Source organism: Enhydra lutris, unplaced genomic scaffold, assembly GCF_002288905.1.
Source record: "Enhydra lutris kenyoni isolate GAN:26980312 unplaced genomic scaffold, ASM228890v2 scaffoldscaffold15, whole genome shotgun sequence".
In the NCBI taxonomy this organism is placed as follows: Eukaryota; Metazoa; Chordata; class Mammalia; order Carnivora; family Mustelidae; genus Enhydra; species Enhydra lutris.
In genome coordinates, this window is record NW_019154099.1 from 33,818,202 (window position 1) to 33,890,290 (window position 72,089).

The window sequence follows — 72,089 nt, forward strand, 5'->3', positions numbered from 1 at the left end:
GGGTTCCGAGAATTAGGAAATAAATGTTCACTATGCACTCTGAGATCATTGCTTAAAAGGTTTTCTCTCTGCCAAGTATTATTAAAAGGATTGGGTTACATCATCACAGGCAAAGACTGTGTTGTAGGACTCCCACAAATAGGAATGAAAGACCTTCTTATGAGGCTTTGGAAAACACTCTTTTAATCTAATAGGCTATACTCCATAAAGTTACTGTTAATCTCAGTTTGATGTTCTACACGTATAAAATCTATGTATTATACTTTGGATAACTGAAAACCATTCAAGTATACAGAAACAAGTTCCTGAAATATCTTAGGATTTAAGACCAAAGTTCTCCCCTAGTTCAGTGGTACCTTCAGTTTTAAACCAATATAGATACAAAAGACATTATAGGAATACAAAGTAGATTTGAAATTCAGGGGCTATAAATCTTAAAAGTCTACCATTTTCAGTTTCATTCAGATGATACATTAAAACAGGGGAAAAAAAGTCATTGATGGGATTAAGATTTTGAAAATTAAAAGATGAACACTAAAGTTCATGTCAAAAAAACCCCCAAAAAACAAACAAAAACCTACCATCATGTCACATTCCCTTAGCCATATTTTAGAAAGATGAGCAATCAAAAGATGCTTTTTTATAGGCATGACTGATTAGTGTCTGCTTCCCTTATCACAAGTGCATCTTGTTCTAACATGGCCTTTAGTGCTATCTAAACCTCCCAATAAGGGTTAAATTCATCTAAATGTCAGAGTTAATGCAAATTTTCCTACATTTATTGAAAGAGGCAAACAACTCTCACCACTGAGCTTCCACTTAGTAGTGGAACATTGGCCGGAATAAAATGCTACCTGAAAAGAAACATGCCAGTATTTCTCATAGTACTTTAAAAAGAACCCTTGGAAATTTCAAATCTATTCATCCTTTGGCCTTCAGATGTGAACTTTCATGCACTGGGGAGGAAGAGTACATGCTCTAGAATTAGGGGCCCAGCTCTAAGACATTGTTCTATCCCATTCCAGCTGTGTGACCACTAATCCTCAAATCACTCACTTTAAACTGAGGCTCTTTCTTGCCTTACAGAGTTTGAAGAGGATTAAAGGAAATAGAAGTTAGTAAAGCACGTGGATAAATAAGTTTGTCTTTCTTTTGTTTTTAGAGTGTGTGTACAATACACTTAAAAACATATGAAACCACTACATGTATCATGATATATCAGATTATGGTAAAAGAAGTAAAGAGTACAAATGAGAATGTGATTAAAATAAAATCCTGCAGGTTATTCTCTTCAATGGAGAAATGTCACATTTGATGGGTTTAATGTATGACATATTGTTTTGGGAAGGGTGGAGCAACGTTTCTGAAGCAGCTGGGAAATACTCTGGTCCAGTAGAGATGCTCTAACCCTGATTAGGCATCACTAATCAGGTTATATCTTCTGCACTGCCATGGCACACTGCTGGTATATATTTGGATTAATGGATTAAAAACGGACACATTCATAGTAAAGAAGAGTTACAGAGAGAATTAAAGTGAGGCTTACCCCCTAATTTACTCTATGATTACTTAGAAAAATTATAGATTTCTACATTTAATAGAATTTCAAATATGTTACCATTGTCAAAGATATCTAAACTACTCTCTAAAAGTATCTACCGACTTCAACACATCAAAAAGAATAAAACAGCACACAAATATTTATTGGAAAATATATATAATAAAATTATGCTTCACATTAGCTTTTTTTTTGCCCCTTATTATTTCTAAAAGTGGAGGGCATGATTCTCCAAATCATAAAAGCGATTTGTTACACTTTTACGGTTTCACCGAATCCACAGTCTATTATTAACAGGGGTCAGCAAATATTTCTGTAAAAGGCCAAAGAGTAAATATTTTAGGCTTTGTGGGCCATATGGTCTCACTGGCAACTATTCAGTTCTGCCACTACAAAGCAGAAGCAGTCACAGGTAATATGTAAACAAATGAGTGTAGCTGTGTTCTAATAAGACTTTATTTAGAAATACTGAAATTTGAATTTTATATCATTTTCCTGTATTATGAAATATTTTTTAATTCTTAAAAGCCATTAAAAAGTATAAAAATCATTTTTAGTTCACAGGCTTTTCACAAAAATAGGTGTAGGCCAGATTTAGTCCATGGTCCATAGTTTGTCAACCTCTCTATAAGATCAATTAAAAATGGTAAGTTTTACTGGTCGTTATAGGCTAATTCAATATCTAAGACAACATCAAGGACTGTAGTGCTTATGACATCCTTTATTCAATTCACATAGAAAAGCATGCAGTATTAATGTAAAACAGTACAGTATTAATGTAAAATGTTCAGTGCACATGAGATAAACAAGTCATTAGCATACAAACCATTTTTAAAGGCCTATACAGGCATACCAAACATGTTTAGAATATACTTTTTCAGAACCTAAATTAAAAATTGTGCTTAGCTCACCTATTCTCAACACTCTTCATGAAAAAAAAATCTGTCCTACATAAAAGATAGTCTATTAACCAACTAAAACTTCTTTTTCTAAGTAAGGAAAACAGTGCAAGAAAGAATGCTACCATGCATACAGAGTTTCCACAAAGAACAGTAACATGCAAACAAGAACTTCACTCCAAAAAAGCTCCCCTGGGATGAAAGTGAATCAAGCATTTGGCAAAGAGCACTTCCACACCTGTGTATCTGGAACAATGAAGCTACCATATTTAGGCTCCTCCAAACCCAACCAACCGTTTTATGCCTTCTTTCCAAAGTAGGCTCAATTTCTGATTTTCAACACACACAAAAAGATGAGGAAATGAAAGCTACCTCACATAAAACAAGTATTTTCATATAGAAAATGTGTTTTTTCATTGTAGCAAAAGGTTCTCACAAAAACTGTACAAAACACAATGTTAAAAATGCAAACATACATATACAAAACCTAAAAAAAAAAAAAAAAAAAAAAAGGTAAATGAATATTGGACTAAGGTTAGAGTGCGCTTTCTCCACCATAGCCCTGCCTAAAAGTTGAGCCATCACTAAACATAAATAAAAAAGGACAGGCAAAATAATTCCCAGCTTAGAAAAGCTTTAAAGAAACTCAAGTGTCTTATGAGCAGTGTATAGACAACCCAAAAAGTTTTATTTAAGGAATCCAAGTTTTGAAGACAACCGAGGCTCATTAATTGGCCACTGTATTTAACAGCTAAATCAAGACCTAAGAAAACATAACACACCCAAACCAGATACATATAATATTCATTAAAAGAAACCCTCTCCCTCTCTCTATCTTTTCTGGTTAAAAAGATGCCCAAATGAAATGAAAAAAATGACAAACTCTTTAAAATGAACAGAAGTATTTTAGGTACAGGCTAATCCACCATTCTGACTTGATACTTGACTACAGATTATCAATTCAACATCGTACAGAACTTTTATGAGGGAAAAAAAGTAACTTTAAAAACTTCTATTCCTCTCAGGACAAAAACATAAATGACACCTTTCTAACCAGTCAACTTTTAGTTGCTTTTGATGGGCTGGCATTGGAAAGACTGCTCTGGATTTTTCTTTTTGTTGACTGATTTGTATTTTTATTCCTCTTCTCAGGCACAAAGGAAGAAGACCAAGGAGACTGAAGGTGGTTATGAAGACCATGCATCTCTGAGGTCATCTTAAATAAAGAAGACCCAAACCTCTGATCTTCAAATAGCCGGTGTGAACTGCTTAACAAAACACCCTGGGAAAACTCAGTCTGAAACAAACAGCTTGGGGGTTTGATTTCATTAGTTCCTGGGTTAGAACCGGTATGGAGAGAAAAATCTTCATTCATTTCTTGGTCAGATGGAGAGAGGAGGAAAAAAGAAGTGGGTTTCCAATCATTTCCATTTTCTAACTGATCAGTAGTTAGAGAACCTTTGGAAAGGTTTGGCTTAGTTCTTTCTTCCAACTTATCTGGCTCCTCAAGAAATTCACTGCCTTGAGAGGACTTTGATAACACATCTAAGTCCACTGACTTAAAACCATTATTACAAGGGCTCTTGCTATTGTCTGATTCCGACATCATTGAATCCAACTCAGAGATTTTGTCAAGGTAAGCTGCGTCCATGGAGGCTTCACTGGATGTTCTTGTCCGATTCATTTCAAATGAGCGAATAGAATTCAACCTCTTAGATAAGCAGGAGCCTGATTTCTCACTTAATTTTAAAGAAATTTCTCCAACAGAATTTGCTATTGTGTTCCCCTCTGAGCTTTCAAAATCCAAGTTTTGGGCATAGCTTGTGGAACAACAGTCCCAAAATCCTGTCTTTGAGGAAGCAAAACATTCTGATTTCTTTTCATTTTCACTTCTATCATCTTCTGATGAATCTTTATTACAAACATTCGGAGAATCACAAAAATCATCAAACACCAATTTTCTAAGATGGTTTGAGTGCTTTTTGGAACCTACTGCTTTAACTACAGAGCTCTCTCTATTTTCTGGAGTACTGAGCTGAAGGCAACTAAGGGACAAAGGGGTACAAGGAGCTGGAAGATCATAAAGTTCTTCATCTTTGTAGGGAATACAATCACTTGGCTTATTACCCCAATCTCTTTCTAAATAAGTATCCATGCTTGTATCTGTCACATCTAACATTATTTCCACCTGTTTTTGATATAGGTCTTTGTTCTTAGGACAATTTGGTTCTGTTTTGCTGGTGCTTTCCTTCCTGGCAGAACTAGAACTAGAAGGTTTTGCCAGGTGAGAACTTGAGGTGGATGAGCCAAGCGGCTTTCTGGCACCATCACCTTGATTCTTTGATGTCATATCCTCCTCATTGCCTATGCTCCCTTTGCCATCTGTAGAAAGTGCTCTCTGGCAAATGGAATTCATAGCTTCCTTCTCTTCACCTGAATTTTTTAGCTGTGAAATTTGAGATTCTAGTTCCTCTATATACTTATCACTTCGTTCCAGGGCTTTCTTGAGGCGATTGGTTTCACGTTCATGCTGTTCTACTTTGGACTGAAGAGCAGCTACTGTAAACCTTCCAAACCTGCAAGGAATGGAAAGATAGTTAACTTTACAGTTCAAGTTTTTTTTTTTTTTTCCCTTTTCAAAGTTTAAGAGGGCATCCTGGCTCAAGCCATTTCAATTTCACATACCAATGACATTTCAGACCACCCGATGAACAGGTCAAAAGCAATGCCAGATGTAGTATCTCCAGAAAAGAGTTTTTCACTTTATGTAATAATATGCATATGATAACAATAGCAAAGATCTAATAGGATACTTTTGTGGTCAAATCAGATTAGTAGTGGCAGAAGGTCAGACACGCACAAACTCACTGCTGACTTCCCTTCCAAGAGTTAGCTCTCTCAATTCAGCTCATATATGCATGCAGGGTTATCCCCTAAAACAATGGCAAAGATTTATGATAACATTTGAACAGTGGTCCACATCCTGAAATATTTACATTCAATCATTTTCCTATCGTACAGCAGTGTTTTACAATACATTTCTTATACAATGTCACCTTGTCAAACATAAAATGCCAATTTGAAATTCAGAAGTCTTAGCAGTCCCAGCAGGGGTGGTTTTAAATACTTATTTGGACCCTTTCAATTATAGCTACTCTTGATCTGAAGCTTTTACTTGGCTTTTCTGAACACTGGGCTTTAATTTATTCCAGCTCTACTTATTTTTGGCATTTTACAACTGTGTGCGACATCAATCTCATTTCTTCCAACTTTGAAATACAAAGTCAGTGCTTGTGGTTCCAATATATTACACATAAAAACATCTTCACATTTTCTGAAAAGGAACATTTTGGAGAGTAACCGAAAAAGAACATATCAAAAATTCACTTCTTTTACTCAGGATTATCTTGTCTTCATTATTCCCTTAAGAATGGGTACTGGGGGGTGCCTTGGTGGCTCTGTTGGTTGGGTGACTGACTCTTGATTTCTGCTTGGGTCGTGATCTCAGGGTCATGAGATTGAGCCCTAAGTGGTGCTCTGTCCTCTCCACAAAAGTTCTTTTAAAAAGTCTCTTTCTATAATCTTTTTAATGACTTAAATATTGACCTCTGTTAAAGAATTCACGGATTATCTGTTTGGAGCAAAGTACTTGAAAAGATGGCTTCTAAAAAAAATTTTTTTTTAATCTATGGGTTTATCTTTTCTTCCTTTCCCCCCTAATTATAATTACAATTAAGGGGCGCCTGGGTGGTTCCTTGGTTTTGGCTCAGGTCCAGATCTCAGGGTTGTGGGATCAAGCCCTGACTAGGTTTTGGCTCATCAGAGTCTGCTTCCCCTCTCCCTCTGTTTCCCCACCCCCAACGTGCACACACGCTCTCTCTCTCTCTGAAATAAATAAATAAATAAATAAATAAATAAATAAATAAATTTTAGAAGTTATTACAATTAAGAGAATGTACTAGGTATTTTAACCAACTGAGCCACCCAGGCGCCTCTGTACTAGGTATTTAAAAAAAAAACAAAAACAAAAAAACAAAGAAGAAACCCACAGTAATTACCTTTTAGAGACAACCACTACACGTGCTCTCTCACTCAATGCCCAACACCACCTCCTACACTACAGCCCAATTCACTCTCTAGCTCACTCTGACAAAATTCCTGCTCTGGTCACTATGGGGGGGAAAAAGCAGAGCAAAGGTAAATACAGATTCATAAAATCTCAGGCCTGTAATGGCCTTAAAAGACACAGTATTGAATATTGATCTACTCACTGTAATCAACCTCTAAAAAACAAAGCAAAAACCACAGGTATAACAAAAACAAAACCAGCTACAGTAACAAGTACCCCTGTTTTAAAACCAATTTTACTACTATGAATATCTGGTTAAAAGAATGATGGTAGCTTTTCCTTCTTTGTTAGAGAAAAATGTTTTAGTTTATATATGTAGTATTTGACAGAGTTTCTGCAAGAGAATTTTAAAGAGCAGACGAGTATCTTAAGGACATCAGCAAAAATGTTTTTAAGTTCTTGATAATAACTACTCTAAAATCAAATAACCCACATATTTTTAAATGGAAAAAACATGTAGCATGTTTACTTAATGCAAACAGCAAAAGTGACAGCCTTAAATTTGCTTACCAAGATAAAATTTATCTTAATTTCTTACATGCAATTTTTACAATAAAGGTAAACTCAGAAGAAGAAAAAAAAAATCAAACAATTCTTTAAAGATTTATTTATTTTAGAGGGAGACAGAGAGCGAGAGGCACAAGTTGGGGGAAGGGCAGAGAAGGAGACAGACTCCCCACTGAACGTGGAGCCCTACACGGGGCTTGATCCCACAACCCTGAGATCATGATCTGAACGGATATTGAGTTGGATGCTCAACCGACTATGCCACCCAGGTGCTGAAAAATCAAACAATTTAAAATCAAACAGTGTTGGGGCGCCTGGGTGGCTCAGTGGGTTAAGTCTCTGCTTTCGGCTCAGGTCATGGTCTGAGTCCTGGGATCAAGCCCCACATTGGGCTCTCTGCTCAGCTGGAAGCCTGCTTCCCCCTCTCTCTCTGCCTGCCTCTCTGCCTACTTGTGATCTCTCTCTCAAATAAATAAATAAATAAAATCTTAAAAATAAATAAATAAAATAAAATAATGTTATTAGGTAGTTAAGTCAGCTATTACCAAAGGATGTCCTTGGGAACTCAGAGGCTTACGTAAGAAAAGACTAGTGACAAATAAGAAATGTTTCCCAAAGTATTAGCAGCTTTTTATTAGAAGGTTTTAACCTGGAATTTCAAACATGTCACTTTAAGATGCTACATTTGCCCCTCTGTTTTTTCTTTTTTTAAAATTATGTTTTTAAAAGAAGTTAACAAATAGTTCTGAGTTGAAGTCAAAATGACAGCCCCATCCATGTATTCTGGGTTACTTCAGAAAGCTGAAGTGCCATAAGAACTAACAACAAAGGCCAGCAATGGGGGCACATTTGACAGGGACAGCCAGTAGAAATCACTGATGGGGCTGGCTGTTTTCTAAAAGGTCACTGCCCTCAATTCCCCAAAGTTCCATTTCAATACTTTACAAGTCTATAATACTTTGAGTGATCAGACCTTTTTACCACGCTAATAAGAGGCCTGTGCTGGTGGGCAAACTAACAGAAATATATAGTGAAAGCCAATGGAACGGATCAATTAATTAACCTATCCACGTAATTTTTAAATCTTTCTCTCCCTGATTAGAGTGTAAGCTCCAGGAAAGCAGGGAGTCTGACCATCTTACATTCACTGCTAGCTCCCTAGAGCAATTCCTGGTATACAGCAGTCCTCATTAAATATTTCTTGAATAGATGTTATTTTCTACTTTCAGATAGATGCATTAGTGCCTTACATTAAGACAGATCCAACAGCATAGGATAAGCCAAAGGTCCTTGGGTCTCTTTTACATGTAAGTATTCTGAATCACTATATTACTAAACTGAATGTTTCATACATTTGACTGTTTTGTTTTGTTTTTTTTTCATTGACACTAAGGAAAGCAACAGAGAACAACATATACAGAATATAGTTCTGTGGCTTTTGTTTTGTTTTTGTGTGTGTGTGTGTGTGTGTGTTTTGTTTTTTTTTAAACTACAGGGTTGCCATCTTATATTGCTCCTTTTTTTTTTTTTTTTTTAAAGATTTTATTTATTTATTTGTCAGAGAGAGAGAGGGAGAGAGAGCAAGCACAGGCAGACAGAATGGCAGGCAGAGGCAGAGGGAGAAGCAGGCTCCCTGATGAGCAAGGAGCCCGATGTGGGACTCGATCCCAGGACGCTGGGATCATGACCTGAGCCGAAGGCAGCTGCTTAACCAACTGAGCCACCCAGGCGTCCCTATATTGCTCCTTCTAAAAAAAACCTGCCACTTATGGCACATGGTGGCTCAGTCAGTTAAGCATCTGCCTTCAGCTCAGGTCATGATCCCGGGTCCTGGGATGATTCTGTGTCCTGTCTCCCTGTTCAGTGAGGAGCCTGCTTCTCCCTCTCCCTCTGCCCCACCCCCTGCTCATGCTCTCTCTTTCTCTCCTTTCTCAATCAAATAAATAAATAAAATCTTAAAAAAAAAAACCTGACACTTTAACCTTAGCAAAAGAATGGAAACATATGAGACTTTTGACATAGCTATTAGGAATTTTAAGCTTACCCTGGATTAGTATATTAGATTTGGCAAAAGGAAATTAATCAAGTCACAGAGAAATAACAATTATTTGTTAATAATATCTGCATATCTGATGCTATACTTCTATAAAAGAAGACAATGAAGATAAGAGCTTATTTAACTTTGGGTTTTAATATTCTTATTCACACTAATTCCAGATATTTCCAGAGTACATAACATTAAGTGAATCAATGCCAAAGCAAGCCGGAGGGAATTCTAACATCATTTACCATACTTCCTTTTCCTGAGCAAATTTCAAAATGGAGTATTTTTATAAACATTCCATTAGAGACCAAAAGGCTTTGATTTTCAAAGTAGCAGTGATGGCCAAAGGCTTCATTATGTCAGAGAAAACATCGTAAAGCAGTTTGGGAGTTACAACTGATATATTGGAAGTTTGCTAGAATCTGGGAGAAGCTTAAAGGATTTCTCAGCTTGCAGTGTTAAGGGATATACACATTCTGGATTAGGGCTCCCCTTGCCTGAAGAGCTACAGAGGTACAAGATAGTTCCTGTTCCTACTAACAGTAAGAGAAATGAAACTCCTATTAGTTTGACCTTTAAGGTATTACACCTAGAATAGAGTATGACTAATAATGAAAAGCTCCTCAGTTCAGATTTTCTCATAGCCCATTATGCAGGAGTAATAGGATGTGCTTGAAGGGAATTAAAAGAAAGCAAATGTGGTAAAAGAATAAATGCCAGAACGAAGTACCAAAAGACCTAACTTCTAGTGCTATGCTGCCATTAACTAGTTATGAGAACTTGAGCAATTAACTTGTCTCTCTAGTTCTCAATGGCATCCCTAACAAAAGGGACAAAATCAGCAAGCCCAGTGGGTTGCTTCTAAAACATCTTCAGGACATAGGGAGACATGAGGGAAGTGAACCCATCTGCCCCCCATGTATCTTTGATTTCATATCCTTTCCTTACTTGCTAGATGAAGTAGCAATTATGAAACAAAGTGAAAGCAATCTTTGGATCTGGACCAGCTTTTAGGATCTGGCCTATGTGACCGTTTTTCAGCACTGATATCCTTGCCATACATGCCTCCAATACACATAAATTTCAGTTGCCACAGTTTAGGTAAATAACACCAGTTATTTAACAAAGGGGCTCAAATTTACATTATATTAACTGTAACTAACTGCATGAAACTGCATAAAATAAATATTTCAATACTTGCTTTTCAGTTCACAAAACAGTACATACATAACAGACGTACATCAGTGACCAATCAGGTCACTTCTTTCCAAGTCTGAAAGTGGTTGGTCCCTCTGCATCTGTTACTCAGTTCACACACAGATAGTAACACAAGCAGTACTGTCACATACATTTTACAAGAATGGATCATCAAAAGACAGAACTGGCCAACAAAAATGAAGGTGCAGCAAAGAACTAAATAGTGATCAATGCCAGAAGTAAAACTGGAATCAAATGTAAATGTAGTTATTGAAGAACTGACCATGGAAACATTGAAACTGCCACCATCTGAGAGACCCTGGCAATGCCTGAGGAATTTGCGAGTAACAAACTTATTGACATAAATGAGAAAAGTAGTTTTGATGAAAAGAATAAAGTTATCTAGAGAAAGTGGCAGGTTAGCAAAAAACTTCACATTAAAACAATATGGAGATATTTCATGACATTGAAAGCATTAAGGATAAAATGTTCGAGGCTGATGCAAACTCAGGAGTATGACAATCGTCAAGGCATTAGAAAAGTTGCTAGCAGCTTCATATCATAAGTTATAGGATAAGAAGACAAGCACTATTCAGATTATTTCCCACAGTTTTTTTTTTTACAAAGAAATAAAATACTTTATTTCACAATGTTTCTAATGGTTTAAATTATACTAAATATTAGTGTGCTAAATATTAGTTTTACTCTTTTCACTTCCATAAACATTTATAACTGACAGTAAGAGATTTAATGTTTTGACAAAAAATATTAAAGTTTATAAAGGAACTTGATTCTTCCCATTGATTAAGACTGCTTTTCATGGTTTTTACTTGAATGGCCTTTTTTTGGTCCTCCACTACTGTACAAAGTAAGGATTATCTATACTAAAGGAATAGTTGATATATAAGGAAACCAAGTAAACTTACTTGAGTCTTGGAAGTTTTTTTAAAAGAATAACCCATTCATAGAGGGCATTTTATTGCAGAGTTGCCTGTTTACATAACTGCAGTTACATATCTTCTCATTCCCTGACTTTCAGAGATATTAGAAAATATCTTATTTTAAACATAGAGCAGAGGTAGGGTTTCAAAGAGAAGAACATTCCATTATTCTTTTCCCTTTCTTAAATATTTTTTCCTAAAGTAAAACTCACCAGAGATTACCTGAACTTGCAAACTCCTCTTTTTGATTACAGGTAACAGAAGTAGCTTGTAATATGAACTCTTCAGAAACATGAATTTTGATAGGAGTGGGAAGAAAAGGGAGAGGCCCAGTACTGTGTTCTGCCTTGTGCTTATGTGTGCAATTGGGCAGACGGCATATTTCAGGGGAAAAGGGCAGAGAGGACCAGGACTACAGGAAGCTCAATATTGTACCTGGTGGTGGGGGCCTTTTGCTCTCACCTGTTTCCAAAGAGTTGCTTGTGTGTTCACCCTTATCTATCTCACCCTTGTACACATGTCAGAAGGATGGTTGTAGGCATTCTGTCTTTAAACTACTAGGGAAGCTTTGGGAAGTAGCTGATAGATTTTTATCTGCCGCAGAGCTGTATGACTTGCCAGTGTTTCAAGAGTTTTCTCTTTTTAAAAGTAAACATCCAGTGATGAAAATGCTACATTCTTAGAAAATTTATTAATCATAAAAGTACCGTCTATGACCAATCCTAGACACAAGTTGGTTCCACAAATAATATGTTAAATAATATGAACCATACTAAGAAAATAGCAAGAAATTCTTCCCCCCGATGACTCAAGGCAACATTTCTGTTTTCTGGACCACCATCAAATAAAAAAAGAAAGAAAGAAACAGCCCATAATCAAATAAATAAATAAATGAACTTTTGTGATGGAATTTACCAAAAGTAAGTGTAACAAGTAAGTCTTTAAGAGTAGCCTGACCACTACTGATAATGACAGCAACAAAAATAATAGCAGCAACCAAATTTACTAAATGTTTACTTAAATCCAGCACATTGCTATATGCTTGTTATATATTATCTTTCTGATTTAATTGTCCTATCGACCTAATGAAGGAAGATCTGTTATTTTTTATTTTAAGGATGAGAAATGAGAAGCTTCAAAAGACTCTCTCTTGTTCACGGATTTGCAGAAAGTGGCAGAAATGGGATTTGAATTCAAGTGTGTCTGAGTCCAATCACCATGTCTGACATTATATGAAGTGCTTGAACATGAGCTCCCTTCTTCAGTAATATAAGTACCTATTTATGCTGTAAAGTAATGTAAAATACAAGCTAGGATTGCTGAGCACACAGTCTGTACACACAGTTAACTAACTAGGATTATTGTAATATTTACTAATACATACACATGCTAATAAAACATGGAGAGGAAAAAAGGGATCAACAGATATGTATATACAAAGTTGATAAATATTTATCAAAAATCTACCATGTTTTAGACACAAGTTCAAGAATATTTTGCAATTTCAAAAGATCATTTATTAAAGTGGCCTTGCAGGAAACTATAGCACAGACAGATCAGCCTGACAAATGCCAACCCAAAGAAGGTAGCTATTTTAACCAGAGATATGTAGACTAAATTGGAACCCAAACCACAAAATTAAAAATGTAAAATTTTAGGGCCAAAGCATCACATAGGTACTTGTCCCGGGGTCTAATATTGAGGAATAAAAAAAAAAATAGAAGCCACATTATGCTGCCTCTTAGTTTTAGCATAAAACAAAGTGCTTCAACATTTGCAAGAATAAAAAAAGTCACGATTTCCTCCTTAAAGACAAAGATCACACGAGCAGAGGAACTGATAAAGAATTAAGGCCCATGCAGCCATTCTTCCTTCTTCTACCTCCCAGAAGTATAAAGATCAAGGTACAGTCTGCTTTGCAAGCTTTCAAAGAAAGAGAAGCTTCCAAACGTAGAGCAGAGTTTTAAAATAACAGTTCACATTATTAATACAATTTTAAAGGAAGTTTTATATGTGTGTGTGTTTATTAAGCTAAACTAACCATGTATTTGTAGTTGGAAATTGTGACGTTGAAAAGTCTTGCTGAGATACCTAGAAATTCTTAACACAAACAACCTTAGTATTGGGCTGCATATGTAAATTGAAGAGGAACAGATTCCCTTTTGTGGTCTCTAAAAAGGGCTGATATATCTACCTATCTATATCTATATCTATCTTTATATCTATATCTATCTATCTATATATATATTTAGTGTGCATATATATATATATATATATATATATATATATATATATATTGCACCTGTGAAGGGGGACTACTCTTTTAACTATGAAATAAATTCCATTTTATTTGATAAATACATTTCACTTCAATTCCACATAGAAATGCACCCTAATTTTCTTTCGCAAAAGAAAAGATCAGCTTTGAGTTTCTAGGACATCAGTGGGGATCCTAATCTTTCGTGGAAGGAAATAAACTATACACAAAAGATATTTCATATCTTTTTACAGTTCTAAAAGGAATAAAGGACTTATATGTTTTCCCAAATATGATAACCTTAACAAAATCTCAACAATATAAGAGGACAACTATTGTTACATGAAAAAAAGCACACTTAAAAATCTCGGGACTGGTATTTATCTATACATTTTCACCACAGTTAAATCAACCTCTCTCTCACCTTAAGGAACAATCTTAAACAAAATAAAACAAAAAAGACTGTGATCCAGCCACCCTGTAATTATTACTATGATGACAGTTACTGAGGACTTAAAGTATGCTAAGGGGTCAAAGAAAGGAAAACAAAAGGAGTAGAAGACATTCTTGTTCTTAAGCAGTTCCTAATATTCCCAACGACCTTATTGCTTAGTCATTAGCATGCAATGCAGGCTCCTAAAATATCTTATCAATACAATAAAGACAAGCTGACAGAAAACTGTAAGACCTGTCCATCCCCAATTAGCTGAATACCCAGAGAAGGGCCCCTCAGGCAGCTGAGGGGCCTGCGCACACCTGGCTGTCACCGTTTGGCCCCAGGGTATCATCAGACTCCCCTGACAGTCTACAAGTTCCCCTTCCGGGAAATCCAAAGGGCATAGCAGAATCAGTCATCAGATCAGGCTGGGGTCAAATACCAGGAATCATGGCGTTTGTCAGAGCAGAATCATGAGAAGTAAAAAAGCCCAGAATAAGTTAAGAGGGGACAACAGCCAAGCCAGCAAGACCAGAGGTGCTGCCGGGCAAGCTGAAAGACTGGAGTAGTCTGAGTGGTACTGGCATGTCTTGAGACACAGTGTAGGAAGAGCAGAACTGTGAACCAAGGAGACACAGCTCAGAGTCAGCATGGAGACAGATAAAGGCAGGATAAACCCAGTTCAAGTAAGGAAACGAAGATAAGAAATCTTGTTTGGGACCCCAGCAACATCACCTCCTCCTTTCCCCTTTCTTGGTCCCAGTCTCTAGTATGACTCAGGAAAACCCTCCACTCTTCTCATTTGGAGAAAATCCCAAGAATCTTGGAATTTCTTTTCCTTATAAACTCTTTGTACTTTAAGCTTCTAGAAAGCTCAAAATCTTAATTCTCTGGTTAGTTCCCTCCACATTGCAGCATGAAGGACTCCTTCCTTCTCCCAGTCTCCAGAGAAGGAACACACACGCACAAACACACGCACAGTGATACGCACACTTACATGTATTTTAGACAGATACACATACAGCATGCATTTTTATAAATATGTCTTAGCTCCAAGAAGCTAGCTGGTAGATTAACTGAGCATGAAAGTCATGGAACTTGTCAGTATACCAGATCCTTAGTAATACAAGAACGATGGGAAGAACAAGAAGAAAAGTGTTTCTTCTGTCTTAGGAAATCATGCAGGGCTTCAAACAGAGTAACAACTGAAGAGGAATTAACAAGGCAGAATAAAAGGGAGCGGCTACTGGGGATGACCAGGGAAAACAAAGGAAAAGGCATGAGCAAAGGTGCAAAGGCATGTCATAACAAGGCAAATCTGGACCCAGTAAGAAACTCAGTCTGGCCAAAGCAGACTATAAGAAGGGGAAGGTTGGAGAGGACATGAAAAGGCCAAAGCTCAAGTCATATTGTAAAGAGCCTCCCATATTTATGAAGAAATTTGGGCTTTAATTTGAGGACAATGGGGAATCAAAGGTTATTAAATAAGGGAATGAGATGATCAAATATATATTTTGGAATCTTGGCAAGAATAAGGCAGATGCTTTAGGGTTAAGAGTGGAAAAGAAGAATAAGCATAAGATTGTTAAAATAGACTAAGCAAGAAATCATGTGGATCTAAACTAGTGGGAATACGAAGATAGATTACAGAGATATTTAAGAGGTAGGATAGATAGAATATACTAAACAATTAGGTGTGGGATGAGGAGAAGGGGTGGATAAAGAAGACTGAGGTGTTTATCTGAGGCAACTAGATGAGTAGTAAAGCCATTAAGGATAGGAACAAAGCAAGAGGATAAACAATCTTTGGAGTAGAAAGGATAATGGATACAATTATTTAGACACACACCTCTATCAGTTCTTTGTGCTACACATGGTTCCAAGGACATAAAATTACTTCCGTTCATCCTCGCAGTAACACATCATCCACATTTTATATAACGAAAATAATGGCTCCAAGGGATTAAGTAATTTATTGACTGCTATTTATCTATTCATTTAATTATTCAACAAATATTTATCAGATGCCTTTCAGGTGCTGGGGTTTTGCAAGTAACGGAAATAGGCAGTAAGATTCTTACCCTTGGGGAACTTAGAGTTAAGAATGGAGGGGACAGACAACAAACAGATCAAGTAATTAAACAAACAAGATAATTTCAGACTGATTAGAGTTAGGAAGACAATAATACTATAACCTGGGTTCAGTACTAGCTGAGCATTTCATTAATTCATTAGTTCATTAAAAGTACATTTCAAGTTTTAATGTATTTAACCCTTACTACTACCTGTAAGATAGGTACTACTATTGGCCTTATTTCACAGAAGTCAAGAACAGAGATACAAAAAGGTTAACTGTCTTCCCCCAAATCACAGAGAGTAAGTAGACAAAACCAGAGTTCAGTCCTACGGAGTGTGACTCTGGAGCCTGTGCTCAAAATCACACACTATACTGCTTCGTCATGCCATGATTTTATCACTGTGGTATCACAATAAGACAGAGTAAAGAATTTAGAAGGTACTAAAGCAGAGGGCTGCTTCAGAATGATGTTCAGGAAAGGCCTCTCTGAATCTGATGACAGAAGGAGTCAGCCACATAAAGATATGGAAGCAGAACATTCTAAGCAAAAAGAAAAAGTCCATCATGTTTTAGAAACAGAGGAAGGCCAGTATGGCTGGAGCAGCATGAGCCAGCAGAATGATATGAAGTGTAACAGGCAAACATAGACTGGTTTGTGAAGAATCCAGATTTTATTTTAGGAAAAAAACTAAACAAACGGGACAGTTTTAGGTAGGAGACTTTTATATAAATTTTGATTTATATTTTATAAAAACACAATTTCAAGTATGGTGAAAATGAAGTGGGTAGGGGAAGGAGGGGCTGAGTGCGAGCGGGGACATTTGCATCCAGGTAATCTGTCTCCAGTGCTAAGCATTTATTTGAACACCACACTATGTGGTGAATTTAAGGTATAGGATCTTGGGTGAAGGTATCAAATAGACAAATAAAAATCTATAGCTGAGGAAAAAAGGTAAAACCAAACAAAGATTTATTATATTTTATTTTATTTCTGACATACAGGTAGATGATTATTAAAGCTATGGGAGTAAATGAGATGGCTCATCAAGGAACACAAATACAGCAAAAAGAGAAGAAATCCCAGGTCATAATCTATTAAATCAATCCTTTCCTCTTCAGGGTACTTTTTTTTCTTATACTAATAACAGAAAATACTATTCACTATCCAGAGAGTATCTGGAGCCTTTACCTTCCCCCAGAAGAAGCAGGGGCGGGGGAAGACTGGTCCATAATGACAAGCCTTGGGGTTGCTGTGCAGTAGAAGAGCTGCATACAGGGAGACATTATCAAATCCATAGACCTCACTAAAGACACAATGACAAGAACACATAACATTCCTGAATACATATTTCCAGAAAGGAAAGCCATTAATCCAACTATAACCAAGTTTTATATTAATGGCCTATAGAGTTTTGTACATGGAGTTTAACACCCTAGGCTGTTAAGGTAAGTTAGTAGCCAAGGACAAGAACTGCTGCTCCACTAAAGCCTCCTAATAGCTGGCACAAACCACAAAAACTCTGCCTAATGTGCCCAGAAAAAAAAAAAAAAAAAAAAAAAATGGCACAATTGAAGAGAAAGATCTCAGAGAGGGCATGAAACGTTCTAATGCTTTAAAAGTCAACTCTTCATATCTCTTCAAGCTTAAAAAAAAAAATTACTAAGGAACTCCTAATTCTATCAAGAACAAGTATATCCACATTTCTGGGCACAGTTTAGGAATAGTAACTGAAGCCAAGGATATTTAGGAATATGAGAAATGTTAACACTAAAGTCTTCCCTTAAGCTTCTCGTTCTTGTTGTATTTTTTACCATGCGGAGGTGTGACACGCTTGGTATTCCCCACTGAACAGGAGACTGAGAACAGGCCTTTCTGTTTAAAGCAGAGAATGATGGATATCGTGGAGTCATGCTAACCAGCTATTTAAGCGGGGTGATGAAGGTCACAATGGAGAGATATGCAAATTACATAGAGGACTTCTGCTCTGATGAGTTTGAGAAGGAAGCCACCATGTTTCTCAAGCGTAACTGTAGCTACTACTGGAGACAAGGGACTGGAACTAAAGGGACTACTTAGTATTTCTAACAGTTCAAGCTGTTTCCCTCTAGCTCAGAATGCCTTCCTTCTCATAGAAATCTCCATCTTTCAAAGCCAGGCTCAAGTCCTCCCTCTGTTTTTTTTTTTTTTTTTAAAGGATTTTATTTATTTACTTATTAGAGAGAGAGAGGGAGACAGAGCACAAGCAGGGGGAGCAGCAGAGGCAGAGGAAGAAGCAGACTCCCTACTAAGCAGGGAGCCTGACATGAGACTTGATCCCAGAACCCTGAGATCATGACCCTAGCCGAAGACAGACGCTTAACAGACTGGGCCACCGGGGTGCCCTCAAGTCCTGTCTCTTTGATAAACACTCTTACCATTGCAACACACTGGTCATTCCCTGAACTCCTACTGAGGTCTCTGATATTTGATTTAGTATCTGTTCTGTATTTGTTTCATATATTTGTGTCTCTTGCCTTCGTTAGATTATGAGCTTTCTAGAGGTAGGAACCATGTTTCATGGGTTTTATTTTTTTATTATACATCCCCTTTCTTCTATTAAAATATTCTATAGTCTACATTTTAGTATTCATTTCTAGAAGAAAATATAGACATTTATCTTAGGTAACCACAATACGTAAATAACATTAACAGTAATCCCTTGGTATCACCTAATATCCAGCTCATATTCAAATTTACCCAATTGCCTCAAAAATGTCTTTGAATGCTTTGTTATGAGTCAATATCCAAAGAATATCCGTATACTGCATCTGATTATGACTCTTAATTCTCTATTATTGTTAAGCACATCCTGCTTCCCATTTTGTCAATGTTCTTTAATTCATTTTTTAAAAATTTAAAATCAGTTAATTCAAAATCAACTACTATAGTGTATTATTAGTTTCAGAGGTAGAGTTTGTGATTCATCAGCTGCATATAACACCACCTAGCCATTTTTCCTATTAAGTGTACCACATTTGGGATCTGTCTTGTTTCCTCCTAGTCTTAAGAGCTATGTTTATCAGGGCTCCTGGGTGGCACCGTTGGTTAAACATCTGCCTTTGGCTGGGGTCATGATCCCCAAGTCCTGGATCGAGCCCCACGCTGGGCTCTCTGCTCCGCAAGGAGTCTGCTTTTCCCTCTCCCTCTGCCTGCTGCTCTGCCTTCTTGTGCTCTCTCCCTCTCTGTCAAATAAATACATAAATAAAATCTTAAAAAAAAAAAAAAAGAGCTATGTTTATCATCCCTTTACTCAACAAATATATATTAGGAGAAGAATACAGCCAGAACTCTATAAAATGCAGCGGCTAAAATAGTGAATACAACTATAGTCCTGGCTTAGACAGAAGAAAGCCGTAAAACAGTTGTACAAAATATTAAAAACTAGCAATTATGATATGTGCTATGATGGGAAAGTACAGAGTAGTAAGAGAAATTATAGCATGGCAACCTAACCTACTTTAAAGGTCAGGTAGAGTATTTACTTTATCTAGTTCAATGCACCTTGTACAGCGTTAAGTAAATAAACATTCAGTACTCCCAGGCTGGCTGGGAGAGTAAGTTTTCTTCAAATTATCGGCCTTGTAAACTAAAGGACATATCACCACCTCTGGAGTTACAAACATTAGATATGATTCTCTTAGGAGTCCATGTTAGGGGCGCCTGGGTGGCTCAGTGGGTTAAGCCTCTGCCTTTGGCTCAGGACATGATCTCAGGGTCCTGGGATTGAGCCCCACATAGGGCTCTCTGCTTAGCAGGGAACTTGCTTCTTCTTCTCTCTCTGCCTGCTTCTCTGCTTACTTGTGATCTCTCTGTCAAATAAATACATAAAATCTCAAAAAAAAAAAAAAAAAAAGGAGTCTATTTAAAGAAAACTGAAAGGGCAAACATATCATTTTCCATAGTGAAATAAACTTATTTTAGAAGAGAAGAAAAATTCAGGAACTGGCTATATAAAATCAAAGAAAAAGATCCCATTTTTTGGACCACCAGTTTAGATATTAGGACAATGGATTTTTGACAAGGAACAGAATGGATATTACTGAAGCCGAGAAGAAGATGCTTAGTAGAATATCTAACATATTGCTGAAAAAGGCTTTTAGGTTAAAGTTGAGGAAGGAAAATTATCCAGGCACACCTTAAGACTGTATATAATGGATGGAAAAAAACGGAAAAACAGTAACAGAGAAGATAAATAATAACCCAGTTTTTCACCTTAAAAGGTTACGGCACTGTTTTTAAAGAATTATAAAATATATTACTTTATACAGCACCATCTACATGAGAACAATGTAAATGTTTAAGTCACCCTTATCCACATCATCTGTTATTCTCGTTATCGGTAACAGCACGATTTGAGTGTCTTGGAAAGAAATACTTTTTGCTATGGATTGTACTACATTCTCCACCCCCAGCCAAATTCGCATGCTGAAGCCCTGACCCTCAGTCTGACTATATAAAGAGAGAGTCTTTAGGAGGTAATTAAGGTTAAGCAAGATCATAAGGATGAGGCCTTAGTGTGACAGAACTGATATCCTTATAAGAGGAGGAATACAGGGGACATCGGGGTGGCTCAGTTGAATGAGCATCCAACTCTTAATTTCAGCTCAGGTCATAATCTCAGGATTGTGAGGTTGGGCCCTGTGCTGGGTGTGGGCGTGCAGCCTGCTTAAGATTTTCTCTCCCTCTACCCTTCCCCGACCCCACTCTCTTTCTCCCTCTCCAAGATAAAAAAGAGGAAGAGAGACCAAAAACTCTCTTTCAGACATGTGAAGACACAGGGAGAAGGTGGTGTCTGCAAGTTAAGAAGAGAGCCTTTGCCAGAAACTAAAACAGCTGAACCTTGATCTGAGACGACTAGCCTCCAGAACTGTGAGAAAATAAATATTCAATGTTTAAGCCACTCCTGCTACAGTATTTTGCTATGACAGCCCAAGTTGGCAATTACACTCTTCTAAATTTTTTCCTCTATGGTATCTAAACCTTAAAGCTCTCTCTTTTGCATGATTTGTAGGGTATGTCTGCAAAATTTGAAGGATACATCGGAAACTAAAGCTGTGTGCATAAAATGGACACCTTGACACCTAACCAAGTAGGCAAAAGAAAAATAACTGGTTACGGCACTTCCCAGTCAAGGGAACAAAATGGAACAGATGGTTTTATTTGCTTGCATTTACTTTTAAACTCTTGAAATTTCATATTTTCTCAGTACAAATAGGAGCTCTCCTCAGATAAACCAGATCTGGGTATTTTCAGCTGTGGTCAGCTTCTCTCTGAATCCCACTAGGGTTTGGTGATGCAGAGTAAACAAGGCTATAAATCAAATGCAATGCATTTAATACCTCAATGCATTGCAAATTGATCTGGAATAGGGGTCAGTTCAAATCGCTTTTTAAGTGAAACTATTCCCTACCCCTGAAGGGAAGGAATGGAAGTTAAAGATAGCAAGTCTGAAAGTTATATGGGATTCAGAAGTGTGGCTGTTTGTTAGAATAGTCAGAGGCCAGGTTTCTTCAGGTGAGATTCTTCTGTTACTTATCAGATTGGAGCCATGGATATTTAAAAACACATCCTGGTGGCTGGCATTAAATCTGAAATCTGGTGGGCAACCTTTCAAGAAATAAAAGCTACGGACAAAATAGCTTTAGTTCCATTCAGCACACTGTGGGAAATGCAGCTAATGGACATGCATTACTATGACTGGCAGGGCGGGGTGCCAATAAATGGAGAGGAGCAGAGATTCAAACCACCACATAACAGCAACATTTCCTAAGCTTATTTCACTAATTTGTCAAAGCAGAACACTATCTGAACAGTGAAAGAAAAATGAGGTTGGAAAGCACAGGGGAAGTAACTATTTAAAAGTAAAAGCTATGCTTCTTTCTCTATTGGTTAGTTATCTCTGTTTTGAGTAATTATGGTTTATTTCTACCATTCCTGATACCACACTTGGTTTTACTAAAGGTAATGTTTTCTCTTTTTCATATGATAAGCAGAGAGCTTCTTCCAGTAGGATAAATTTCCACTGGTTGCTTATGTCTTCCTTGCCTTTTTCCAGTAGGAAGAAATGAAGTCTAGTAATTACAGAAGGAAAATGTGGAGTTCTGATATGCCACCCTTCAAAGAGGGATGGAGGGCAATATTCTCTACTTACTTGTCTTTTTTTTTCCCCCGGAGAAGAAACACTTCAAGTGTTATCTCCTATCTTTTCTCCATCTTCAATTTTCAATTCTCAATTGTTTCTTATAATTTTAAACAAAACTGCTAAAGAGGTCAATACTTGTACTTTCTTACTTGGAATGGAATGAAAACTATCCCATCATAAAGGAAGAATAGATTCACTTAATTGTACAATTAAAATCAGTCTAAACTTTAACAAATAATGCCTTAAACTATTTCAGATATGCTTTCTAGTATAATGATTAATGTAATAATGTAAAGGTTCTCTGTGTAATGTAACACAGCATGGACTCTGGGACTGGACTACATGGGTTCAAATCCTATTTCCACCACTTACTAGCTGTGCAGATTGGATAAATTAACTTAATCTCTCCATGCCTCTGTCCTCTCCTCTGTAAATGGAGAACACTAATAAGTACACCATAGGTTGTTGTACTTGGCAAAGAGAAAGCACTATACACATGTTAACGGCCATCAAGATTATTTCAGAGAATATCTGAAGGGCATTATATTAATCGCCCTACTCTCTGTTAGTACTATTAAACATTTACATATGAAACCAAGCGAAAGTTCTCCTGTCTTAGGTCACATAAAACAATCCTCTTGCTAATCAGATAAGGAAAAGGTAAGAAGGAAATCCTTTCTTCAAAATTAGCCTTAAATGACACAAAGATTTCACCAATAATGTAAGTATCCACTTGACTTTTAGAGGCAAGACATTCTATTTAAATCTACATGTTTCAATGAAAATAGTCCAATGAAAAACACATACAATAACAGCAGCTTATTCTAAAATATTAACATAATCTGAAACATTGCTTTATGAGCAAAATACATACTTCTGGGGTGATCTGTTATCAACTTCAGCCTTCAGTCGTAAATTCTCCCTCACCAGGCCACCGTTTTCCAATTTCAATTTTTTATTTGCCTTTAAAAAAGAGTTGAAAATAATTAAGCACAAGCTAAAACAAGTACCTTGTAAAAATTATGTCATGAGCCATCTGTATTTTTTAGAGTGATATCAGAAAATTAAATACTAGCACATGGCCTTCAGAAACTTAAAATCATCACTGGGAATGACTTGTGAAACTGTGAACACAACAAAGCATTTTTAATCCATAATCCCAAAGCACTTTGCAATTCTCCTATCCAGGGAAATAAACAGAGCTATGTTAGTTATCTTAGAGTTATTAAAGGACTATACTAATGGCAAATATTTTTTTTTCCTTTTCACATAAATGAATATTCTAAGCATGGTAACATTACACTATATGGAATCATTTGCAAAACTAATGCTAAGAGTTAATTCTCATGAACTCTGAGCTATAAGATTGATTTTGGGTTGCTACTTAAAAAAATAGTTTTTTAGTGATAACAAATCTAACATAATTAAACCAAAAGGCTTTCCCAAATGCCTCGGCCCACAACTTCTGGAGTTCTCAAAACTGGGTCAAATATTTTTTTTTTAAAGATTTTATTTATTGGGGCACCTGCGTGGCTTAATGGGTTAAAGCCTCTGCCTTGGGCTCAGCTCATGATCCCAGGGTCCTAGGATCAAGACCTGCATTAGGCTCTCTGCTCAGCAGGAAGCCTGCTTCCTCCTCTCTCTCTGCCTGCCTCTCTGCCTACTTGTGATCTCTGTCTGTCAAATAAACAAATAAAATCTTTAAAAAAAGAAAAAAGATTTTATTTATTTATTTTGACAGAGAGAGAGAGATCACAAGTAGGCAGAGAAGCAGGAGGGGTGTGGGGACAGGAAGCAGGCCCCTTGCTAAGCAAAGAGCCTGATATGAAACTCGACCCCAGGACCCTGAGATTATGACCTTAGCTGAAAGCAGAGGCTTAACCGACTGAGCCACCCAGGAGTCCCGGGTCAAAACTTTCTAATAAATTCTAAGAATTCTCTTTTGATTAAAAAAAAAAATTCCAACTATGACTTTCTTTTTGAATTGTCTGATACCTAAAAATTGTCTAACAAAACATTAATTGCTAGAAAATTTAGAAGTTAAATATTGATTCTATACAAAAAGCAGTGTGCCTCAATTTTAGAGTCTTCTTAAAAGCTATTTAAATTCCTCAGTCATGGCATTTTTTAATTCCAAAGAATAACATTCCCTAGCCTAGAAACCAATCTCACTAACTTGGCAAGAGAATTGTCTTTTGTTTGGCTAGAACATTGACATCTAAAACATTTTAAAGTGAATGGGTCACAAAAACTACTGTCAACAAAAAGGCTTAACCCAAAATACTTAAAAACAGATTTCAAAATTCTGACAAATGTTTTTGACTAATTTCCAGAACTTATGACTATATTGCTCATCCACCCTCACACATATATCCCAGGAGGATGACAAGAGAGGAAGGGCAAGAACATTCTTCTGGGCACAAAGGCTAGCTAGCTCTTGCACTTACATTCATGTAGGTTCTTTCTGGGCTCTTGAGCAGCTGCTTATCCTCGTGGTTGCAAACCAACCAGTACTGTGGAGGGTTAATTCTTTAAGTGACTGATAAACACTATTACTGCCCCTCTGAAGATGCAAGGAAAATCATTTACAATGAATTAAGCTTTCAAACATAGCACCATAAGAGGAGGCACTTAGTGAATGTTTTTTGATGATGATGATAAGCTTAAATTAGAAACTCATTTGATTTCTTTTCCCCATCCCTTCCATACTGTATCACCACATTTCAAGATCTTTCACCAGTACTGTGGCTCTCTAATATCCTCATTAGGAGCTGGCTGGTTTCTCAATGGTATCAGAGTTCTTTTCTTTTCTTTTTTCCCCCCCAACCATCAAAGGCATTTTCAGTTTAGGTGGGTCAAGATTACAAAGGGCAAAGTTCTGCCCATTTGTTGCACCTAAAAGAGTAATGAAGACTTCAGAGAACTATTTTGCATTGCAACACTGATTGGGCAAGGATACTGGCCTCATAATGGTTTCAAAACCTACCTAGGCCTTGAAACATCAGAAAACAACTCCATTTCACTCATGCTCTGTAGTCTGAATCTCTCGTACTCCTGTATTTGTTATTTTGTACTTCACACTCAAATTTTGCTTCGTTTGTGTCCTAGTTTATTGCCTAGTACTACGTAATACCACCACCAGGCATCCAAAATGGGCTTATTAAATATCCCAAATAATTCTGAGGTAGCTTTGGGTATTGAATTTAACATGTAACCTTTAAAAGAGCAAAGAAAAACTGTGTTTTATGTACTTCTCTTTCACATAAAAACCCCTACACCACTTTTACAAGCCCAGAATAATATCTTCATACAGATCCTCATCTTCAAAGAAGCATTTTATTGCCAAAAATTTAAATGAAGTTTAATAACTATAAAGGAAACCACACAGAACTTAATAATACAAGAATACAAAGGGAAGTTAAAGGGACATTGTAGATTAATGGTATTGTAACTTTCCAGCTATCTTTCCTTTTTATATGCTCTTCTGGACAAACCAACAGGCTAATGTTGGCCTTCAATACCCAAAGAAACTCCACACTTCCCCTAAACTTGTAACAAATTTAGTGCAATTACATCTGTAGTTTCTTTTTTCTCTGAAAGCACGAAGTTCCCTTCTTTCATTTCGGCCTTTTCTGAGCTCAAACAACATTTATTTTAGAGGTAGGTATGTGAAGATGGCTTGGTATTTACACTAAATTGCAGACTTCTATGCTACTTAGCTTCACTGAGGATCTAAGGGTCAGTATGTGGTGGTACTTCTTTAAAGAGCTCATTAATGATTTCAAGGAGACTGGATTTAATAATTCCACACAATAACAATAGTTTACGGGAATGCAGACAGGTTAAACGGGTGGTTGTGGACATGGATACCACAAAACCATCTCCATTCAGCACAGGACTCCACTGTGGATAAACTTGAAATGAAAGCCAAAGGCTGGTCCCTTTGGCCAACAAAACCCTCCAGCACTTGGTTGTAACAACCTTTCATACTGATGACAGGGATCTCTCTTCTTTTCCTAGACTGAAAATCCTAGAGGTTGCCTTTCCACCTATGCTTTATCTTGTTGGAGGAAAGGAAGAATAAATGAAGAAAATGAACCTACTCCATAAGCTACAATACTTTTTTACATCGAGTATTCTAAAGCAACTACTCAAAGCTTCCTTGGAATTAGTCATTAAGTCTTTAACTACTTACAATCTTAAAAATCAGATAAGGGTAGTATCAGAAAAGATATGTTCTAAACATTCCATTTTATAGGTAGGGAATTGGATACATGTTCATTTTCATTCATATAGGGCAGTCACTGACACAAGCTTAAGAAAAAAAGTAAGGCAAAACACAAAGAGGGGTATAGAAACACATCCTTTAAACTGATGTCACTCTTGTACAAGAAGACGCAAACTCATACAGAAGCACGAGTCTCCAATTATGGTCACAAATGGAACGACCTGATAGTTCTTGGCAGCTAACAACATTCAAGAAGGAAAAAGTTCTACTGTTTAAATGCTCATCCAGAGATTTTTGTCTTTCCCCCAAAATCTTCTAATGAGTGAAGTTAATATGGCTCTTTTTACTTTTGAAGGCACTTGAATTACAGAATTTTAAAAAACAACTACAGTAGAATTTTAAAAACCACCACTACTTACTTCCTTTAACTTATCCACATCATCTTTTACTTTTTCATAGATTTCATTAGCTGTTCTAAGTTTTTTCTTCCACTCTGCTACAGTTTCTGGGTCAATTTTACTTGGATTTTCTGCAACTGGATGCTTGTCTTCATTTTGGTTGCCTTGCATCAAGGTTAAAGGATCCAGAATAGTCTTAATTTGTGACTCCAAGCTGAGATTTTTACTCTTAAGATCTTCTACTTCCTTCTGCAGACAATCTATTTCATCCTGAAAAAGAATCACATGACCATTAAATAGACACAGATACTAAACACATATGTATGTTAAATTGAGGTCAATGTTTTTAAAATTTTATACTCAAAATTCTGTAGGTACACAGATGCATCAGAATAGTTTTATAAGCAAAAAGTCACATAGAGCTGAAATTCTCAAAACGTATTTGACTCTGATAAAAGCGGGCATTTCCACTGCCTTCATTTTAATTCAGTAATAGTTTGGTTAAAAAAATAAAAATGTCGGGGTGCCTGGGTGGCTGCGTTGGCTGAATGTCTGACTCTTGATCTTAGCTCAGCTCTTGATCTCAAGGTCATGAGTTCAAATCCCGTACTGGGCTCCACTTACTTAAAAAAATAAATAAAATAAAATAAAAATTAAAATGTCAAATCTTGAATTTTATTGAAGATAGCCAGAAAACAAGACAAGTCACATGAATTCAACAAGGAAGTAGACTCCGCAGAAGAAAATTCTTAGGCATTTTTAACTGCTTTAGTGAGGGGAATTAAAAAAAGACAGTGTTGGGGCGCCTGGGTGGCTCAGTGGGTTAAGCCGCTGCCTTAAGCTCAGGTCGTGATCTTGGGGTCCTGGGATCCAGCCCCACATCGGGCTCTCTGCTCGGCAGGGAGCCTGCTTCCCCCCCACCTCTGCCTGCCTCTCTGCCTACTTGTGATCTCTCTCTCTCTCTCTCAAATAAATAAATAAATAAATAAATTCTAAAAAAAAAAAAGTGTTGATCAGGGTCATAATAGTTTTATTTGATGTTTATATTTTTGCTTCTGCATTTGAAGTAGGAGTGTAACCCTATACCATGTCCTTCTACTTTCCACTCAGAATACGTGTAGTTAATTTTTAGTTTTACTTTTAACTCTTCTACATTCTGGTTCTTCTATTACCACTGTGACTATTTTAAGTAATAGTTTTCCCCATCTGGAACTGCTTACTGTCTTAAATCTAATTCCTAAACATTTGGTCTAGAATTCTTTTATGTGATACCATTTACTAATCTATAATAGATATTTCATCTTAAACTAAGATCATTAGAAATTCTGTTGTTAGAAAATAAACTCCAAGTAGTTCAATAGCCAGTGAACTCTTTAAAGGATTAATCTGATTAATACCTAAGTATGATAAATATTAAGTATGTAAGAATACATTTTAGAGTTAACAGACAGTACTATTTACTATTTTAAATTGCAGTACACATCAAGTTAAATAGCGTTATAAATAAGAAAGTAAGTTTTTTGTTGGAATTAATATATTAATGAATAAACAAATATGAACAGGAAAACATAAACGAACATTTATGCAGTCATTTATTTAATCCCCACTTTATTTCAAAATATTTTTGAGGCAACTGAAAGCAGTTTCCATGCATATACTTTAACTTAAAAATATTCTGTATTAAAATAAGAAATTAATAATATCCCCTCTGGAGTCAACATAAAATAACAACTGGGCTTAAAAACCGCGCATATTCCAGGGGTACCTGGGTGGCTCAGTCGGTAAAGCATCTGCCTTCAGCTTGGGTCATGACCCCAGGATCCTGGTATTGAGCCCTGCATTGGGCTCACTTCTCCCTCTCTTGCTCCCCCTGCTTATGAGCACTCTCTCTCTCTGTGTCAAATAAATAAGTAAAATCTTTAAACAAACAACAAATAAACATATTCCATTAGCATGAAGCTAATTTGGAAAATTTCCATCACCATATCAAATTGGCTTCACAAGAAAGAAAACTGCTGCACAATGTCACTAAAATGTGGTATTTAAAAAAACTAGATACATACAAGCAGAGTTAAACAGTAGTTACCCAGGGTGGGAAGGTAGAGGAAATGGGGAGGTAGGAGAAAGGAGATGGGTTAATATGTACAATGTTGTAGTTATATAAGATAAGTAAGTCTAGATATCTCACATACAGCATGATGACTACAGTTAATACTGTACTGAATACTGGAATTTGCTAGCAAAGTAGATTTCAGGTGCTCTCACCACAAAAATATAAGTAGGTGAGGAGACGGCTATGTTAGTTAGCTTGACTGACACAATCCTTCACTATGGCTATGTGTATCAAAACATCATGTTGTGGCACATAAATATATGCAATTTCTTAATTTTTTAAAAAGATTTTATTATTCGGGATAGAGAGAGAGAGAGAAAGAGCTCAAGTACAAGCTGGGGGGAGAGGCAGAGGGAGAAGGATAAGCAGACTCAATTAGCGGGGAGCCCTGCATGGGGCTCCATCCCAAGACTCTGAGCCTATGAAGTTATACACTTAGCCGAATGAGCCCCCCAGGTGCCCCAAATACACAAGATTTTTATTTAAAAAAACAAAAACAAAAACAAATCTCACTGATTAACATTAAAAAAAGGAAAATAGCATATTTCACACCAAAGTCTCTTCGCTGGTAGCTGACATAGGTATATTTATTTTACGAAAACTAATCAGGCATAGAATTATCAGGGAATTTATAGAGAAGCAAAATGGAATGAAAGGTACAGTCACTGTTTACCTACCAGAGCACTCATCATGTCCTGTGGGGGCTAGAAGACTGACTTTCACAAGAGGGTTTCTTTTCTCTCCCAACTTGAGGGAGCAAATAAAATGATGTGTCTGTTTAGGACAAATTTGGAATTAAAAAAGGGAAAAGAATGCTTGTATTTGTTCCTGTCTTCTATTTGAAATAGAAAAGGGAAAAAGAAAAAAAAAAAATGGTCAACTAAGATATTAAGTAGGCTCCACAGCCAACACAGGGCTTGAACCCACGACCCTGAGGATCAAGCATCACATGCTGCCAGTCAGGCGGCCCTCAAACAAGATATTTTTAAAATGGCATCTGAAGTAAGATTTCATTGGATGTTTACTCTAAAAAGTCCAGGGATTCAGATAGCTCAGTTTTAGCTTGAATTCAAAGCTGTCCTAATTTTAAATTATAATTACTATTTACCTCATACTCTTTGTGGAGTAACTCAAGTCTAGTTTTCCGAAGGTGCTTCCTGACTGTATGGCTTAGCATAGGTTCACTTTCACTTGTTCCTCCTACAAGGGGAAAAAAAAAATCGTACTTTCATTCTGATTTAGGCAGTATGAAAACAAAGATAAATGGTTTTCTTATTGTATTATATAGTTCTCCAGCTAAATTTCTACCCTTTCCCTTACATACACACTTGGGGCTGCCACCTAGAGATTTTTTCTAGCTCAATCTTGAGAAAAGATAAATATCAAATAACACCATAATACCTTCAGTAAAATATCACAGGTGTTCACTTACCTGTGTATCTTATTATAATAAATTCAATGAAGGCAAAGGCTATATTTTGTTAATTATCAAATATGGACTACTGCAAAATCTGAATACCAGACAACTGTTAAATGATTATAAAACTAATGATTATATTTATATTTAAACAATTAACATATTATCTACATTATCTATATTTAAATTTCACATAATTATCCAATGCTTATATATATATACATATATATATATATACACACACACACACACACACACACACGCATGAGTTCATATTATGATATATATATTATTATAACCAATGTATTCAAACGTACCTAGATACTGGTAACACAAATGAAAAGATTAATGCATCTTTTTACTGAATCTAACAACCCAGTTATGATAGATTATGAATCACAGCATTAACTGTATGCCCGTAATATAATACAAATATACTTAAAATGAATTCTTCCTGAGAGCTCTTCACCTATGCTGTGGTTATTTTCTTTGTACTTCTTAGTATCATGACAGCAAAGGCATTTTACAGATGTTCTTTTTCAGGATGTTCTATCCAAGTACAAGGATGAATGAGCTATTTTACTTGAATTAATTTATGAAATATCACTTAGATATCAAGGCAGGAGAAGCGACGTGAGAAGAAGCTAGGGAAAACACATTCAAATTATTTTAATCATCAGAGTTCACAACAGAAAAATATTTCTTTACCGTATTTCACCCAGGTACCAAGAAAGAAACCTTATAATAATCTCTGATTCCTTCTTTGGATTTCTTAGTTTCAAAGTCCTACTAGTTCTTCTTTTGTTCTAGTATATATCTTCCTTTCCATTCCCACTATAAGAATCTTACTAAGTCCATTTTCCCTAAATTGGGATTATTACAATCACTTCCTAGGTTTTCTGAAAAGTGTTTTCTGTACAAATGACAGATTCACTTTCAATTTTTCCTAAAGCAGAAACAAGTAAAAATCATTTTAATTTCTGTAATCTAAGAATTATGACTTACAAAATAAAATCCAAAATAAAATCCAAACACTACAAAAGCTCTTTAAATACTTAATTTTTCAATGATCTTCTAGTTCAAGTTTTATCTCCCTTTTACCCACACTGGTATGGCACTCAGTATTATTTTTTATCCTTAAACCAGATTCATGTTCTCCCTTAACTGGGTTTGAGCATCTTACCTGACATACTCACATTCTGTCTCTTCCCTTCAACCCAACTCACATATCATCACCCAAGTAATATTCCTCAAGCACATTTTGGATTTTGCCACTCCCTTGTTCAAAACCATCAGCTCACTTTACTCTTCTATTCACCCACAAAGCAAGTCCCTGAATAAATTTATTACTCAAGATTCTCCGCACTAGAGTCTCACTTTACTTTTTCAGTCTTATTTCAGTAGTCAGACCCAAACTAAACTACTGTCATTTCTAAAAACATGCTTTGTGTTTTCCAACTTCTAATCCTTAGTTCATGCAATTTCCTCTGTATGAAATGACCTCCCTAATCTTTACCAGTTGAAATTTTATCCACTCTTAAATCTTGTGAAGCCACCTGCTTTATGAAGCCTTTCCTGATATTCCCAGCTGAATTTCCTTGCCTGAATTCTATAGGCCTCTTTTGACCTTTAGCATCTGCTGCTTTAAACCATTAATATTTTAGTCCACATGCATAGCCTCTACCATAATGTTAATTCCACAAGGCTCTAAGATTTTTCATAGTGGCTTGTGCCCCTCATGTGTTCACTTACAGATTATGCAAATGACCAGTCCATCCAGGATGACAGAGGCAAAATGATGTCAGTGAAAATTGTCTATTTTAGTCTTTCTCCAAATATACACTATTTAGAGATTGTTTCAAATCTGTTTTTGTGTGTTTATAAAATAGGCCCTTACCAATAATCTCTTTGCAAGGATTTTCAGGCGTGATGGGGACTCTGCAAGCTGGACACTGGCTATTATTCTTCAACCACAAATCGATACAAATTGAACAAAATACATGGTTGTTGATGCATATGACAGGCTGGCGTACCTTTGAAAAAAGAAACATTACTTTTAGTACAGGGCAACAGTCATAACTAGAATCCCAATAGGTTTAGTTTAGAGCAAACTCTAGTTTGCTCTAGTTTCTCTAGAGTATAGCAGAGTAGGTGCTTTAAAAGGAAATTACTCAGGATTTATAAAAACACTGGTTTATAACTTAAACAACAAACAATGCTGACAGAAATAATGACATATACTAAATATAAAAATCGTTGACTCCATTTATATAACCACAAATACTAATACATTTATATAGTCTTATATTTTACAAAGGGCTTTCACATGTATTTTCTCCATGTTTTTGTTTGTTTTAAAGAGTCCTGTGAGGTAAACACAGTAAATACACCTCACAAATAAGGAAACCAAACTGTGAAGAAACCAGATGGTTCAGTCAGGAGTAACTAGGTGTTTTGACTGTGTCTAGTTGTTTTATAAGACAAAATAGAAGAAAGAAGTTACTTTAGTTGTCTACCTGATATTGTCTGTTTACACATTTAATGTCTCTCTCCTATTAGAAAGGAAGCTGCATGAGAACAAGAACTTCCTTCATTTCATTCATTCCTAAATCTCTGATGCCTAGAAGACAGCCTAGTACACAGTAGGTACTCAATAAAAACTCATCGGATTAAGTAAATGCTATTAAGACAGTATTTAACATTAATTAGTTAGGGAACTGCCGGAGGTAATAATAACTTAATGTTCTTCAAGTAGCAAAAATTTTAAAATAAAAACCGAAATGACGTGGAAATGTTTAGGCTTTCACTTGATTCACAAGGTAATGTTACTGTGGGACTCAAAATACCTTTAGCATTTTCAATATTTTCCTGTTCTAATAATAAAAATACCATTTTACAGTCCTTCTACACTAGAGATCAGAAGATTAAGAGGAAACAGAGAAAGTACTGGGAGAAAAGAAAGAACGACCACAAACTACTTTTTTTTAAATTATGTTCACTTAGCCACCATATAATACATCATTAGTTTTGTTTTGTTTTGTTTTTTTTAATTTATTTGACAGACAGAGATCACAAGTAGGCAGAGAGGCAGGCAGAGAGAGAGGGGAGGAAGCAGGCTCCCTGCTGAGCAGAGAGCCCAATGCGGGGCTCGATCCCAGGACCCTGGGATCATGATCTGAGCCGAAGGCAGAGGCTTTAACCCACTGAGCCACCCAGGCGCCCCATACATCATTAGTTTTTGATGTAGTGTTCAATAATTCATTAGTTGCATATAACACCCAGAGCTCATCACAAAATGTGCCCTCCTTAATACCCATCACCTGGCCACCCCATCCCCCAATCCCTTTCCTCTGAAACTGTAAATTTGTTTCCTGGAGTCCAGAGTTTCTCATGGTTTGTCTCCCTCACTGATATCAACCCCTTCAATTTTCCCTCTCTTCCCCTATTGTCCTCCGTGTTATTCCTTATGTTCCACATATGATTGAAACTATGTAAGTTATCTTTCTCTGCTTGACATTTGACTTAGCATAATCCCCTCAGTTCCATCCATGTGAATGAGAATGGTGGGTACTCATCCTTTCTGATGACTGAGTAATATTCTATTGTATATATGGACCACATTTTCTTTATCCATTTATCTGCTGAAGGGCATCTCGGCTCCATCCACCGTTTGGCTATTGTGGACACCGCTGCTATGAACACTGGGGTGCAAGTGCCCTTCTTTTCACTTATGTCTGTATCTTTGAGGTAGATACCTAGGAGTGCAATTGCTGGGTCACAAAGCACTTTCTACAGAGAAAACGCTTGTGCTGCTCTATGTCTGCCTCAGAAAGATAATGAGTATTCATTAATTTGAAAGGGGGCTCTACTTTCAAAGAAATCACAGATGTATGGCGATCCATGAAAGGCAGGAAATCATTTTAAGTCTCACTGTAAAGAACGCCATGGTCTTAGCCTGGCTTTCCAAACACTAAGATGCTCCCTTGATTATGAACATTAACATAAGAAAACTAAACAGAAAAGATGATTCAGCATGAAATTAGAATTCCTTATGGAGAAACCAATTCTAATTCGTTCAGTTCAACTAATCTGAATGAATGAATGAATAAATGAATAAGACCATGAAGGACAGCTTCCCATACTCTTCTTCCAAAGTGCTCCTACCTACAGCAAGGACTGAATGCTTATCTAGAAGGTATTCTTGGTCAGAGTCTCAAGAGGCAGACAAGTCCAAATTTCCTTTACAGGTTCTGTTTTTTTCCTAAAAACTCATGTAATTTGTCCAAGCTCACCATTATATATTTGTGGGTGTTTTCATTTCATCTTCAGTCATGAAATGCCTTTTTTTTTTTAAAAGAATTTATTTATTTATTTGACGGACAGAGATCACAAGCAGGCAGAGAGGCAGGCAGAGAGAGAGGAGGAAGCAGGCCCCCTGCTGAGCAGAGAGCCTGACGAGGGGCTTGATCCCAGGACCCTGGGATTATGACCTGAGCCAAGGGCAGAGGCTTTAACCCACTGAGCCACCAAAGCGCCCCAAGTCATGAAATGTTTTAACAAAAAAAAAATTTCTCAAACTAAGTACCAGAAAGATACTGCCAAATCTATCCTATAGCTTCCTGCAACACACACACACACACACACACACACACACACACACACACACCCTAAATTACTATAATACTCCTAGAAGTATGTGTACCCCTAAATCAAAAAATTCAACTAAAGAAAGAAAAGTTATTTCCCTGGACTTTTAGAGCAGTGATTTAATCAATCAATTAATTTATTTATTTTTAAAGTCATGAACTGATCTAAAATAGGTGAAAGCCAATGGTCAAAACATAAAACTGCACATTTGGAAAGATTCAAGATGCTCTCCTGCTTCTTACAGGCTTCCCTCATTAGAAGCACATTTAAAGGCAATCAGTATTTTCTATGTAACTGCTTCCACAACAAAGGTTAAATATCTCCCCAATCTAAGAAATGGGTTTGGATAACTCAGTGGTTGGTGCTATCATTAAATAAGGTGAGGAAGAGAAGGTCTGAGAATCACCAGCATAAAAAACGATGGCATTTAAATTGATAGGACTAGAGGACAGCCCTCCATGGGCAGAGTAGCTGTGGACAAGGCATTCTATCAAGCAGAAGAAGGAAAAAGAGGAACAGCCAGCAAAGTGAACTAAGAAGGAGGGGACTGTGCTAGAGGACAGGAGCATGGTCTTACAGAAGGCAAGAAAAGAGACTTCCAAGAGGAAGACAGTGGCCAAGCATGTCAAATAATAGGAGAATGAGCTTGGGTGGCTCAGGCAACTAAGTGTCAGACTCCTGATTTCAGCTCAAGTCATGATCTCAGGGTTATGAGATCAAGCCCCATGTCAGGCTCCTCACTGGGCATGGAGCCTGGGAAAGAAAAGGAAAGGAAAGGGAAAGGAGGGGACGGGAGGGGAGGGGAAAGGAAAGGAGGGGAGGAAAGAAAGAAAAAATGAGCTTGATATGGACCAGAAATGACTATGGGATTTAATTATATGGAAGTCACTGTGATCTTACTGACAAGCACTGTTTCAGTAAATGGTAAGAATGGAAACTTGACTGAAGGCTGAGAGACAGTGACAACAGAGAATATAGACAATTCTTCATGTTTTGCTGTGAAGTAGTGAGCGTAAGAATTAAGACCATGGTAAGAGATACCAATGAGAATGATACAGTTAAGAGAGGATATTAATGATGGAGGAAGAAGAGGAGGGATTAGAACCATAGGCAGCAAAGTCCCTAAAAAGTCAAGAGGGAATAAAATCCAATGCACAAAGCAGAGGTTTTGGCTGTTAAGGGACTGAGGATCTGTCTTTCATTGTAACAAAAGGGAAGGCCAAGGGTGTCAGAACAAATGTAGAGGGGTTAGAAGATCTGTTGATGGAAAAATGAGAGAATTCATGTTCTAACTATTCCAACTGCTTATTTTTTAATCATTAAATATGAGGAGAGGTTACCAGCTGAAAGTGAGAAGTGAGTATCAATATCAACTTGAGAAAATAGAATAAAGCAGCTATTTTGAAAAGCAAGAAAGTAAATTTACTAGTAATTTATAATATAGCAGGATTGCCACGCACTGTTGAGTTCCTATTTGAGATCTGCGATTTTTACTATAAACAAAAAGCAATTAACAAGGTGTGTATTTTTCTTACCAATTTTTACCTATTCAGTTTCAGGCAGGAAGCAAATAAGTAGATGGGTTTACTCAGAGCTGGATTTTTGCCAAGGAGAAAGAGAGAGAAAAGGGACTGATGATAATAAATGACCATGGCTAACAAGGGACATGAGTATATGAATGGTAATGATGACAATGAAAAAGTGATATTCATGGAGTCAATGAACTGGTCTTGATAAGGCTGAAGTAATGCTGGAGAGTAGGTATGATGAAAAGAGGATCAGAGTAAGATGCTTAGAGTCAAAATACCGGAGGTGGTACAGCTGCTTTCTTTAATGTTTTTTTCCTGGGCCATCTCATCTGGCATAGTTCTATTTCCTCTCTTAATCTCATGTATCACATGATGTTAACATCTTTTCTATGACAACTCCTGAGAACCCTCTGTAACTGGACCTCAGTAAGTGGCAGAGCTTAGGCTTTGAGAGACAAACCTGGGGCTAACTCCACCTCTGCCACTTGAGCTGTTCGACCTTGAGTAAGCCTTTTAGTTACAATGAGCATAGGTTTGTCTCTGAAGATAGTGGCTTAGTAGACTTTTCATCCAGGCATTAAGATTTAATAACGTAAAGATAAAAACACAGAGGGTTCCAGATAGCAATCCCTCAAAAAAAAAAAAAGAGAGAGAAGGAAAAGAGAAGGTATCAATATTACTGTATCTGTGCCTCGGAGCCAACTCCATATGAGGCTCTTGTAGCTGTCTCAATCATAATATGTCCAAACCTGAACTTTGCCTCCTCCACTCCTTATCCAAGTTAATAGCACCACCTCCTCATTACTTTACCTAAAATACTCAGCGCTCTCTCTGACTGGCCCTTTTTACTTAGCCTCACCATCCAGTTGGTCACCAAATCCTGGTATCATATAACAAGTCTAAGTGCCCAGAGATTTTAAGATGCACCAATATTTTCTGTACCACAAGAAAAAAAAGAATGAAAAATGCTGCCAATTACAAATGCAAGATGCCATCACTTGTAAGATATAGCCAGGTTTCAAAAAAGTTATAATGTGGAAAGATTATATCCCAGAATTGTTAAAATTTGGCAACTCTACCTCTAAATGTTTTTTGCTTTTACTTTTACCTGTCATGTATCCCTTCCTTTCCATCTTCACTTCAATAATGGGTTCAGGTTCTCATTCTTTTGCCCATGTATCTAGAGCAATGATCTCCTCCCATGCAAGCTTCCTGGCTTCCAAATATTCACTTCTGTCCACCTTTTTCTTTCTTTCTTTTTTTAAAGATTATTTATTTGTCAGAGAGAGAGAGTATGCACAAAATCAGGGGGAAAGGGCAGAGGGCGAGGGAGAAGTAAGCTCCCTACTGAGCAAGGAGCCTGAAGCAGGACTTGATCCCAGAATCCTGGGATAATGACCTGAGCTGAAGACAGACGCTTAACCAACTGAGCCCCTGTCCACCTTTCCTACTGATGCCAGAGCTATCTTTCTAAAATAGGAATTAGCAGCTTTCACTGCTCTCCTGCAAAACAGCAATGATTTTTCCCTGTTCACAATTCTTTTTTTTTTTAAGATTTTATTTATTTATTTGACAGAGAGAGATCACAAGTAGACAGAGAGGCAGGCAGAGAGAGAGAGGGAAGCAGGCTCCCCGCTGAGCAGAGAGCCCGATGTGGGACTCGATCCCAGGACCCTGAGACCATGACCTGAGCCGAAGGCAGCGGCTTAACCCACTGAGCCACCCAGGCGCCCCTTGTTCACAATTCTAAGCATAGCATTCAAAGAGCATAATCTGGTTCGTAAACAGCCCTTTCATCTGCTATTTCAGTACTGATCTTCTATTTCAAACCTTGATATAATCTATACTTCAACCACACAGATCTACTTGATGTTCACCAAATTAATAGGAACAGGGGAGGCTCCTTGTTTATTGTGCTCTCATTTCTTAGGTTGACATAACCTGCTAGTCTCAAGCTTCCACATCAAAATAGAATCCCCATCAAAACAGAATCCCTTCTACCTTTTAAGATGAAAATAAGATGCTACCTCTTCTAAAAGGCCTTCATTAATCCTTTTTAGAATTAACTGGGTCTTTGTCTGATTTTCGTAAAGGTATTCTTTCTGCACTGATTTAATGTTCATTTCTTCCTGAACGGTACTTGGAAAGTTGCTTACATCCTGCTTCCCTATTAGATCTCAGGCTCCTTGGGGGCAGCGGATGAGCATCCTCATCTTTGTGTGCACCAACAGCACTTGATATAATGCCTTGCACACTCTAAAAGTGAACTCTGATGTATTAAAATGAAAGGCTGAAATAATGTTCCTAAATGCATCTCAGGAAGCAAAAAAGTCAATGGCCACTACGAAACTGAAAAAGCAGAAGTTTAACCTTCCCATTTAATACGCCAAATTCTATAGAAGAACCACCACAGGCAGATTACTTAGCTCTCTCCGCTAAGACCATTGGTAATGCCACCACAGAAGAATCATTTTCACTGTCTGATACCTGGTATTGTCACTGCCATTGTGTTGGAGTTTTAAAACAGCTGACTAATTAATTTCTTTGGACCAAGTACTTACCAGATGACAATTTTTTTTTAAAGATTTTATTTATTTATTTGACAGAGAGATCACAAGTAGGCAGAGAGGCAGGCAGAGAGAGAGAGAGGAGGAACAGGTTCCCTGCTGAGCAGAGAGCCTAATGCAGGACTCGATCCCAGGACCCTGAGATCATGACCTGAGCCAAAGGCAGAGGCTTAACCCACTGAGCCACCCAGGCGCCCTCAGATGACAATTTCTAAATAATGGTTTAAATTTAGCTTAGGAGAAAAAAATCTGTAAAGAAGAAATAACTACTAAAACAAATGACTTATTATTTATTTGACTATAACTCACAGGAGCAAAATACAAAGAATCTAGCCTTCCCTCAATTCCTATCCACCCCTCTTCCTCTACCCAGATCCTGGGATATACAATACCCAAACACGCACATAATTTTCCTTAATATAATCTTCCTGAGATGCAGAAATAGTCGTAAGTTGCCCGTTATTAGACTTTATATCCAATTTACTCTCAATGAGGTCTGTGGCAATAAAACAGTATTCTTATGAAATAAAAATATTGATGACAATGGCAAGTGACAAGTACAATTTCCAAACTCATCTGGAGTAAACACATCGAAATGATATTCTAGGGTAATACACCCTGAGGCTTGTGAGGAGGAGGAGGAGAGAGAGAAGAGAAAGCAAGGTATAAAAAGTGGGCCCTTCTCACTGGAATGGGCCTGAGGGGCAGTCCTAGGTGCAGAAAGATTAACCCTAAATCTGTAATTCTACTGAGTAGTTTTCATTTCTTTTAAGATGTTTCAGTTTTAAGAGACCCTACCACCAAAGCTCCTTTCTTAAAAAATAGATGTACCTGAGAGGAGTCAAAAGGGGTTATTCTCTAATAACCATATCATCCTTGACTCACTTACTAGAGGTTACTATACATTGGTTTATTAGGACAAGGCTTCTCATCTTCAGCACTACTGGTATTTTGGACCGAGGAACTTTTTGTTGTAAGGAGCTCTCCTGTATATTGTAGAATGTTTAGCTAGCAGCATCTCTGGGCTCTACCCACTAGACATAACTAGCACACCCCTGGAGTCAATCAGAAACATCTCTAGGCATAGCCAAATCTTCCCTGAGGGATGAAATCCACTCCCACCCCTTTGAGAACCACTGGTCTAGGATATTTACATGAATTTTCCTAATACCATGGCCCTGGTAGTGTCAAATTCATTTTCAGCTATGGAAACTGAGACTCAAGGAAATAATAATACAGGTTTTAAGTAGCAGAACCAGTATTTAAGCACCATCCAATGTGACTCAACTGCAAATTGAGTGCTCTTTCAAGTAAGAAATAGATTTCTTTTCCTTAGGCAGAGTTAGTAAACAACAGTCTGAGAGGAAAAAAATAGAGGGCACATGCCTGAAAGAAGCAAAAGAGTACAATCAAGACTGTGGGATCAGTGGGGGCTATAGAAAAGGGGCACTGATAAAGGTGATGGGAGGGAAAGACAACTTAACCAAATGCCTGGCAATTACATTTAAAGTCAACTCCTCTGTTTTTTATCACCTTTGCTAGAGACTAGAGCTAATCTTTCTTCAAAGAATATTCCTTCTTGCACCTATGTCAAAATTTTATGGGCTTCATTAGACAAGACCTAGAAAGACTGTGAAAAAGAAGGCTAAGGTATAGAAATCATGGTAATAGCTCCCCCACTATCACCAACTTTGGGAATCTGGAACTTTTCTAAATAAAATTTCTGGATTGTTTTTATTATGTTTCAAGAAATATTTGGCTCTGGATCAAAATTTTGGTCCTAGAACTTTAAAACTGTGTGATCCTGAGAACTAAGTTCCTTAAATGTCTATTGGTCCAGGTCCCCATTTCTGTCTAGGTAAAACAAAAGGTAATACATTTTGTCCCACCTTTATCCCTCCTTAGAATGCTTTCAGTAATCTTATTTGTTTAGTAAGCATGCCAGCTATTACATACCAACTTTAAAATTACTACGATATATCAACACTTTTTTTTAATTTTCTCTTATGCTCTAAGTATGTTTAAAAACCCACAACATTATTATACATTTTTTAAAGTGTCTGCATTCTTTAAACTTAATTTGGAAAAGAGAAAAATGTAGTCCATATGGCTTTTTTCAAAGCAAATTACTTGTGACAGTTATGTACAAGGCTGGTTCTTAAATCCACTCCTGGGAACTAAGAGGCAATCAGGACTCCAATGTAGGCTCAGTGTACTGAGGCTGACAACATGCTGGCCAATCACCAGCCTCTGATGAACTCTGATGAATAAATTTAGTCAACCTAGAATGAGGACTCTAAGTTACATAAAGCTTTGTACCTAGCCTTACCTTGTCAACATTTTTAATCAATAATATGGGTGGAAAGCAAAACAAGAAGTCCTCCCTGGGGGGGGGGGGGATTCTTCTTGTAGTACTCTTAGCTGGAAACAGTCCACCCTATTACTGGATTCTATAAGAAACAGACACCCCACAATTGAAGGAAGCTGATTTCATTTGCCCTTACAAAAGTATAAATCTTAATATTGCAGAGCTACATAAAGCTTGATTCCCTTCTAAATGAAAGAGTTTATATTTAAAGATTTGCCATTAGGGTGCCTGGGTGGCTCAGTCTGTTAAGCCTCTGACTTCAGCTCAGGTCATAATCCCAGGGTCTTGGGACTGAGTCCCGCACTGGGCTCCCCGCTTGGCGGGAAGCCTGCTTCTCCCCCTCCCCTGCTTGTGTCCCCACCCCCTCAAATAAACAACAACAACAAAATAGATTCACTATCATGTCCATTCATGCCAACACAATTCCATTCCACTTATATTTAAACCTCAATTTCAACTCCTTTCCAAATGATTTCAAAATACTCTCGCTTATTTATATTTATTTTAAAGTCTGGTATCCCAAACTGAACTAATACTCAAGTGAGGAATAACAATACAATATGCTAATGTTAAACACCATCAGAAGTCTAGCTGCTTGGGACTTCACTTCAGAACCTCCTACATCCTTTCTTAAAACTAACTAGGGGCCACATGCGGAGACATGTCATTCATGGAAAAATGCAGACAAAGTCAACAAAGGTACTACATGCAACAATCATTTGATTTCACAGCATGAATCCTAGCTGAAGAAACAAATGACTGGAATTATCTAGAGATAAACTGGTCTGTAGCAATCTGGTGCCAGGACCAAAATGTCATTTAACAGATATCCTGAACTAGATGATTCTATATTTCTGCTTGTTGGCCCACTAGTCCAAGGCAAAGGGAGAAAATTAAGGAGGAACAGGCAAGAAAATGTGTTACACAAAACTCATCCCACAGGATGTATACCTACCTTCTTCAAGCCACACAGAGCTCCTGTGATATTGGCAAGGTTACTAAACATTGTTGGGCAGAGAATCCACCTTTAAGACTAAGGTAGAGACAGGCAGAAAATTCAAAATGTCTAAACTGTCTAATTTTAAGTACATTTATAAATACAAAAGGTAAAGTATTGACAATGTGCATACTTAGGCTATCTCCACTACTTCTTTACCTCTCCATCCTTCCCCATCCCAGTAAGCATCTATATTTTCTATTTAGATTTGAGATCTCTCCTACCCCCACTTTCTCCTTTAAAGTAATATGCATTTTTTTTTTTTTTACTGTGACCTTTCAGGGATAATGGTCCCTAATTCTGTTGAATAAGCAAAAGAAAAGGATCTTGCTGATAGTGAGATTTTGGGACAAATAATGAGGATGGCAAAAGAATGGTTATCTGTGGGCTGGCTAGGCAGAAAGGACCTTAAGGTAGATCTCAGAGTTGGCTGGAGATGCTGTGTCAGAGAGGTGGAAGTAACAATGGGAACATGTTACTTACTACCCCAGGTTATGCTATCTCCAGTACCCCCATACCCCCACGAATTCAGTACGTGGGGAGGGTAAATGGCCCAAGCATATCAGATTTGCTTTAAATATACAAAAAGCAACAGTTATATGGAACCAGTTAAAACCTCAGGACATACTGTGGCAATTTCCAGAACAAACAGATATCACGCCATTGGGAAAGGAAATCTTCATCAAGTGAGTGCACTGCCTCAGAAAGCAACTGGGAAGAACAGTTACTTGAAAGGCCGGTTTCCTTATATGAGGGCCTGTCTGAGCACCCGTACTAAAGGTAACCATTCATTGAATATTATTATGTCCCAGACCTTATGCTAAACACTAACATGAATTACTTGATATAATCATCCCAAAATGCAAGGAAAGATGTTGCTACTATTAACCATTCCCATCTTACAGATGAGGACACTGCTCTGAAAGAGGTTAAGTAACTTGTATAAGGTCATGTAACTAGTAAATGGAAGAAGCTAGAACTTACGCAGTCTGAACATAGAACTCAGGCCTTCAACTACCATACCTTTAGATAACAGTTTATAAATCGTTCATCTTTTATTTGCAGATTTCATTTTAGAACACTGCTAACAAATACAGGGGAAAAAAGAGAGAGAAAGGAAGGGAGGGAAGGAAGGAGAGCCTAATGAGGTCTGCTCTCATGAGTTTTTAGGAAGAAATCTACTGAAGACACAAATGATAATGATAGAGGTTGAAACCATAGACTATAAGCCTTCATTTTCTCATGTTTAAAAAGCGGGGTGGGGGGACAAACAGCCTGTCTGTCTCACAGCACTGGTGAGAGGAATTAATGAAGTACTTAAATACATACAAAAGCATTCTGTAATCTACAAAGCACTATACTCTACTGGTATCATTTCTGTTACACACAAAAAGCATAGATATGGAAAATCAACCAGGCAGAACACATTTTCAACACAACTACAAAAGGGCCTATTGACTAATGGAAACTAGATAAAAGCATAGAACTGAGACCACGTAAAAATTATTTCCCAAGATGTTTCTATCAGCTTTTAATGCTACTGCTGGGAGTGTATTTACTCAGAATTTAACATATACTGGTGGGAACTTCCTATCAGAATCCAAATGCAGACTAGCAAACACAAACATCACCTCCTCCTCCCAGCTATGTAAGGAAGGCAGTGGCAGCAAAGGCCAGCTCAAATACCACCCTCCAGGCAGCCATCCTTGATTTCTCCAGTAGGAATTGATCAAGCCATCCCCTATATACCTTCACAGCACATCTGCTATTTCCTTGGCATTTCATTCTGAGGGATATCAAGTTATCAGTTGCTTCCAAGCCTGACTTCTTATTTCTTGAACTCAGTAAATTCACACAGAACGCCAAAGACCTAAGGCAGAGAATCATGTTGGCTGGCACTCAAATGTTTGCTCTATGAAGTTTGTACGTCTCAATTCTGAGTAGGTGGCTGTAGTTTCTGCATTTTAGGGTAAACCCAGACACATCACAAACGTAAAAAAAATTCCGGGTGGAGAAAAAGCTCATTGTTCATATACAGTATCTTCTCCTTTCTTGATCTATGCGTTAAAGAAATGCTCTTTTAAAAACCGAACGGGAGGCACAAACGGAAACGGAAGGGCCGACGAATGCTTAAGAACCTTCAAAATCCCGTTTCTAATTCAGAACTACTCTGTCCTACCTAGTTTCACGAACACAGCCGGCACCTTCTGCAACACAAAGAGAGGGTATTCTAGCTCAAGGCTGATCCGTTCTTGGAAAAAAAGACCATGCCTCTCATTTTAAACACCACTCAGGGGCGGGTACTATTTACTTTTTACATTTTGAACCCAGAGCAAAGGCCACTCTAAAGGCTGGGTTAAGCAAAGGAAAGGAGGTTGGAAATGGAAAAGACTCCCCAGCTAGCACTGCGGGCAGGCCCAAGGACAGGAACACTCGCGCAGGGCTCTAAGGAATCCTAGGCAAGGCTCCCAGGAAACGTGCTTCAATGGGCTTCACTACACGCCACACGGGTGGCACAGGGGCATAAAACACCGTTGTGATTCCTTCCTGACGAGGCCTCCTTCGACGCCGGAGTCGGCCCGGTGAGGCCGCCGGCGGACGCAGGGCCGCTTGGCCGCCCTCCCTTCAGACCCCCGGCCGCTGTCATCCTCCTCCAAAAGGCACACAGATGAACCCAGTCATCACGACGCGCTCCCTCCGTGCCCCAGGACGCGGCCTCCCGTTGCCTGAGGAGAACGCTGGTCAGCGTCTGCATACATCTCGGCGCCTCACGCCCCGTCCCCGCCACACGCGGAGACCGCCCTCGACTCCGGAGGGCGACTTCATACCCGACCCTGATTCGTATTAGTGCCCAGAATCACCCATTACCTTCCCCAAGCAAATGTGGCACGTGATGGGCAGAGTGAGCGACAATGTAACGTTCTGCACAGTCTGAGCCATGGCAGCGTTCAGAATCCCGCCAACACGGAAGTCCCGCCGACGGCGGCTTCTCGCCGCGTCTGGGGCCGCGCGAGGCCGGCTACGGCAGCCCGGCAGGGTCATAGCCCGCCGGGAGAGGAAACGAAAACGCGCTTTCCAAACGCGCGGTCACCAGGGCTTTTCTTTCTTTCCTTCCTCCTTCCCTCCCACTCTCCCTCCCTTTCCTCCCTTCCTTCCTTTCATTTAAAAGAAAAAAAGAAAAGAAAAGAAAAAAGAATTCCCGTGTTGGGGAGCTGCAAGATTCTTGAGAATGGGAAGGAAGGCTGTATATTACAGGCATCCGTGGAGGATCCTGAAAGTTTAAACAAGAAAGCGCGGAGCCTAGAGGAAGATGGGGAAGGCGATTTTAAATGCCTTGCCTTTTCCCAGAGGGTGGAGGGGGGAGAGTTTTCCGTCTAAAAATTAAACCCTACACAGCCTGCAACACATGGCGCAGTCAAAACAGGAAGGGAAAAGATGTTATCTATACATTTTAATTTTCGAAACAACTTTCTGTCTCTCTCAGGTCTTTTTCCATCCTGAAATGATGTATTGTCACTTAAAAGCAACAAAGAGTGATTGTCTCTTGATCTGTTTCCGAGACAGGTTACATTTTATCACAACTTTCCCTGAAGACATGCTTTTCGTTGGTCCTTCTGTGGTTTCTAAAAGAGACTTAAGGGTCCGAGCCACGGACTCTGATTTACACCCACCAGTGAGAATGCTGCAAATAGTGCTAGCCGTCCACACTCCCGGAAAGCACGTGCACAAGCGTTTAAAGCCTTCGTTTCAGGTGCATGTTGAATAAGATATGTATCATTGTGCTGTAGAACTCAGAAGGACAGTGTGTGAGGTTCTAAGTCAGCATTTCCTACCAGAGAAAAAGAAAAACTCTAAAAGTTCTTACCTCAATCTTGAATAGAACAGATTTGAAATTTAACAGCAGCTGACTTAAAGTGAGAAAGAGCCAGTGTGATTAAGTTATGCAAACAAATACAATTTGTGAGTAGCGAGATCTAGAAACAAACCTATGGGACGACTTTTGGTAATCTTTATGGAAAAAGAGACAGTATGATCACAAGAAGCACGTGGTCAGTGGAAAGGGGTTCTGGACCTGCATTGGGAGGGTAGAATTCCTTGCCCCAACAACTTCCTGGCTCTACTGGCTTCAAACAATTTATTTAACTCCTCTGCTTCTTAGGTTCCTTTTTGTTAAAGTGTGTGTGTGTCTGTGTGTGTGTGTGTGTGTGTGTGTGTGTATTAAATGAGGTCGATGTATGCTTAAGATCATGTTTCAAAGAAACAGACAGTAATGAGACTGGGCCAGCTAGGAATTCACCTAAAGAAGGCCACGTCCAGTTCAAAATTGTCTCACAGACAACAATGAGAATTCTAACAAACGGCTCAAAATTTAATTTCCTGAAAATTGGAGGCCATTGTGTGTTTGGAATTGGAGAATAAGGCAAAATAGTCACATCACTTGTCTGGCTATTAGCCACTTTTTCAAAGTGCTTGGCATGCAGTCATCTGGTTTGGTTATTTTCTGGCTACTTGAAGTGATATTTTTATGGGGTCAAGCTTACATGTTTTGCTAAAGCATTGTTCCTGTCCCTGGGTGTAGATCTGAAACTTCAGAATGAGAAAACTCCAGGTCATTCATTACCACTGTCATTCAAGTTTCACCTTTCCCAGGTCCTGCTGCGTTCTTCCTACTCTCACCTCGCCCATTCCCTGTTCTCACCTCACTGATACCTAAGATGGTGTGTTAGGACCTGTCATACCCACCCTCTGAGTAGGATGTAGGACTGAGAATGTTCTGTCTCCCACATCCATCCCTGAAAACAGTGCAGCGGGGAGACATGTTGAAAACATTTTTTTTTTAATTCTTTTCCATTGTTAATGGAGCAAATTCATTTCTCATTAACCACCTTGGTGATTGGTGTTAATATTTAGTCACCAAGTGAGTTTGAAAAATTGTAACCTACGTTTTAAGTAGAATGTTAAAATCTAGAGTATTCCCAGCCTCTTTTTCCACATTCACTAACGTCGCAGCTCCTCAGTGCTGTTGTCGTAGTTTGTCCATATAGTTATTTCTGTTGTGATCATATCATACTATAGTTGGTTATTCATGTGTTTGCCTCCACAACAGACTGTTTTTGGAGGGCAGAGATTGTGTCTGATTTATCTCTAGTATCTGGTACTAGATGACTCTTCCACAGAAGGTAGTATTTTCTTTAGCTACAGACTCAGGCTGTTTTAAACACTGTCTTTACTTATTTTTCATTGCAAAATGGAAGACCGCATTGCTTTTTTGCTAATTATAAAAATCTCTTCTCTTAAGAAAATTAAGCCATTTATAAATATATAAAATAATGGGGGGAAAAGTTCCTCGTATTTATGCCTCACCTTTCTATCCTGTGTGGTAATCGCTATTAAATTCTAAAGCAAGGGCACCTGGGTGGTTCAGTGGGTTAAGCCTCTGCCTTCGGCTCAGGTCATGATCTCCGGGGTCCTGGGATAGAGTTCCGCATCGGGCTCTCTGCTCAGTGGGAAGCCTGCTTCCCCCTCTCTCTCTGCCTGCCTCTCTGCCTACTTGTGATTTCTCTGTGTGTGTGTCAAATAAATAAATAAAATGATTAAAAAAATTCTAAAGCATGTCTTTACATTTAATTCATATATTTATGCATAGGATCATAGTATAACATACCTGTTTTGTTTACTAATGTTTGTGAATAGGTGCACAGATACACACACACACATATCTAAGTAATATTGTTAGCAATATGGGCTAATGAGGACTATCTTTAAGTCCAAACTGATACCAGGCCAATTCCAGACATCACTTCTAATTATACAATGGTTTAAGGCCAGAAACTATCCTTTCCCTCTGCTTTATGAACACCGTTTCTTTTTGTTGACAAATCATGTTCTAAACAGATGTCATTTGGCCAAAATTGTTAAGTAATGTTGCCATTACTCTAATAGGAAAAAACAAAGATTATATGGCCCATTGACTTTGTGCTTAATCTGTGCCTTGGCTTCTTGGTAGCCTTATGAAGAGTCCTGTGACCTGGGACAGGCTAACCCCCCCTAAATTCTTAGAATTATAAACTTTTAGAACTAGAAAGAATCTTAGGGGTTTTTATGCAGGCCTCTCCTTTCACCGATAAAAACATTCAGATCTAGAGAAGATAAATGACCAGAAAATGGTAGATTTGAAGCAAAATCCTAGATCTTACTTGGATTCTCTGAGATTGTTGGCCCGATGCCTTTGCATAAGTGCAAGATGTATTATTATTAATAAAGTAGTTCGGTAATAAAAAGTCAGTCATAATTGAATTTCTTTGCTAAGAAAACCATCAAATAGCTATGGAACACCTTTTACCCCTTGTTTAAATCAGATTCATTTTTATGATAAATTATTTAAAAGCAAGTTTAAAAAAATATAAAATCTTAAGTGCTATTAAAAATTGATTAGGCATGCATTATTCTTTCATTGACCCAGTTCAGATTGTTTTTTAATTTTTTGGTCAAAGCTAATAAATTTGAGTAGATGTTTCAGACAGACGTTTTGTAATCATTTGGCCATCAGTCAATTAATCACAACTTCATAAATATTGATTTCAGATTACATTTATCTTTCATTCCTGAAACACAATCTTTTTTGTTGTTGTTTGTTTTAAATTTATACTCCCCCACTTGGATTGTGGTTAACACTGAGGAAACTCATAAAAGTTGGATTAAAAAAAATTAATCATAGGTGCTGGCCCAGCTGCCTGGGCATCAAGCATGGGACAGTCTTCTCATAGGCTTGAGAATTCTGAGCTAGAATATCTCAGGATGGTGGCATGAAAGATGCTTGTTAATAGAGCATGTTAATAGAGCAAACATGCAAGTTTTTTTTTTAATACACTACTGGTAGTTTGCATGCATTCATATAATGAATTTTTTTTAAAGATTTTATTTATTTATTTGACAGAAAGAGACACAGCTAGAGAGGAAGCACAAACAGGGGCATGGGAGAGGGAGAAGCAGGCTTCCCAAGGAGCAGGAAGCCCAATGTGGGGCTCGATCCCAGGACACTGGGATCATGACTTGAGCCAAAGGCAGATGCTTAAGGACTTCTTAACACCCAGGTGCCCCAAGATAATGTATTTCTATTAAAAACGTTAAGGAACAACTAACTCAGACAAAGTTCCATCTCATGGAGCCTTCCTTCCGGTGGGAAAGTTATACTGCACTGGCTTACAACCAAATCTCGGCCTCTGGAGAAGCAGTTGAGATTTTAATGTTGAATTTGCACATCAAATTTGTATGTAAATCACAATATAAATGATTGTAGAATGAACGAATAAATGAATAAATAAATAAATAAAATTAGTTAGTTGTTATTCTACCAATATTTAAAAGTTGTCTTTTGTTTTTGTTTTTGTTTTAATGTGCCAGGCACTGTTCTAAGAGCCTGGTACACAGCTATGAAAACCTGCCTACTTTTAATCATTCAACAACCACTTTGCTGACTACCATTGAGGTGCCAGCCACTGTACTATTGTGTGTGTGTGTGTGTGTGTGTGTGTGTGTGTGTTTCTTTTCTTTTCTTTTAAAGTAGGATCCACACCAAAGGTGTGGCTTGAACTCACAACCCTGAGATCAAGGGTCGCATGCTCTACTAACAGAGCCATCCAGGGCCCCACCACTGTACTATTAATGGGCCTCTTTGTAAATGGAAGTACGGAGCCCAACTCTTCTATTTTACCATAAAGTGCCTATTTCTATAGTGATTTCTCTTCCAAATGTTCTTATTATGGGTTAGCCTCTGGCGTTGTGACACAGCAAGTTATAGTTTTAAATATTTAAAATGTTGCAAATTGGGTGATTGTTTCAAATTAGGGAATTTTTAAAAGAATACTTTAGTTCCACCTAAGGCTAAGTGGTACATCACAAATGTTTGTTGAATGCTAGAGAATAAATAAAGGAAATATTATCTCCGGTAATATTGTAACAGGAACCACAGAGACAGAGAAGTTGTGGGATTTGCCACAGTAACAGAGTAGGGAACCCCACTCTGATATCCTAACAGACCACATTCCTTTTCTTTTTGCCCTTAGTTCGGGTGTTAGCAGAACTTCCAAGGTGAGATCCTCCATTAAGACGTGAAAGCCAGGGGTGCCTGAGTGGCTCAGTTGGTCAAGCATCTGTCTTTGGCTCAGGTCATGATCCCGGGGTCCTAGGATTGGGCTCCGCACCTGGACTCCCTGCTTGGCAGGGAGTCTTCTTCTCCCCTCCCTGCCACTTCCCTTGCTTGTACTGTCTCTGTCTCTCTGTCAAATAAATAAAAAAAAAAAAAAAAAAAAAAAAAAGGAACTGAAAGCCAGACCCTTGTTTTCATGTTATTTATTCAAGCCCTATGAATAATTGCGTTCAGAGGACACCTCTCCCACAAAGGCATCCTGCAGTCGGCCATAGAGTCATGGCAGCTGGCTGCAGTCTTGCCAAGTCGCTTTACTATTTTTTACACACTCAACACTCCTGGTCATTGTTTTAGCTGCTGAATCCTTTATTACAGGTGTTATTTAAGATATGGTTTCACGGAGCGCCTGCGTGGCTCAGTCGTTAAGCCAATTGCCTTTCCGCTCTGGTCATGATCTCAGCATCCTGGGATCGAGCCCCACATTGGGCTCTCTGCTCAGCGGAAAGCCTTCTTCTCCCTCTCCCTCTCCCACTCTCCCTGCTTGTGCTCCCTCTATAGCTGTGTCTCTGTCAAATAAATAAATAAAATCTTTAAACAAATAAATAAAGATATGGCTTCATTTCCCCATATAGCACCATCCTCAACTCTTTGATCTGTGATTTCTACTTCTCCCCCCACCCCCACCTCCTGCCACAGCATTCATTATATTCATTATGACCAAGTCTCAACTTTCATCTCTTTCAGGATGCTTTTCTTGTCGCCCCAGCCTCCTCACAACCCCTCTGACTTTCAAATTCTGAATCACGACTAACCTATATCAACCAATTTTTGTACCTCATGAGTTTATTTTACAAGCCTTTCTTTAACGCCAACTGTGGCTCAAGCACTGTGACAAATCCTAAAGGTAAAAAGTTGAGACTGGCTCAAAGTCTGAGATCAAGGTGTCACTGGGTTGGTTACTTCTGTGAGGAAGAATCTCTTCCGTGCTTGCCTGGTGTTTTCTGGCATTCACTGGTGTTGCTCGCTTGTAAAAGCATCAGTCAGATCTCTGCCTTCATTTTTACATGGCATTCTCCCTGCAGGTATGTCTGTGTTCCAATTCCCATCCCTTTTTCTTTCTTTTTCTTTTTTTTTCTAATTTCCCCTTTTTATAAGAAGGGCAGTCGTGGATTAAGGACCAACCCTACTTCAGTATGACTTTATCTTGCTTAATTAATTATGATGAGATGACCTGATTTCTAAAGAAGGTCACATTCTGACATGATAGGGTTAGGACTTCAACACATGAATGGGGTGAGGAGCACAATTCAACTCATAGCAGTATCCATGAATATTGTTTAATATGATGTCAGCTCCCTCCCTCCTGAGCACATGATTGGTCTGCTCTGCCTTGCCCTCCTGTCTGTGGTGGGACTTTGGGTCTAGTTTAGCAAAGAAGATGCAACTAGAAGTTGCATCTACATGGTTCCTTCTTGGCCAGAAGCCTTTCATTGTTTGAGGCTGCTGAGAGCTCTCTGTCCTTCTGCCATGGTGACCAGTTGTTCAAGATGGAACACATAACTAGAGCAATATGGAGCAGAGCTCTGACCCTGGTAGGGCAAAGAGCCTGAAAGAAAACTAAACCTTTATTGTTATAAGTGACTAAGAGGTGTGACCATAACGTAACCTAGGCTTTCCAGATACAGTAACTGTGGGGGGTATGATTTATTTTTATTTTTGCTATGGACTTAACTGTGACGCCCCGAAATTTTTACTTTAAAGCCTGAATCCTCAATGTGAGTGTATTTGGAAATAGGGTCTTTTTTTTTTTAATATTTTATTTATTTATTTGATAGAGACACAGTGAAAGAGGGAACACAAGCAGGGGGAGTGGGAGAGAGAGAAGCAGGCTTCCAATTCAGCCTGATGTGGGGCTCGATCCCAGGACCCTGGGATCATGACCTGAGCTGAAGGCAGATGCTTAGCAACTGAGCCACCCAGGTGTCCCTGGAAATAGGGTCTTTAAGAGGTAATTAAGGTTAAATGAGGTAATGAAGGTGGGACCATAATCCCATTGGACTGTGGCCTTCTAAGAACATGAAAACCTCTCTGTAGCTCTCTGTATCTCTCTCTCTCTCTTTCCCTATTTTTATTTCTTTCTCTATCTTCATTTCTCTCTTTCTCTTCACTCCCTTACCCCATATAAGGACACATAAAGACAAAGGTTGTCTGCAGGGTGCCTGGGTGGCTCAGTTGGTTGAGACCCTGTCTTTGGCTTCTGGAGTTCTAAGATCCAGCCCCGAGTTAGGCTCCCTGCCCAGCAAGGAGTCTGCTTCTCCCTCTCCCACTTCCTCTCCCCAAGCTTGTGTGTTCTCTCTCTCTTGCTCTCTCTCAAATAAATAAATAAGATATTGGAAAAAAAAAAAAAAGACAATGACTATCGGCAAGTGTTGGGGAGAACTGTCATCAGAACCCGACCACATCTGACACATTCTGATCTGGGACTTCCAGTCTCAGAACTGAAAGCTACCCCATCCATGGTATTTTCTTCTGGCAACCTGAACTAAGACACTTTTTTAACTTAGTTATACTGATATACAGGTTTTCCTACTTGGACTTATTTAGACTCTTATGATTTTTTTCTTACTTATAGTTTTGTCTGATCTATAAAAAATACTAGTTTTATAAACATGAAAGATTTAACATTAAAAAAAAATCCTTCAAAGCATGCATCATAATGCCATATATTTTAGTAGATCTGCTACCCAGGTTATCTTTACAATGAACTAAATTCAAAGGAAAATGTCAGTTCAATTTCATAGAAATGTATTGAGAGCCTTAGCTCTCATGGCCGCTATCCTTAAGAGCGTCCCACAAGGGACGCCTGGGTGGCTCAGTTGGTTAAGCAGCTGCCTTCGGCTCAGGTCATGATCCCAGCGTCCTGGGATCGAGTCCCACATCAGGCTCCTTGCTCGGCGGGGAGCCTGCTTCTCCCTCTGCCTCTGCCTACCACTCAGTCTGCCTGTGCTCATGCTCTCTCTCTCTAACAAATAAATAAATAAAAAATCTTTAAAAAAAAAAAAAAGAGTGTCCCACAAATCTCTTACCTTTCTTTCTGCAGATACAGACTTTTAATGATAACACACACCATTTCTGTACTTCATGAACTTAAATGGCAATTTGTGGTATTGTTCTTCGTCTCACTCGAGTGTTCCTTGAGATGAATGTTACTGTGGTATCTTGTATAATTGTTCACCAAAATCAGCTTCCTATCCACGCCCTGGGTGAGGATTCTATTTTAGAGTCCCACTGAAGTTGGGCTTGATCTGGCCAGATTTTCCTTGGCCAGCGGCATGTGCGCAGAAGTGATCTAGATTTCTTCCACACCGAAGTTGAAAGAGCCGGCGCTTTCTTCCTCACGCCTTTTCCCCTTGCCCTGGGAACTGGGAGGCTCTCAGCGGCAGTTGTGCCCTGTACCTGGGTGGCAGCGAAGACAAACCAGAGCAGAGCCTCAGGCCATGTCCAAGAGACTTGAAACATGATCTGGGAAGTCCTTATTGTGATAAGCCACTGGCATTTTGGAGTTGTTTTGTTTTGTTTTGTATTGTTTTAAGGGCTGCAAATCCTAGTCCAACCTCACTGATACGGCATTATGTAAGACCCATGTGGTGTGCGTCTGAACGTCCCACAGGCTAGCTATTCCTTGGGACAGCCTGTGTGATGGACAAGAGACAAACCATTCCATTTTTAAAGATTTTACTTATTTATTTATTTGAGTGAGAGATAGCATGGATGGGGCAGGGGCAGAGGGAGAAGCAGGCTCTCCTCGGAGCATGAAGCCAGAGGGGGTGGGGTGGGAGTGGGGTGAGGGTGGGGGTGGGGGGGATGTCTCTTGGAACCTGGGATCATGACTTGAGCGGCAGGCAGGGCAGACTTAACTGACTAAGCCACCCAGGCACCCAAATCTTGTTTGGGGAATCTTGACACAGCTGTTGAGAGTATTGTCAGCAAATGTCCTTCAGTTCTCAGCCTGTTCGGGGTTTGCCACAGTGGCAGAGAGGCGTCTCAAGCACATCATATTCATATCGTTCCTAGGCTGGCCCGCATCTGGTAGCTCATGGGGGTAGGGCTGTAAAGCCTTGGCCAGTGAAGGACAGCTCTGTTGGGTCATTCAGCTCTAGAGCTCCTTGTGGAATGGGTGAGGTGTTGAAGGGCCTGCACCTCAGCTTGTCTTCTTCCTTTGCCCAGTCCTGCTTCCTTCCCTTCCAGTCCAGAGGCCTTGACCACAAGTGTACTTCCGGATAAAACTTTTGCGCGTTCAACATTGTTTCAGAGTCTTCTTCCCAAAGAACCCAGTCTGCAACCAACATGCTTACCTTTAAAGGAGATAAGAGAAGTGAGTGAGTGAGTGTGTGTCGGTGGGGCGGGGGGTTGTGAGTGTACACATATACCCTCCCAGTGGGTCTCTGTATTGGTTGTCTCCCCACTTTCCTCCTTTGATGACCCATTTGTTCGTAAATATGCCATTATTACTAATTAGCTGCAGCCAACCTCTGCTCCTGTGGGCCTTGGAGACCGTCTACCTTCTTCTAGCAGATGTGTCAAATGTGCAAGCATAACTTTTAGAGTGTGACCTAGTTTCTTTGCTTAAAGTCACTGCGAATAAAAAGGACCATTCAGAGGTCAGGAGGCAGGGCCACTTTAATTTTTGCTTTTTATTTATTCTTAAGATTCTTCAGTATATTAAAAAATGAAAAAAAGCCAATACAGCATCACAAATCTTGTGGTGGATTTTGAATATTTACATTTAACAGATTAATTCCTTTAGCCCAAAATACAGTCCAATGTAATTACTTCCACATTGCCCAAAATAATTATAGGATTTATCATAGAATATGAATTCCTGGCACTACAGGTAGTATTGTCTTCTAAAATTGTTTTTGTTTTTTTCAGCCCATGGGTCACATCCGCATTAGAGGATCATGAAATCAATTTCTGTGAAGAACAGGGCAATCGAAGTGTGAAAAACTGCCTCACCCTCTCTCCCTTTTGCCAGGGTGAATGAACATTTGTATGTGGAATTTGTGATTACCCCTTCTAGCCAAAACACCCTCAGTAATTTATCCTGACTTTCTCCACTTTTCCCATCCCTTCCCCTTCACCTCCATCTGCCCTGGCTGTAACCAACAGTTTAAGAAACTTTCACTTGCACACAATGGAACAAAAATACACACTGCATTGCATGTGGTAAAGTAAAAGTGTTTGTTTTGTTTTTGTAGTGGTCTCCCTGCCCCGGGTGGAGCCTAATGTAAGACTTGAACTCATGACCTAAGATTAAGAACTGAGGTGATATCAAGAGTCAAACACTTAACCAACTGAGCCACCCAGGCACCCCCATGGTAAAAGCATTTTTTGTGCTGTGTTGTGATATAGAATAGATTTTTTTTAAAAGATTTTATTTATTTATTTGACAGAGAGAGAGAGAGATCACAAGTAGGCAGAGAGGCAAGCAGAGGGGAGGGGGAAGCAAGTCCCCTGCTGAGCAGAGAGCCCAATGTGGGGCTGGATCCCAGGACCCTGAGATCATGACCTGAGCGGAAGCAGAGGCTTAACCCACTGAGCCACCCAGGCACCCCATATAGAATAGATTTCTTATTGAAGTGTGTATTAAAACGTTTGAAGACAAACCATAAGTGACTCTTAATCTCACAAAACAAACTGAGAGTTGCTGGGGGGAGGGGGATCAGGAGAGAGGCGTGGGGTTATGGACATTGGGGAGGGTATGTGCTATGGTGAGTGCTGTGAAGTGTGTAAACCTGGCGATTCACAGACCTGTACCCCTGGGGATAAAAAGACATTATATGTTTATAAAAAATTAATAAATTAAAAAAAAATTTGAGAACTAGTATCTTAATGTACACATTGGGTTGAATGATAGATGACTCCTTTTAGTATCATCAGTGTCTTGATGAAGTATTCACATTCTTTTTGAGATAATGTTAAAAGTCAAAATTTGAGTCATCTGATAAAGGTAGACTTGGGGGCACCTGGGTGGCTCAGTTGTTTGAGCTTCTGACTTTGGCTCAGGTCATGATCTCAGGGTCCTGGGATGGAGGCCCACATCAGCCTCTCTGCTCAGCAGGGAGCCTGCTTCCCCCCACCCTCTGCCTGCCTCTCTGCCTACTTGTGATCTCTCTGTCAAATAAATAAATAAAATCTTAAAAAATAAAATAAAATTTGAATTCAATGATGTTTGAATAGCTCTGTCACTATTTTGTTATTTTAGTCATTATTTGGATGTGACCTACAAAGGATTAGATATCATTATTTAAAAATAAATTTTTATTTTTATTTTATTTTATTTTATTTTAAAGATTTTATTTATTTATTTGACAGAGAGAGATCACAAGTAGACGGAGAGGCAGGCAGAGAGAGAGAGAAAGGGAAGCAGGCTCCCTGCTGAGCAGAGAGCCTGATGCAGGACTTGATCCCAGGACCCTGAGATCATGACCTGAGCCGAAGGCAGCGGCTTAACCCACTGAGCCACCCAAGTGCCCCAAATTTTTTTTTTTAAGATTTTATTTTTAAGCAATCTCTGCACCCAACATGGGTTTCGAACTTAAAATCCTGAGATCAAGAGTTACATCCTCCACCAACTGAGCCAGCCCAGCTAAGTGCCCCTAAAAATAAACTTTTAATTAAAAGTGTGAAAGTGTAAGTCTATAGGAGTCAAAACATGCTAAATGGAAAATAATTGAAAAGATTGTATTTATTTATTTTAGAGAGAAAGGGATAAAGACTGTTGGGGGAAGGACAAAAGGGGAGGGAGAGCAACAAGCTGGCACCCTACTGAGTGCAGAACCCCAAGAGCTTTGGGGGGAAGGGAGGGCTTAATCCCAGGACCCTGAGATCCAGACCCCAGCAGAAATCAAGAGCTGGATGCTTAACAAGCTGCCCTGCTCAGATGCCCCAGAAAACATTTTTAATTACTGACTAAAGCCCTTTTTTAAACTGGTGAAAATAGAGTATGTTTGGGCTTTTTACGGAAGAAATGGAGGCAGTGCTTTAGAAAAGGAAAGCAAGGAAGGAAACCTAAATGTTCTGAATACATACTGTGTTCATACTGTATGTGTATACACGAACTTCCCCTCCACACACCTGCTTTCCTATATGCCTCTATAACGAATATCTCTTATGCAGAATTTCAACAACCAGGGATCTCAGAACACAGTATCGATACTACACAATTATAATTGAAATTCTTAATGATGATTCTGTGACTCTGAAGGATCTTGAGATGCCTCTGGGATCCTCGAGGCTGTGTTAAATTATGTGAAGGTCAATATTAGTGTTAATTATATTTTATTATATTATTTGAATATTGGTTATCCCTCCGTGCTATGCATTGTTACTCTCATTTGAGTACCTAATAGCTAATTAACTATGTTTTAACTTGCTGTGTGTGAAATTTTGTGAAAAAGTGCATTAACATGTACGTTTGATTTTATAACTGAGTTTTAGCTGTGAGTATAAATGTGGCATATAATAAAACCTCCCATTAATATGGAAAGAACATAACCTAGATGCCCTGTTACCATGTTATTTATATGTTTGCTTCTACATTGAAGTTTTTAGGCATTTGGTAGGAAAAGGTGTTTTCTTTATGATTTATGAAAAAAAAATCAAGCTATAATGTTAGTATATGGCATCAGCGAGCCCTTGTCCTTCTGTAGTTTACTGTTTTGTTCTCTAGCTTTTCTTCTGTAGCTCTGTTTGTCCCTAGTAGTTATAAGTTCTGATCTTTGGTGATAATGCTTGATTTGTTAGCAATATCTTGGGGCAATCAACGTATGCCAGACGTGCTTTCTCTTTCTCCCTAGATCTGCAAACGTAATAACCAAGACTGGGTGTTCAGGTTAGATATCCCATTCTCCCTCCTCTAACCCAGCTCTAATTGGAAGAAACGATAAGAGGTTTGTTTGCAGGGTAGTAGTAATGGCCAGCATACTGGATTCTGCTTACTGGATTTCAGGCACTCTTAAGAGCATTAAGTGCTTCTGTTCTTTGAATTCACAGTACAGCTCTATGAGATTGTTAGTGTTTTACTTGTGAGAAAGCTGAGGTGCAATCATTCATTTAACAAGTGCCCATTAAACACATACTATGTGCAAGGCACAGATCTAGGTTTGGGTCCACAGCAAACAGTAAGATAGACACAACACCCCCACCCTCTTGGAATTTACATTTGCTGAAGGCTCCAAAGAGGTTTTGAGAACTGGGGAACCTCAATCTACCGTGCCTTTTTGGCTCAGCAAGTATTTCTGAGCGTTTATTGTGCATGGTTTAATGGGAATAACACAACACTGAGAGTCAGAAATCCTCATGGTTTTGTCTTTGACATTAGTTAGATGCAAGTACCCAAGCTTCTCTGACCTTATGGGTTCTAGAAGAGATGTCCCTGAGTTACTCTAATTTTATAATGGTTCTATGTGTCTAAAACTTTTTAGATACAGTGTATAAAAACGTAGGTACTCAGGAAGCACATGCCAGATGCTGACTTGGGAGAATGTAAGCCTTCTATAAGATTACGTAGTTTCAGAGCTCCTTATGGGGACTCAATGAGCAGATTGGAAAGAGGAAAACTGAGGCCAAGTGGCGTGCCCTAGGCCACGGAACTAACAAACTTTAGGGACAAAGATTCAAATTCCTCTCATCTCACAAATGCTGGCCCAGCCCTGTTCCTCTTTGGAAGATAAGATTGAGCTTGTCTTGGAAAGAATTACTAATCTTCGACTATATTCGAGACACTATGAACAAAATAAGCAGAATATGGACTCTACTGTGTAGCACCTGCCGTTCAGGAGAGGAGAGAACACTTACACATAAAAACTCCTAAGAAGGAATAAAATGGTAAGAGTCTTAAGGAAGATTAAATGGGAATTGGTTGATGGGATAAATTACTTTAAGTGGGCTTAAAAGGGACAATTACATAGAAAAACACCATTTAAGCTCATCATATATGGACATATGGACTAGGGGGAAATAGTCTAAGTGAAAGTGATAGCAAAAGGTAAGTTATGGAAATAGGAAAGCATTAAGGAATAGCCCAGAATTCAGTTTAGCTGGAGCGTAAAGTGGGTAAAGGCAGCAGTAGAGAGGCTGGTGAGATGGGCTTGAGGCCAGTGGTGGAGGTTCCCAAGACTTTGGACTTTGCTCTGTAAGCTCTTGGGAGCCAAAGGACATTTCTGATCAAGGGAGTGTATGATCGGACTTATGTTTTGGGAAATCCAACCCATCAACTGTATATAGAATGGATTGGATTGTGGAACAAAAAGGCAGAATATTATGCAGGCTGCATATTGCCAAGAATAAGAGAAATTGATATATACAGCTTAGAATATTAAAGGATTTCCTGGAGCAGGGATAATTTGGTCTGGGCCCAGAAAAATGGTCAGATTTGCTATAAAGAGAGGTCTTGGTGGATAAAGATGAGGATGAGTGAGATTATAGCATTCATTCTCATGAGGACTCTGGTTGTTTCAGAAATAAAAAGATCTATGCCCTTTGAAGAGCAAAGTGAATAAACAGAAGTGCCCCCAGAGTGAATCTGAGGGTTCAGAAAGTTCCGGAATCAACCTAGGATGCAGACTTAGGGGCCAGATCTGCCTCCTGGGCTACATGATCTAATCCCAGGGCAAGTTTAGCCCAAAAGGAATACTTACCACCACTCTGGGGGCCACAAGACTGTAAGGCAACTGGTAAGAAGAATATCAGGATTTATGGTATTTCCAGTAGCATCAACACTTAAAGAATCATCATTAGATTTGCAGAGGATGGATAGACAGAATTAGACCAGGTGTCTAGACAAAGCACAGAAGCTCAGCCTGAAGCAATGCAGCTCTGCTGTAAACAGCTGGGAAACAGCTGCAACTGACAGCCCCTGCTGGCAAGATGTTGCCAGAGACAGGCATGCTCAGTATCGGGGAAGTGACAGGAAATCTGCAAAGCTAAAGCATGGGGCATCAGGCCTTCCAGGCCAAACCTGAGCCTCTTTCTGCTGGTTGACTTCCTGTATTTCACTTGCCCAGGAAGGAAAAATGCCAGCAGATTGTCCTTCTTGCTGCAAAGAAAGTTCAGGAAATTCCCTTGTGAGTTTCTTAGGACTTATATGCCATCCTTGTCTACACCTCAAGCCTTCTGCAACTGCCAGAGTTCAGTTTATTAGTGTTTAAGAAATTGTCAAGAATTTGTGTTCGTGTTTAAGAAATTGTCAAGAAGTTGTCTGAGAACGGGTGCCTGGGTGGTTCAGTCGGTTAGGTGTCTGCTTTTGGCTCAGATCATGATTCTGGGATCCTGGGACTGTGCCCCACATCGGGCTCCCTGCTCCCTTTGCCTGCTACTCCCCCTGCTTGTGCTCTCTCTCTGTGTCAAATAACATATATATTTTTTATTATTATATAATAATATATAATATCAATATATAATATAATATAATATATAATATCAAATATTATATATATTATTTGACACAGAGAGAGAGCACAAATAGGCAGAGAGGCAGGCAGAGAGAGAGGGGGAAGCAGCCTCCCCGCTGAGCAGTGAGCCTGACGTGGGGCTCGATCCCAGGACCCCGAGACCATGACCCGAGCCAAAGGCAGAGAGCCCAACCCACTGAGCCACGCAGGCACCCCAATAAATAAAATATTTTTACAAAAAGATGTTGTCCACAGTGATTCATGATTTTCCATGATGCCCACCAGTGCATGGAAACTCTAATTACTCCACATTCTTTCTGGCAGTTGGTAGGGTTCGGCTTAACACATTCAGTCATTCTAATAAGTGTGTACTGATACCGTTATTGTGTTAATTCACATTTCCCTAGAGGATCTTTTCATGCGCTTACTTGCTATAGGTGATCTTTGGTGAGGTGTCTGCTCAAATCTTTGGCCTATTTTAAAAAACTGGAAGCTCATCGTCTTTTGAGTTGTAAAATTTCCGTGTATATTTTAGATACAAGTCTTTTTTAAAAAAATATTGTATCGATTTATTTAACAGAGAGAGACAGAGAGATCACAAGTAGGCAGAGAGGCAGGCAGAGGGTGGGATGTAGGCTCCCTGTTGAGCAGAGAGTCTGATGTGGGGCTCGATCCCAGGACGCCGAGATCATGACCTGAGCTGAAGGCAGAGGTTTAACCCCCTGAGTCACCCAGGTGCCCCTAGATACAAGTCTTGATCAGACCCGTACCTTGACATTTCCCCCCCCAGTTTGTGGTTTCCCTTTTTATTTTCTTAACAGTTGAGCAAAAGCTTTCAAATTTTGAGGAAGTTTTTGCTTTCTCCTTCCGTTATTTCTTTGATTCTCTGTACTGCAGGAGTAAGGCAGATTCTTCAGGCTCGACCGTGGCTGATGTTTGGACAGGGTCGTGTTGGGGTCAAATTGCTCCTGAGTTCAGTCCAGGCATCCCCCTCTGCATGGTTTTTGTGGCAAAGAGTAGAGGAATAGGAAAGAGGACTGGGTAAGGTGGAGCTTTTAGGGGAACTATCATGAGATCTTCAGCTCACTCAAGAATGGCACTCAACCCATTCCAAAGGATTTTGAGGGAGTTTCTCTTTTATTCATTAAAAGCAGATTCCTTGACAGCTGCCTTCTTGGACTCCCTAGCATCCCTTGCAAAATGTGACTTATGTAGGAAAGAAAGATTTGTCTGAACCTGGTGACTTGCGGTGGTAGAGTTCCTGGAGGGCCACCTCGAGTGACCTGGAAGTATTGACTATTAATGATATATTTCAGTAATCATCCAAACACTTCAGAGGCAACAAGGTTGCTTTTTGCCTAATCAGTTTATTTATTTACTAGGAGAGGATTGAGAGTCAAGGCTAAGAATAGCTAGTCTTAATTTCCAGAAAGATATTTGGAATATTCCTTAAAAACTATGTTCATGATCCTCTAAAAACTGTTTCTAAAAATGTGTTCCTATAGTAGAACCATCTAAGTAAAAGCGGATAATTGTTTCCAGACCTGCACTTAATGAATCAGAATTTCTAGTCTGTGGGTCTCCATGTGATTCTTATGTGATTCTTATGTACACACAAATTTTAGAAACTGGGGAAAAATGTCTTTACTCATGTGTTTCATCAATTACATAATATGGATGCTGGGCTTTGTGCTGGGGCAAAAAGTTCAGAGGAACAGAGAATTTATAACCAGTGTCATGACTTTTATAATCAAAATTATGTGTTTTTAGAGAAAGTGTAGGAAACCAGGATGAAATTCCCACACCTGCCTCTGGATGAGAAGGAGTTAACTGGCAGGATGCTAACTAGCAGGGCTGGATTATTACCTGCTCTAGGCAGGAATGCACCTAAGTCTATTGGCTGTAGGCAACAGAGTCCCTAAGGGGTGTAGGGCAGAGGCATCTGTGGTTGGGAGGCATTATTTACTGCCTATTCTGTGGGGCTGAGAAAAATGGATGTCATTTTATTGAAGTCAGAAGGCGTGGAGGAGAATGGCAGAAGTCATTTCCTAGAGGTTTGGTATTTGGTGGCACAAGTATAATACATGTCAAAGAATGTCTTTTTATTTTTTTTCCTAACAAGATAAAAACCTTCTTGTAATGCTAAAAGAGAAATGGCGTTTATCATGAAACACAAAAGACTGCAGACAAGAGAGACATCCCGTTTACCTACCAGGTGAGACGCCCCCCAAGCCAACAATAGAAGTTTTCAGCCATGTTGAATAATACACTGTACTTTCCCATTTCCTCATGACTATGTGCTTTCTCCTAACATTTATCAACAGTCTATCCATCATCCAAGGATAGACTTAAATACCAAGCACCCGCTAACTGTACTCCCATCCCCCATCCCCATCCTCCACATTTTGCTGCTGTACACTTAACTCTTCCTTCCTAGGGGAACTCGTTGCCTTGCCCAGATTAAGTATCCTCACTGTCCTCACAGTGCCGGGCACAGGATCTATTCCATCATACTTGCCATATCTTCCCCATTGTCTAACATGTCTTTCCCTTTCTGCTCTTTGAATACAACCCAATTTTAAGACCAGAATAAATCCCACATCTTTCTCAAGTTTTTGTCTGACCTTGGAAGACTACCATTATTTCTGCCTCCTCTGCTCTTCTAAGAATCTGTACCTCTTCTTTGGTGTTTTTTCATGATTTGTATGATTTGTTATCTTTTCATGAGTTTTATCTTTCTGACCAAATTATAAGTTTCTTGTAGGCTGTATGTCTTTGACTTCTTCACGTTCCTCCGTAGGTTGTCATTGAAATCTGGCAATTCTAATGTTTCCATGAAATTCAGTATTCAAAGAGAAGATTCTAGAGGCTAGAGTAACACACACAGAGCTATATTCTAATATGTGGTTTAGAATGTATCTGAGTCATGGGGCGCCTGGGTGGCTCAGTGGGTTAAAGCCTCTGCCTCCGGCTCAGGTCATGATCCAAGGGTCCTGGATTGAGCCCCGCTGCGGGCTCTCTGCTCAGCAGGGAGCCTGCTTCTCCCCCACCCCTCTCTCTGTCTGCCTCTCTGCCTACTTGTGAACTCTGTCTGTCAAATAAATAAAATCTTTAAAAAAAGAAAAAAAAAACGTATCTGAGTCATGCCTGTGCTTCTCATATCTCACCACTTGGTGAGCAGCTAGGTCGCCAGGAGTCTCATGTGTGTCTCTGAATTCCTAGTTGACAGTAAATTCATGTTAATTGAATTGATGATTAGGAAGGACTTTCTTTTTTTTTTTTTTTTAAGATTTTATTTATTTATTTGGCAGAAAGAAACACAGCGAGAGAGGGAACACAAGTAGGGAGAGGGGGAAAGGGAGAAACAGGCTTCCCACAGAGCAGGGAGCCCGATGCTGGACTAGATCCCAGGAGCCCAGGAGCCCAGGATCATGACCTGAGCTGAAGGCAGACGCTTAAGGACTGAGCCACCCAGGTGCCCTAGGAAGGACTTTCTTGTAACACCAAAACACATGTTACACTCTACTCCTTCTTCTCAGCTTCCTTTCTTTTCCTCCTTTCTTTCCTTCCTTCCTTCCCTTCATCCCTCCTTCTTTCCTTCCCCCCTCCCTCCCTCCCCCCTTTTCACTCCCTCCCTTCCTTCTTTTCCTCCTCCCCCTCCCTCTCCTTTCTTCTTCTTCTCCTTCTTCTTCTTCTTCTTCTTTTTCTTCTTCTTCTTCTGATGTGCTTTTAAAACTCATATCAATGGATAGAACTGCTTAGGACTGGATATACTACCTTGTGTATACCCTACTGTTCCACACCTCTGTGTCTTTACTCAGACAGTGTGGGCCTTCTGGAATGCTCTTTTCATCTTTCTTTATTTGGCTAACTTTAAATTGTTCTTCAAGTCTCAGCTCAGAGTCTCTTCTAGGAAATCTCATCAGAACCTTTAGGAGTTACGTTGCCTTCCCTTTGTATTTCCAGAGCACCGTGTACACACTTCTGTTTTCACCCTCACATACTGTGGAAATGTTCTGTCTGTGTGGCTGTCTCCCTGGTAAACTATACTCCCCCAGGCCACAGCTGTGTCATATTTTGACACAGGTCATTTCTCAACCTGTTGCCCATCCCCCACCCCTCATGCAGAGTCTGGTATATCATAGACATTCCATAAATGTTTGTTGAACCCATTGGCCAGTAATTCTGCACCAGGGGGAGAGTGATTTTACCCTTCAGAGTTTATTTGGCAGTGCCTGAAGGTTTTTTTGACGGCGACGGGGGGGGGGGGGGGGGGGGTCCTACTGGCATCTAGTAGGTAGAGGTTGGGGATGCTGATAAACATCTTACAGCGCATAGTTCAGACTATTGACGCCCCACCCCCACCCGGCCCTTCCCCAACACTAGGAACTACCCAGTTCAGAATGTCAATAATGCCGAAGCTGAGACGTCCTGGCTTTACACTGTGATTGGAAAAAGTGTTGTTTGCTAAAAACAATGCTTTAAAATTTTTAGAGGCTGTGCTGTCCTCTCTCTCTTAGCTGGCTTTCAGGAAGATTTTTAGATTTGCATTCACAGATGGGCATGAACTTACAATAACAGCAACTTGTGCTATGCTAGTGAAACGGCACGGTTTCTAAGTGTGATCAATGTTGGAAATTAGAAGTTAAAAGCTTTTGTTCATGCAGGGTTCTGTGGGTTTACTAAAAAACTCTCTGTGCAACTATTTGAATTAGTTTCAGGTGCATTTCAAAAGATCAAACCTTGGTGTGTGAAAAATCAATCCCACAGGGATTCAGAATAGCTTCTCCTGGTCATTTATGAACTGAACTGGGGAACTTTTTGAATTTTATGTACTAAATGTAGCCATACTCCCACATAAAGCTGCAGGGGGAACTGTACTTACGCAGGAGAGACTCCGGTATGGAACCGCACGCAAACATGGTTTTCAAATGACTTCGACTCACCTACTTAGACCAAAGAGGCTGTCAGTTAATTTAACAAACTATCCCTGTTCCCTGATCTTTGGGCCATAAAAATTGTTCATCTGCTCAGTCACAGGCCATTTAATTTTGGATGCATCGTTGCCAGTTGGTTACAGTAATTAGCATTCCCTATATCGTAGCAGCTTCCCTGAAGCTATGCTAAGTAGGGTTGCACTTTTGTGTGGAAACATAAGCCGGCTTGTGCAAATGAGCCTGGCCACCCATCTTAGAGACAGAAGCCCTAACTACCATCTTCTTGGCTCGGGGTGCCTTCCAGGCCCACCTGCAGATCTTATTTACTGATTATTAATGACAAGAACTGTAGGCAGCTGTGAAAGGCACAGCATGGCAACTCAAAGCTGCAACTCAAAACTATCCTCCGTGGGACTGTAATTTTCTTGAATGACACCTGACTTCATTTTAATTTCTTTCTTTGCTCCAAATGCACTTGTGCTGGAGAAATGCAATAGAAATTCAATGAGCTCCATGTTTAATAGGCAGACTTGCAACATTTGTTGGTGCATCTGTTAGTTTCCTGGCAGAAGTGGGGCATTTGGAAAGGAAATATACATTTGTGTTTGTTCCAGAGTCGGCACACAACCTGTAAGGCGATGATTCAGCAGGGCCCCTGGTGAGATACCAAAGAACAGGGTTACCTAGTGGTTCACTAGTTGCCAGTCTGTGGAGATCACATATTATATGGGCTTAAAAATCAAATTTAATTGAATAGATGTTAATTTTCAAATAGCGTCAATGTTCATGGTTAGGAGATCAGATTTTTATTCCAATTTAGAGGGACGTGGTATTCTATGTATAACTGCAAATGAATTGGCTTCATTAGGAATGAAAACGGGATAGAGTTCTTTCAAATGCACACATCTGCATTTTAGTTTGTACATCTGCAGAGTTTCGGTTTCCCAGGAAACCGTCGAGCAAGAGTTTGTAAGAAGGTTTACCCACTGCACATTGCTTTATATCCAGAGTGATTTTATTTCTTTTTCTAATATTCTAGAAAGTAATATTTCATCAATGGAATTCATTTTTGCATGTTTAATTTCCAGATTAATAGGATGAACACCTTGAATGTAATTAAAAATAGGTTATGTTGTTTTCCTCCATTGACTGGTGCTAATGCAAATTTGGGGCTTTAGCTCACATTTGTAGCCTTCTTGTCTTTTACTGCAAGGCTGAATTGTTCAAATGAATAAGGGCATCTGAAGTTGAAATTTTGGGGGGTAAGGAACTTATAAATTTTATGATGGATTGGCCATTTTGCTGTCCTCTTTAATCACCATACTCTCTAAGCACAGTGAACTCTGCTAATTAAAAAATGATCTACATAGTCTGGGCACAATTAATCTTTATTTGCATAAGTTCTGAGGAAAAATCAAGTAAATATTACCAGTAGAGCAAAGAACTACTTTCAGTATTTGGCGACCCTGCCTGTGGCGGAAAACAGTGATGAAGACTGACAAGATGAAGACAAGGAATGTGCTCATTAGTGTAGCTGTTTCTCGCTACCTTTTTAAACAGGAGTCCACAAAGTATCATTTTCATAAATGCCAACACAAGCTTAGGAACCCAATAAGAACAACGGATGTTTAGGGGAATAAACTGAGCCTAAATTCAATAATTTCTCATTTTGTTACCAAAAAACCCCCAAAACAACAACAAATCCCCCCCAAACCCCCACAAACAAACAAAAAAACAAACAAACAAAAAAAACAAAACCAAACAAACAAAAAAAACCCCACAGAATGCTGAACAAAATAGCCACAGCAGGGGAAGCAAGGAGCAAAAGGACTTCGGGACCGGTTTTAGAAATTCCTTTAGACCACATCACAAGAACTGCATTAGGAGGAAAAAGTGGGACAAGTTCTCATTGTCCATGATGTATTTCTGTTAGAGCAGGTAGCTTTAAAAACCATCGTGGGATAGAAAAGCTAAGGTCTGCTTCTACTCCCATTCATTTTTTAAGGTAACAAAAGTAGTCTTGCTTTTGATAGGGGAGGAGGAAAGAATGTAAATACTTGTCTGAGAGTGCTGTGGTGAATGGCCTTTGGAAAGCTTTATTGACAGGAGCAACCTCAATTATAAATGAAGGGAAAGGCAAAGTGTTTGTCAAGGCAGTCTTTTTATTGGGGTCTCCTAGCAGGTTATTCTGGTCAATGTCCAGGATGAATCAAGAAAGGGAAGAATTCAGAGCTACTAAAGTTCTGTGTTCCATTTTACCATCCTCAATGGCTGTGGGAGGGTGGGGAGACTCTCTGGAGGGTGAGCGGTTTCTTAGCTGGTTGCAAGGAACTTTTAATTTGGTCAAGAAAACTTTTTCTAGGGGAGCCACTGATATAGGAATAAATAAAGTCCAAAGTTTTTCTTTCTTTCTTTTTTTTTAAAGATTTTATTTATTTATTTGACAGACAGAGATTACAAATAGGCAGAGAGCCAGGCAGAGAGGGAGGAGGAAGCAGGCTTCCTGCTGAGCATAAAGCCTGATGCTGGGCTCGATCCCAGGATCCTGGGGTCATGACCTGAGCTGAAGGCAGAGGCTTTAACCCACTGAGCCACCCAGGCACCCCAACAAAGTCCAAAGTTTTTAAACTTCACAAAGCCATTTCTTCTACAGAAAAAATACATCTATATTGCTCAGTACCTTCAGTCAGTTCATACCTCCTCATGGTATCTCAGCAAATTATAAAAAGTGGTGAGAAAATAGAATGATGGCAATAGACATCAAATCATATAACTTCAAAACTGAAAGGAACCTTGAACATCATCAAAGCACAGAAAATAAATTAATAGGAAGTGAGTTTCCTCCCAGGAGTTTTCTCCCAGAAAAAAATGTGATTTTTACTCCATTGTGACTTATTATTTAAAACAGTGGCCAGGCTGCTTCTTAAGTCTCTGGATGCTGTTTGTTCTGCATTTTTATTGACCGACTGCAGGAAAATAAGGAGACAATTGTAAGCTCACTGAGGCCTGGGGTTCAAAAGCTCTCTGCAGTGAATATCCTCGTACTGCAGTTCAGAGGTGGTGTTAGGAGTGAGTTGGACAGTTAGGTAGTCAGGGCCGGGGTCCCCAACAAGATAATATGGAGTCAGGACAGCTAAGATAAAACAGCACTAACGTCCTGTTTTGCAGCTGAGACAGGACTGCCTTGACATTCTGCTTTGCAGCCTTTGCAGAAATGACTTTTGCATAATGTCCTAAAATAAAACAATTAACTACAAAATATTTGTCACCATCATGGGCAAGGGGCCGTTACGACAAATAAGCCCTCAGATGTCAGCCAAAAAAGACCATCAGCATGTGGACATTAACCTAATAGGTAGACAGATAACTGACCAAAGCCCCGATGGGCACAACTCAGCACACTCTGATTGCTTAAGATAGTTCCACCAAAGATCTCATAAAATCCCTTAAACTTAGAAACTCCAAGGGCAACCCTCTCGGGCTCCTTCCCTCTCCAGGGGCTTAGTACTCTTGCTAATAAACTTTGCTTTGTTGCCCACCACTCTTCGGCTGGACTGTCTCTTCATTTTTCCAAGTGGCTTGGCCAAGAACCACAGGTAGGCAAGGCAGAGAAATCCTGCAACAGTGGGTGTGAACCTGGCCCAACTTTCTGTCTAGATGATATTCGATCCTGGAAGTTATCGTTGGGAAGCGAAATCAATTCTCTAGTAATTGTAGATACTCATGTCTAGTACCAAGTAGATTTGGAGTGGAGGTGGGGAGAGGTTTATCATTAAGGAGAAATGCTGACTTGGTGTTTGAGAGTTCATTTAAAGAGGTGATTGGGGTTATGAGTTTTGGATCCTTTAGTTTGTGTATCAAAAGCAAGTTCCCACGCAAATCATATGCTGTCTCTAGGAATTAGCTAACCCTGGGAGGAGTAGTCCCTCCTCTGGTCCACAGGGCCCCCCAAGATGCCAAAGATTCATAAAATATAGAAAATAAAAAACATAGTGAGTGCACTGGCCCTACTTCAATCCTAAAGCCCTCTCCTGTAAGATTGACCTGCAATCAAAGACGAAATCTTAAAATTGACCAGATGCCAGTCTTCCTCTCCGGAAAAGAAAGTGGGACCTTGACAACAGATGGCAGCTTGTCTTAAGCGTTTGGCCAAATAATTCTCAAGGAAGTATAATAATCATCGTAATTACTATTTATTGATTCATTACTCTGTGCCAGGTACTATGTTATGCACTTGGCATATATTATTTATTTCTTTTTTGACAAAGTAGGTACTGCCATCTCCACTGTAATATGCATACACCGAAAGCTTAAGAGGGGTTTAACTACTTGCCTCTTGTGATTTCCTCAGTAGATAGCAGAGCAGGGAATCTCACCCAGCTCTGATTACAGAGTTCAAGGTGTGCGCTGTTGCCCTCTACACTCAGACTCTGAGACCACAGAGCAGTGAAAAAACATTAACAAAGGTGAAGAAACTGAGAGTTGCCAGCATTTTAGTTTTTGCAAAGTAAGACCTTGTAATAAGGGGTGGGGGGAGGTTATTGTACTATTCCAACAAAAGAAAAAAAAAACATTTGAAACACTGGAAATAAGAAAGACGTAATCTCAGAACACAAAACAACTGTTTCCATGGAAATAATGGCAGTTTTATGGAAACTCACTGTAGTGCCCTCATTTTTCTCCTGCCACCGTGGCTGGCGCTGATGGGCACAGGTCTGGGATTGGTGCAGGTCAGCACAGTAGCCCTGAGCAGTGACAAAGACCTTGCCATCTGTTGGCACTGCACAGGATCTGGTATTAGGCCCTATAGGGACACATCCCCCAATGTTGAGAAGAGAGCCATGAGGTTAGCCATGGCAGATGAGAGCTAGGTAGCTCTTTCTAAAAACACCATTTTCAGAAAAGCAGAGCAGAGCCTTGACAAAGGTTGGAAGAGGTGTGAGGCAAATACAAAGAGAAGGGGATGCATTTAGTATTTATCTGAGTGAAAGGCAGCAGGAAAAATGGCTTATGCATGAGATAAAATTTAGCAAATCTGATGAGGACAAAGGTGAGGGATTATTGAATAAGAACATGAGAACTTTGTTCAAAGACGACTGGTGACCAAATGTCCTAAATCCTCATTAAGGACGAAAAAGAGACATTGGCTAAAATAGCAGCTGGAAGGTAATAAATCAGATATAAAGAGCACATGATGATGGTAAGGTTCCTGAAATACTGGAATTAAGAGCAAGAAGTCCTGTTCCAACCCCTAAGCCTCATTAATTCTTAGCTGTTGATCTATATAAATGATGAAATTCATTCTTTTGGTCCTCTCATTTCTATTTACAGCTGAAATGAATTCTAGGACGGGTCTTTCCCACGTGCCACTTTGCACTTTTCATTCTGATAAAATAGTTTTACATGTGTTTTTAGAGCTATTATTGGCTGAGGTCATCAAGAGGCGTCACCACAGGCTGACCCAGAGCTGGCCTGGGGAAATGGGGGTCTCTTCCTCCCCTACCTTGGACCCTATGCTCCGCCCACCGTTTCCACACTAGGAACTATTTTGGGAACAGCCTTGAGAGAGTAAGGTGTTGTTGAGACTTTCTGGACTGTTTACGTGACTGACCCCATTCAGGCTTCTATGTGAACTTTTAAGATTCTGGTGGGCGGGTGTGGAGATCTACTCACCTTGTAGCTGTCTAAGACAAGCCTTGGAAGTAAGTCCTCTTGCTTCTTCTGTAAGCTGCCCCCTAGTAGTCTAGTATGGTCTGCTTCTGTTTTCAGTCTCTTCTTGCCCTCTGTGTATGGCGGTCAACTTGCAAACCAATAGTTATCCGTGAGACTGAAATAAGTAATTTCTTTTTCAAAGTTTGGAAAGACAAATAAGGGGGATTGAAGAGGGAGGTGTCCTACTAGGTCTCATTCTGGCCTTTAGAACGAACAGCAATACTGTGTCTATATACACATGGACTAATCTGACCTATGACTGTGATATTATGTCCAGGAATATATAACTTGGCAATTCAGGAAGCGGCTTGGGGGTGGGAAGGAGTATGAGCTTTGTGATAAGGCC

At 39.1% G+C, this 72,089-nt stretch overlaps 1 protein-coding gene across 1 annotated transcript; it reads right to left on the reverse strand.

The window, feature by feature from the left end:
- Positions 1-3,126: 3,126 nt before the first annotated feature.
- On the reverse strand, positions 3,127-45,474 carry LOC111147059 (ring finger protein 219). The gene is made up of 6 exons (XM_022502931.1): positions 45,360-45,474; positions 32,281-32,416; positions 30,075-30,166; positions 26,875-27,123; positions 23,102-23,190; positions 3,127-5,033 (listed from the first exon to the last, which is right to left on the reverse strand). Exons 1-6 carry the CDS (start codon positions 45,429-45,431, stop codon positions 3,515-3,517), a joined length of 2,157 nt encoding a protein of 718 aa, XP_022358639.1. The 5' UTR covers positions 45,432-45,474; the 3' UTR covers positions 3,127-3,514.
- Between the last annotated feature and the right edge of the window lie 26,615 nt (positions 45,475-72,089).

Coding starts and splice junctions, on each gene's coding strand:
- LOC111147059 (XM_022502931.1), bottom strand. CDS start 45,431: ATGGCTCAGACTGTGCAGAACGTTACATTGTCGCTCACTCTGCCCATC. Junction 32,417..45,359: donor GCCACATTTGCTTGGGGAAG/GTAATGGGTGAT, acceptor CTTTTTTCAAAG/GTACGCCAGCCTGTCATATG. Junction 30,167..32,280: donor TCCTTGCAAAGAGATTATTG/GTAAGGGCCTAT, acceptor TTCCCCTTGTAG/GAGGAACAAGTGAAAGTGAA.